The 72,089-nt window shown below is 43.3% G+C and overlaps 1 protein-coding gene across 1 annotated transcript; it reads right to left on the bottom strand.

Annotated features, from left to right (window-relative positions):
- Positions 1 to 17,758: 17,758 nt before the first annotated feature.
- cse1l (CSE1 chromosome segregation 1-like (yeast)) lies at positions 17,759 to 62,410 on the bottom strand. Its single transcript, XM_070896116.1, has 25 exons — positions 62,322 to 62,410; positions 58,390 to 58,485; positions 53,901 to 54,043; positions 51,857 to 51,958; positions 51,628 to 51,773; positions 48,731 to 48,821; positions 48,436 to 48,543; positions 48,259 to 48,351; positions 40,568 to 40,735; positions 38,887 to 39,016; positions 38,284 to 38,349; positions 35,763 to 35,965; positions 35,590 to 35,674; positions 34,054 to 34,115; positions 33,655 to 33,791; positions 33,363 to 33,466; positions 30,330 to 30,427; positions 29,578 to 29,728; positions 28,616 to 28,824; positions 26,285 to 26,382; positions 26,108 to 26,193; positions 25,752 to 25,833; positions 23,037 to 23,183; positions 20,749 to 20,980; positions 17,759 to 18,170 (listed from the first exon to the last, which is right to left on the bottom strand). Exons 2-25 carry the CDS (start codon positions 58,472 to 58,474, stop codon positions 18,081 to 18,083), a joined length of 2,916 nt encoding a protein of 971 aa, XP_070752217.1. The 5' UTR covers positions 58,475 to 58,485; positions 62,322 to 62,410; the 3' UTR covers positions 17,759 to 18,080.
- Between the last annotated feature and the right edge of the window lie 9,679 nt (positions 62,411 to 72,089).

The following is a 72,089-nucleotide window of genomic DNA, read 5'->3' as shown; positions in this document are numbered from 1 at the left end:
GAAGACGGGAGGAGTCTTGAGTGGAGCATAAATGCTGGCATAGACTGATTGGGCCGAATGGCCTGTTTCTGTGTCGTATATCCTATGTAACCATATGTGATTTAATGTAAACTGCTGGTTGGTTTAGACAAAGTCACTTAACTCGTGTTAAGGAAGGAGAAACTGACAAATTATTTTCAGTTCCAACTTCTACTTCAATCCACTGTACATTCATTATATCAGGTCACCAACCTAGTACAACTAATCAGAGCACATTATGCCTGTCTTGTCCCTGCAATCTGCTTGTAAAGTACAATTCACAATCTAGAGGACATAAGTCTGTTAGTTGTAGCTTTTTTTATATATGCACAGCTCATTAAAGATGCTAAGGAGTTGTCTACACTTCATCAATCTCCCTATTGGTGTGTCAAACTACACAAGGCACAAGGCAAGGTATCTTTCCCAAATAGATGAAATATGGTAAAGTAGTGGACTAGCAAAGGCTATTCAAATTTTACAGAACTTCAACTGTCTCAAAAGCCAGCACAGCTAAAGTTGGCTCATGCAGCAGCTCCACCAACACTAGTACGCTTGTGATGAAAATCTTAGAACAGAAGCAGAATACCATCCTACTTCAAATAAAAGTCTTCCCTTCCCATTCCATTAAGTTTTTGAGAGGTCAATATGTTGCAAATTTGAAATGGCCTTCAGCTAGTGTCATCTCTGAGACACTCCAGTTACTAATCCTTTGATACACAAATGGCTGTTTTATTTGTAGGCTCAAGACAGGGGAATGGTTTCCATCTGTTAATTAATATTTGTTAAAGTATGTGAGCTTAGACATAATTCAGCATTGCTATAGCTGAGCTTGTTCTAAACAATGTTTGACACTGTGTAACTGAGAAATTACTTAAGCAGTGAGAAATAAAAGTTTGAAAGGAGGGTATATGAATTTCTGTTGAATGTTAAATTAGTAGGCTGGGGCTAAGTTTTAGATTAAGCAGTGTGGTTATCTTGGTATGCCAAACTTTAATTAACTAGGAAATCATGGAATGCAACCATCCACTAAATGCAAAGTAGAACTGGCTGTCACGTAGACCCTGATGGTTTTTTAAAAATTTCAAAATATACTTTATTCATATAAAAATTTGTACAGTACATTCAAAAGCAGTTCAGTACATTTAGCTGCGGTCAGCAATCCCATACACTACATTTGGGTGCTGACGGCAGTTCCGTTCGATACATTTCCTTGCTTTTCAGTTCAAGTACAATTCGGTACAATACGGGATACCTTGTAGTACATTCAACAAATTACATTACATTACATGTGTCATGATACAGTACACGGAATGGGTGATGGTACATTTACACTTTTTCTTTCCAACGTGCATCACGAAACAGACCTTGCATTGTACATGGCACTACATAGGTGTTTACAGATCATGGTGCTCCATGTACTCAAAAAAGAAGTTACAAGTACGGCCCGAGGGGAGTTTTGTACTGATTCCTGCCCCCGGGTTTACCGTGGCAGAAGGGCTTTAAACTGTGGCCCTTCCCCACTGTACCTTTGCGGTGACTGCACCAATTTTAAATGCGTCCCTCAGCACGTAGGGCCCAAGTTTCGGGCCACGCCTAAAACAGCGCAGCCCGGACCTGGACACCCGTTTTTTGCGCCACAAAATGCGCCTAAAAACAACTTACCTATTCTCCGGCTCCCTGCAGGCCCTCTGGAGCTGGGCGCGGCGCAGCACGAGCTGTTGGGGGCGGAGCCAGGTCCCTGCGCTGAAAACAGTGCCAGGACCTCTGCACATGCGCGCTACTGTGGGTGCGCATGTGCAGTAGCTCCAGGCGCCCAATACTGTGGGAGGGGCCCGAATCATGCAGCCCCTAGCCCTGGCCGAATGGCCTCACTGGGGCTGCGTGCATAAGGCTCCTCCCACCCGACCGGACCCGACCCCTGCTTCTCCCCCGCCCATCCCTCTGGCAACCAGACCTCACTCTTCCCCCCCCCCGCGACTACCCCCCCCAACCTCCGCGACTCTCCCCCCCCCCCCGGACCTCCGCGACTCTTCCCCCCCCACCCCCGGACCACCGCAACTCTTCCCCCCTCCTCCCGGACCTCCGCGACCGCCTTCGAGACCCGACGCCACCTACCTGTAAATCCAGCCCGAAGTCTTGGGCCCAGCCGTTCAGCTTCCTTCCCTCCCTCCCTCCCTCCATCCTCTCTCCCTTCTCCCCCTCTCCTCTCCCCTCCCCCTTCCCCCCTAACCCCCTCCACCTCCCCCCTCCTCCTCCACCTCCCCTCCCCCCTCCTCTCCCCCCCATCCCCCTCCTCCTCCCCCCCACCCCCTTCTCCCCCTCCCCCTACCCCCTTCTCCCCCTCCCCCTACCCCTTTCTCCCCATACCCCCTTCTCTCCCTGCCCCTTCTCCCCCTCCCCCCACCCCCTTCTCCCCCTCCCCCACCCCCCTTCTCCCCCTCCCCTCGCTGTCAGAAACACAGACACTGACAGACAGAGAGTGAGAGACACACACACAGACAGAGACACTGACAGAGACACACTGGGGGGGGCACTCCCAGCACACTGTTGGAGGACTCCCGGTGCTGCAGTCGGTAAGTAGAAAATGTTTTATTTATTGATTTATTTTTTTAAAATTATTTTTTATTAATTTTTTTTGATTAATTTATTGGTTGATTTATTGATGTATTTATCATTTATTATTGATGATGGCTCTTTATTTGTAAAACTGAAGGGTTTAATGTTTGTAAACTTCCCTTTAAACTCTAGCCACCCCCCACCCCCCGCATTCCCTACGCCTGATTTGTAACCTACGCCTGATTTTCTAAAGTGTAGACAAGGTTTTTTCGAACATACAAAAATCTTCACTTACTCCATTCTAAGTTAGTTTAGAGTAAGTTTTCACTGCCTAAACTTTGAAAACAGGCGAAAGTGGCCGGACACGCCCCCTTTTGAAAAAAAAATTCTGTTCCAAAGTGAAACTGTTCTAACTGACTAGAACTGGAGCAAACTAAATGCCGAGAATTCAAATTTCTAAGATACTCCATTCTAAACCAGTTGCTCCAAAAAATCAGGAGCAACTCAGGCCGAAACTTGGCCCCGTAATCCTGGATCTTGGATTGCGCCAGTCTGCAACACGCAGACGTGGACATCTCCTTGCTCTGGAAGACCAGCAAGTTTCGGCAAGACCAAAGAGCGTCTTTGACCGAGTTGATGGCCCTCCAGCAGCAGGTGATGTCTGTCTCGGTGTGTGTCCCTGGGAACAGCCCGTAGAGCACAGAGTCCTGTGTTACGGAGCTGCTTGGGATGAACCTCGACAGCAACCACTGCATCTCTTTCTAAACCTGCCTTGTGAAGGCGCAATCCTGAAGGAGATGGGTGACAGTCTCGTCCCCCCTGCAGTCGACTCGGGGGCACTGTGCTTAGACCCTGATGGTGCTGTAATGAGATAATGTATAGCATGCTCTAGCTAGGAGGTATAGGGAGCTGTATTGAGAGAGAGGGTCCAAGCAATTTCATCTTAAGCTCCACATGGCTGTCTGAGATCTCCCAAATAAATAGAGTTTAGTTGAACTAAGAGTGTTCAAGAGACTATAAAATACATGGTGTCAGAAGCAGAGTCTTCCGATCTTTCGACGAACACATCTACCACCGAAATATAGGAACTGTAAGACTTTTTTGAGCCAATTGAAATGGAAACTAATGCCCAGAAACCGGCCAGAGCGTTACTGTCGGCATCTCGCCCATATATCGCCGAAAAGATTGCTCGCCCCAAAAAATGCTGAAAAAAAGCTGCTCTCACCTGACCTTAACCCAGCGGTATGGAAGCCATATTGTAAATCGGAGGACCTGTCATATAAAAGGCTGCTTCAGGTTCTGTGGAGTTTTGATTTAATCTGTGAGTTATTTTAAGCTGAGTACAAAATCTAAAGAAACATCTTATCATATTGTGGACAAATTTAATTTATTTTATGGGCTTTAGGAGGAAAATTTATTATTTCTGAAGAATACGTATAATAGTAATTGTAAAGCGGCCTGTAATTTCTCAGCCAGTATTGATAACTACTCGCATGCTGCAGACTAGAGATGGGAGAAGGTATATTGAAGAGCATTATGTGCCCAATCAAAGAGGTGGCAGACTGATGAGGAGGAGAACTTACACCCGACGCACTTACAGGGAGAAGCAGTCTTACCTGAAATTGTCCGAGAACACGTGCCTTAGGAGATTGCGCTTCCGAAAGGAGGTCATCAGTGAGATATGCCAGCTCATTAGGGGAGATCTGTAGCCTAACAGCACCATCAGGACCGCACTGTCCGTTGAGGTCAAGGTTACTATGGCACTTTCCTTCAATGTATCGGGCTCCTTTCAGGCCTCAGCTGGCGACATTTGCGCTATATCTCAGCATGCCGCACATTGCTGCATTCGACAGGTGACTGAAGCCCTTTACGCTCTAAGGATGGACTTTATAAGCTTCCCTATGACCAGGGAGGCACAGAGTGAGCGGGCTCTAGGTTTCTCGAGAATAGCAAACTTTCCCAAGGTGCTGGGAGCAATAGACTGCACATTGTCATGCGAGCACCTTTTCAGGATGCAGAGGTTTTTCGGAACCAAAAGAGATTCCACTCCTTGAATGTGCAATTCGTTGTCAACCACAAGCAAATAATCATAGCAGTAAATGCAAAATTTCCAGGCAGCGTCCATGATGCGCACATCTTGCATGAGAGCACTGTATCTGACCTGTTTAAGAGTCAGCCACAAGGTCAATGCTTGATGCTTGGTGACAAAGGAGATGGCCTCGCCACCTGGCTGATGACCCCCCTGCATAAGCCCCAGACAGAAGCCGAGAAGCGATACAACAAAAGTCACATAGCCACACGCAATATCGTCGAAAAGAATTGGAGTGCTTAAACAGCGCTTCAGATGCCTGGACCACTCAGGAGACGAATTACCATACCACCCTGAGCAGGTCACTCAATTCATTGTGGTGTGCTGCATGCTGCATAACTTGGCTATCAGGAGGGGACAAGAATTGCCAGATGGGACTGCCGGTCCACCTCAGGAGAGAGGAGAAGAGGAAGAAGATGAGATGGATAATGACCTCGGGGAAGACAATCAGGCTGACGTTGAAACCATGCCCCCACCCCGCTCTAGACCGCAGGAAAGGGCCTGTGGTGGCTACACAGCTGCAAGACTGCTGTGTCCGCAGCTCATCCATGAATGGTTTGCATTACCTTGGTGACAGTTACAGTTAAAGTTGATTTACATTACATTTAATGTTCCCCTTTCATGGAATGGACTCGACAGTGTTTAACGTTACAGTTATCTGAAGACAATGCACAACAATGTTACGTTAAATACATTTTTTAAAATGTTGATAAGGAACTTTTTTTAATTCAAAAACATAACACAACACAGCAGTACCCCACTCCCCCACCCCACCCCAAATTTTGAACATTTTAACATCACAGTAAATAACAGCAAATACAAGGATTTTAATAGGAACGCATGCACCCCCTCCCCCAAACCATCCGAACATTGAAAAACTGGAAAACAACAACAACAAACAATTTAAACAACTAACCTAATATACCACCCACCCAACAGGCAACAAATTGTTTTAAAGTAAATGTGCAACAACTAACAAACCTAATCCCTCCCTCTCTCCCTCCCTCCCTGCGGTCACGCCCCTCCTTTCCTTCCCCCCCACCCCACCCAGGTCTTTACCCCACCTCTTCTCCTTCCCCTACCAACTCTAAGCCGCTTTGCTGCAGTGCACCTCAAGCGCTGCTTCAGTGGGGGGGATGACGGCAGATCCATTGTTTGAGCTGATGATGGAGGAAACGTTCTCCGAGCCAGAAGCAATAGCTTCCTCCTGGTTCGCATGTGTCTCTGGCAAGTGGGGTGCGGCATCTCATGGCGCAGTGCCGGATTCCAAGACCACTGCTAGCCCTCTGGCACCAATGTTCCTGGCTATTAGCTCCAGGGCCACCGCTATCTGCGCCATCCTCTCATTCATGTTCGCGGATAGGGTGGCCATCTGTTCAGATATACCGTCCATTGCCTGGAGGAGCTCACGACCGATTTTGACGCTCTTCCTGGACAAGTTAACCATGTCCACACTCAGATCTACCGCTCTTGGAACAGTCTTACTGCGCCGAACCAACCTCCGCGGGGTCGGCGCCGGCATGGAATCACTCGGGGTACCCTGCAGCAAAGTGCTTGGCCCCGCTACCTCCACGGTCGAGGAGGACATGGCCGCAGGAACACTGGATGCTACTACTGTAGCCTCCTCCTCCACTTCTTCACTGCCCTCAGTGGCGAGGAGGACCTGCAGCAGGACGGGCGAGATACGGGGCACCTCGCCCGCAGAAATGACCTCCGCCGAATCCATAGGTGCCTGCGGTTCCTGTGGGACCTGCGCTCTTGGCTGAGCTAGAAAGCATAAATGAGGTAATTAGAGGAGAAGTGGGGGCTAGGATCACATGGTAATCCAAATCCTACACAGGCATATGCATGAGAGCAATACTACTGCTATAAAAATAATGACAGACATCACATTTAATGAACATCATGATAGTACAAAATCTGCATTACAATGATTTTCATGATCCCATCATTAATTACATAACATTACTTAACATGGCATCAATAAAATACATCATATCATCAATCATCAATCATCAATTATGCGGATATGAGTGGCATTAATTTACTTTACATCGCCCAATAGTTTATACTTTACCCACGTGGCATGAGGACAGCACGGGTGGCCGACCAGTTGTGGATACTCACACGTGCCAGCGTCTATTCCTCCAGGTCAGTCAGGTCCCTATAGACCTCTGGGCTGCCACCCATGTGCCGCAGCTCGGCCCTATTCTTTGAAAGTTTCTTCTGCAAAAGGTGACAACAGCATGGCATGGCATAAAATCATTGCTAGGTACCGTTACAGATACTGATACAACAGATTACTGACAGATATCATGTTAGAATAATAGGCAACACATCATCATCATAGGCAGTCCATTGGAATCGAGTTCTGAAGTGAGTTCTTTGGTGGCTGAACAGTCCAATCCAAGAACCACAGACTCTGTCACAGGTGGAACAAATAGTCATTGAGGGAAGGAGTGGGTGGGACTGGTTTGCTGCACGCTCTTTCCGCTGCCTGCGCTTGATTTCTGCATGCTCTCAGCGTTGAGACTCGAGGTGCTCAGCGCCCTCTCGGATGCACTTCCTCCAATTAGGGCAGTCTTGGGCCAGGGACTCCCAGGTGTCAGTGGGGATGTTGCACTTTATCAGGGAGGCTTTGAGGGTGTCCTTGTAGCATTTCTGCTGCCCACCTTTGGCTCGTTTGCCATGAAGGAGCTCCGAGTAGAGCACTTGCTTTGGGAGTCTTCTGTCTGGCATGTAGACTATGTGGCCTGCCCAGCAGAGCTAATAGAGTGTGGTCAGTGTTTGAATGCTGGAGATGTTAGCCTGAATGAATATGCTGATTTTGGTGCGCCTGTCCACCCAGGGGATTTGTAGGATCTCGCAGAGACATTGTTGATGACATTTCTCCAGCAACTTGAGGTGTTTACTGTAGATGGTCCATGTCTCTGGGCCATTGAGGAGGGCAGGTATTACTACAGCCCTGTAGACCATGTCCCCCGACTACCTCCGGCGACCTCCGACGTCCCCCAGCGACCTCTGGCGACCTCCAACCTCCCCTGATGACCTCCAATGACCTAGGTAACACAACACACATGGCAAACATCATACATATCGCATGCATGGCTATATCTACCATCTGCAAATAACTTGTTTAAGATCGAGGTTTGGATTAAATGATTACCGGTCTAACTACAATACATCAGATCTGAATTTAAATTCATCATTGCATCATTACAATTACAAAAATATATATAAATATATATAAATAAATTGAATACTTACTCTTCCGGAACCAACAAGGTCGTTCCAGCGCTTGCAGCACTGGTTCAGCTCACGGACCTCATGTGTCACCGACTTCGACGATCTCTGTCCATATTCACTGATATACCTTGGGGGTTGATTTCCCACGACCACCCCGGGTCAATTGGGCCCAACGAGTTTCTACCTCATGGACGAGAGCAGCATTGGCCTCGTCAGAAAAATGCTTTGCACGCCTTCTGCCACCCATCTCCTCTCCCACCTCACCCAGATCACTGCCTTCACCCACCTCCTCCACCTCTACAACATCACCCAGCACCTGACAGATATCATGTTATAATAATAATTATTATTATTACGCATGTGCTCCATTGTTTCATTTTAATTCTTTTCAATTATTTTATGTCAAAAATCAATTAATCACTCAATATCAGCTTTCCAAACACAACCACTCTCGCTCTCCCTCTGTTCTGCACATGTGCAGATGACCCCTGATCTCCTGAAATGCAGGAAAAGACCGTTGCTATGGACGGCAGCCTTTTATGACAGAAAAAAGACTGAACAAACTGCTAACGCCCATTTCACATCACTCCCGCTAACACCCAAATTATAAAGTGGAAACTAGCAGGTTTGAAAATGGGTGATATTCTGGCGATCACAAAAAACAATATATATGCTAACACTGGAAATATCGCCCACTTTTCTGGACACTAATGGAAAGTCTAGCCCATGGGGCCATCCATACTGCCTGATTACCGCTGAGATCTAAAGCCGTAACCTTTACCTGATTCCCTCCCAGTGGTAGTGGTGGTGGCAGTGTGCGGCAGCAGATGGTCTCAGTCGTCGTGAAAGGCCGGCTTCATCTCGAACGGCCTTACTACACATGCGCGGGTTTTTTGTGGGGTTTTTTTTGTGCATGCGCGATCTAAAAAAATCATTAACTGCAAAGCTTTCTTTCTCAGCATATCAATTTCCTTCAAGGCAATCTTCCATCAGTGTCTACCGCAGCCAATGGCCCAGATTTTGCTGCCAAAATAACGGTGAGCTTAATGGTGCTCACTGTAATTAATGTCTAAATCGTCCAGCAACTTGTGGTGAGGAAGAGTTACCCTATGAATTGCGCATCGCCACAATTTGTTGGACGATTTGTGTCGCTCCGCTGTTAGCCTCGCAGCACACCCTCAACCTCTCCGAGAGTTTCAAGAAATTGCTGCATTTATGCATTAAATACGAATTAAATTCGGCACGGAAAGTTAGGGTTGCTACTTGAATTAGGAGATTTATGTTCCTGCGACCTAGGCGGCTAATGGAATGGCCTTATTGGTGGAGTGAAACGGGCAAGATGCAAAACTGTAAATGAATGCTCCATGGCAGTGCAAGCCTCCTGTGCCACCAGTGTAGGTCCACTGAAAAAGTCAAGGCTTGCACAAGTCACCATAAAATGGGCACAAGGCCTCTACTCTTGGTTCACCACCTCCTCTGTGCCTGGTGTGTGCGTTCACTGCCAGGGCATGGAAGCAATGTTCCAACCACCCCACCCCACCCCAAACACACCCAGACAAAACGTTATAGTGATACAAATTGCCCTTGGTATGCAAATTTTGATAATGGTCACACTGAATTCCTGGCAGATCTCAGGATTAGGCTCTGGAAAATAGGGCAGAACCTGGTTGCCACGATTTTTGGGCTGGTGGGGAAAGTGGGGTTAGGGGGAGGGTAGTTTGTTGGAAGGGGCTGTTGGTGGTTCTTGCACCCGCTCCACTAAACCAGCAACTCACCAAATCAAGGTCAGAGTGAGAAAAAAGTTGATCAAGTTAGTATCAGAGCATAGCTGCTCAGGTGACATGTATCAGAGCATGCCAAGGATAACCAAGAGTGTCAAATGGAGTTCATTGAAAGTAAAGCAGAGCCCACAGAATTTAACATTTATTGGGTGACTTGTTCTAGACTGTAGACTGAAAATACAACTCCAAAATTAATTACGAAAAACTTAATTGCTGCTCTACAAGAATGCAACTTGTAGCTTTAAGTTAACCAGATTTAAAGACTGTAAGCTATCAGGAAATCGGTATAACAAAATGATACTCAATAAATGATGCATCAATATTCTTTACAATCATCAATCTGACCAAGCCAAAGCAGCAGTGTCTTAGAACCCTATCTTTCATTCATAAATATTAGTAAATTTATGTGATTATCAAAGTGACAGAGGTCACAGTTGGTGTGTCAGGATCAAATACTCCCAGGTTGGGTACTAAATGAGCCAATGGAATGATTGCCTCCCTCTTGGCATCCATATCGCTGGGTCAGGGGCACTTGAGTGTACCCTTTTCATGGCGCTATTAATTGCTGGCGGTATTTTGCACGGTACTTTAAAAGCCGAAAATAGCGCTGGGTAGTCTTGCGGGCGGTAAACGGGCGGTGCACGGCACTTATGAGTGAAAATCGATTGCATCTACTGGGTAGGTGGCTGGATTTATTGGTGGCGTTCATTGGACCTCAAAACTACCGCCGGCGGTAATCGGGCAGTCTATGGGCGCAAGTTTAGATCTCAAGCTTAAATCGGGCGGTAATGCATTAAGAAACCTTAAATCAGGCGCTAAATCGGCGGTAATTGGGTGAAAATATCGCAAAAGTTTAGCCCTCTGTTTCAAAGTGTGAAACATGTAACACCTATCAATTGAACCAACGAAAAGAATCATTGATAAGTCACGACCTCTCTCAGAGACTGTGGGAAAAGATTGGTTGTGACATATTCACACTCGATGGCAAAGACTACTTATGCACAGTGGACTACTACTTGGACTATTTCGAGATAGACAATCTGCATGGAAAGAAAGATGCCACTGTCATCATCAAACACCTCCAGAAACACTTCCCTAACCACGGTATTCCAGACAAGGTTCAATCTGACAATGGACCTCCTTTCAACTCACAACAGTTCACAAACTTTGCCACAGTATATGGATTCGATCATGCAACAAGCTCACCAGAATATCCACAAAGCAACGGAAAGGTTGAGAACGCAGTTAAGCAGCTCATCAAGAAGACAAAGAAAGACTGTGGTGACTTCGAGATGAAACTTCTCATCTGGCGAAACACACCAACTGAAGGCCTTGATAGTTCGCCACGCAATGCTTACTCAGTCGCCGCACAAAGACAAACATCCCAATCGCAAATGAATTGCTCAAACCAAGAATCATACACAACGTCATCATCAACAAAGAAAGGAACCATGTCAAACAAGCACACTACTACAACAGACGTAAAATCTACAGCACTTCCTACACTACAGGAAGGAGAAACAGTGAGACTCAATCAAATGCGAGAAAGCAAAGAGTGGCAAAAAGCTCAAGTTCAGAAACAAGTCGGCATTCGTTCATATCAGGTCATTACAGAAGATGGCCATGAGTATCGCAGAGATAAGAAACATCTGAGAAAGAGCGCTGAGACATTAATTGAAACTCCAGAGATCTCAGTGACACCCACAGACGATCTGCTGCCAACACAGCCAACAAACACGCAAAACAGCACTTCAACGACAACACGTGAAAACAGGGATATGTTGCCTGATATTTCCCCTCAGAGCACTGATAAAGGGACTAAAACGATCAGTGCACAGAACACAACTGAAACAACCAGTTTGAGGCGAAGCAACAGAATCCGCACAACACCAAAATACCTGGAACAATATGTACAGAAATAAGAAATCATGGACACTTGGATAAAGAATTAATAAGACAAGAGTTTTGTTGTTGTTTGTTAAACTTGTAGTTGTTTAATACATGTATTCATAAAAAGTTAACTACCCATTTATATTGAAGCTAACTTTAATTCATTTTTCTTTCTTATGAAAGGAAAGGTGTAACAAAATAATGTAAAGCGCCCTCTAGCTAGGGGCTGTAGGGAGCTGTATTGAGAGAGAGGGTCTGTGAAGGAACACCATCTTAAGCTCCACATGGTTGTCTGAGATCTCCCAAATAAAGAGAGTTCAGTTGAACTAAGATTGTTCAAGAGACTATAAAATTCAGTGCTGTTAAATCCTATGTTCAGGAAGTCCTGAAATTGTTGAAAACAAGACAATTAAACCTAGTTCTTACACCAGAGAAATGTGCTACTGCAATAGGATATAGCTTACTTTGAAATGGAAAGGTCAGAGAAAACAGTGGTGATCTGGATAATTGTAGTCTTTGGTATGTGTTTGCCTGGCTAGTAATGATTTTAATAATCTGTTTAATAGACAAGGCTAGGGCTAGGTCCAGGGCCTATCCCAATTTATGGGATGAGATCTTTCCTGTTGGTCAATGGAAAAGGATATTTACAACAATTCTTAGAGTTAGGTATTGTGTGTTAAAACACACATTTTATAAACCAGACACCAAGGACAAGTGGAGGAATGGACCAATAACAAAGCCTAAAAAGCAAAGCCAGTGACTAAAATGACTCTATGAAAGTATAAAACAAATTTTCTAACACTCAAAGCTATCTCAAGAATTGTTTACTACTAAACTTACATCTATTTCCAGTGAATAAACCAGTAACTGGAAAACAAATATTTTGGAATGCATTGACAGAAAGAATGCTGCTGATGATTAAAATAACCAAGGATGCAATACAGAACAAGACACAAAAGATCACAATTGCTTATCACCAAGTGTTCTCTATCCTATTTTTACATGGCCTTTGAACAAATCATTGGGAAAATGCTGTAATCAATCATTAAGGAAGTAGCAGCAGGACATTTAGAAAATCATAATGAAATATATTAGTGTGGATAGAGGATTGGCTTACTAACAGAAAACAGAGAGTTGGGATAAATGGGTAATTTTCAGGTTGGCAAACTGTAACTAGTGCCACAGGGATCAGTGTTGGGGCCTCAACTATTTACAATTTATATTAATGACTTGGATGAAGGGACCGAGTGTAACGTAACCAAATTTGCTGATGATACAAAGATAGGTGGGAAAGCAAGTTGTGAGCAAATAATCCAAAAAGGGATATAGATAGGCTCAGTGAGTGGGCAAAAATTTGGCAGATGGACTATAATATGGGAAAATGTGAGGTTATCCACTTTAGTAGGAAAAATAAAAAAGCAAATTATTATTTAAATGGGGAGCGATTACAACATATCGTAGTACAGAGGGATCTGGGGGTTTTTGTATATGAAATGCAAAAAGTTAGCATGCAGGTACAGCAAATAATCAGGAAAGCAAATGGAATGCTGGCATTTGTTGCAAGGGAGATAGAGTATAAAAGTAGGGAAGTCCTGCTCCAACTGTACGCCCACACCTGGAGTACTGCAGACAGTTTTGGTCTTCTTATTTAAGGAAGGATATACTTGCATTGGAGTCAGTTCAGAGAAGGTTCACAAGGTTGATTAGTGAGATGAAAGGGTTGTCATATGAAGAAAGGTTAAGCAGGTTGGGCCTATATTCCTTGGAGTTTAGAAGAATGAGAGGTGATCTTATTGAAACATACAAGATTCTAAAGGGGCTTGTCAGGGTAGATGCAGAGAGGATGTTTCCCTTCATGGGGGAATCTAGAACTAGAACTAGGGGGCAAAGATTCTATAGGTATGTGAAGAGAAAAAGATTAGTGAAGACAAACGTAGGTCCCTTGCAGTCAGATTCAGGTGAACAAAGAAATGGCAGATCAGTTGAACGAATACTTTGGTTCTGTCTTCATGAAGGAAGTACTAGGGGACCAAGGGTCTAGTGAGAAGGAGGAACTGAAGGATATCCTTATTAGGTGGGAAATTGTGTTAGGGAAATTGATGGGATTAAAGACCAATAAATCCCTGGGGCCTGATAGTCTGCATCCCAGAGTACTTAAGGAAGTGGCCCTAGAAATAGTGGATGCATTGGTGATCATTTTCCAACAGTCTATCGACTCTGGATCAGTTCCTACAGACTGGAGGGTAGCTAATGTAACACCACTTTTTAAAAAAGGAGGGAGAGAAAACGGGTAATTATAGACTGGTTAGCCTGACATCAGTAGTGGGGAAAATGTTGGAATCAATTATTAAAGATGAAATAACAGCGCATTTGGAAAGTAGTGACAGGATCGGTGTCCAAGTCAGCATGGATTTATGAAAGGGAAATTATGCTTGACAAATCTTCTAGAATTTTTTGAGAATGTAACTAGTCGAATAGACAAGGGAGAACCAGTGGATGTGGTGTATTTGGACTTTCAAAAGGCTTTTGACAAGGTCCCACACAAGAGATTGGTGTGCAAAATTAAAGCACATGATATTGGGGGTAATGTACTGACGTGGATAGAGAACTGGTTGGCAGACAGGAAGCAGAGAGTTGGGATAAATGGGTCCTTTTCAGAATGGCAGGCAGTGACGAGTGGGGTGCCGCAGGGCTCAGTGCTGGGACCCCAGCTCTTTACAATATACATTAATGATTTAAATGAAGGAATTGAGTGTAATATCTCCAAGTTTGCAGATGATACTAAATTGGGTGGCGGTGTGAGCTGTGAGGAGGATGCTAAGAGGCTGCAGGGTGACTTGGACAGGTTAGGTGAGTGGGCAAATGCATGGCAGATGCAGTATAATGTGGATAAATGTGAGGTTATCCACTTTGGGGGCAAAAACGCAAAGGCACAATATTATCTGAATGGCAGATTAGTAAAAGGGGAGGTGCAACGAGATCTGGGTGTCATGGTACATCAGTCATTGAAAGCTGGCATGCAGGTACAGCAGGCAGTGAAGGCAAATGGTATTGTTGGCCTTCATAGCTAGGGGATTTGAGTATAGGAGCACAGAGGTCTTACTGCAGGTGTACAGAGCCTTGGTGAGGCCTCAGCTGGAATAGTGTGTTCAGTTTTGGTCTCCTAATATGAGGAAGGACGTTCTTGCTATTGAGGGAGTGCAGCGAAGGTTCACCAGACTGATTCCTGAGATGACTGGACTGACATATGAGGAGAGATTGGATCGATTGGGCCTTTATTCACTGGAGTTTAGAAGGATGAGAGGGGATCTCATAGCAACATATAAAATTCTGACAGGACTGGACAGGTTAGATGCAGGAAGAATGTTCTTGATATTGGGTAGTCCAGAACCAGGGGACACAGTCTAAAGATAAGGGGTAAGCCATTTAGGACTGAGGTGAGGAGAAACTTCTTCACTCAGAGAGTTGTTAACCTGTGGAATTCCCTACCGCAGAGTTGTTGATGCCAGTTCGTTGGATATATTCAAGAGGGAGTTAGATGTGACCTTTACGGCTAAAGGGATCAAGGGCTATGGAGAGAAAGCAGGAAAGGGGTACGGAGGTGAATGATCAGCCATGATCTTATTGAATGGTGGTGCACGCTCGAAGGGCCGAATGGCCTACTCCTGCACCTATTTTCTGTGTTTCAGAATAAGGGGTCACCCAATTAAAACAGAAATGAGGAGGAATTTCTTCTCAGAGGGTTGCAAAATTTTGGAGTTCTCTACCCCAGAGAGCTGTGGAGGCATTGGTCTTTGAATATATTTAAGGTGGAGATACAGATTTTTGAATGACAAGAGAGTCAAGGGTTATGGGGAGCGGGCGGGGAAGTAGAGTTGAGGTCGGGATCAGATCAGCCATGATCTTATTGAATGGCAGAGCAGGCCTGAGGGGACAAATGGCCTACTCCTGCTCCTATTTCTTATGTAGACTGGCAGGTTGAATCCAAATTTGGCTTGCAGGCAGGAAGCAAAGGGTAATGGTCGATGGGTGCTTTTGTGATTAGAAGGCAGTATCCAGTGGTGTTCTGCAGGTCTCAGTACTGGGTCCCTTGCTTTTTGTGGTATATATATATCAATGACTTGGATTTAAATGTTAGGGGTATGATTAAGAAGTTTGCAGATGACACTAAAATAGGCTGTGTGGTTGATAATGAAGAAAGCTGCGGACTGCAGGAAGATATCAATGCACTGGTCAGGTGGGCAGAACAGTGACAAACAGAATTCAATCCGGAGAAGTGTGAGGTAATGCATTTGGGGAGGTCTAACAGGGCAAGGGAATACACTTCAAATGGTACGACACTGAAAAGTGTAGAGGAACTAAGGGACCTTGGAGTGCAGGTCCACCGATCCCTGAAGGTAGCAGGCCAGGTAGATAAGGTCATCAAGGCGGCATTTGGAATACTTGCCTTTATTAGTCGAGGCATGGAATACAAGAGCAAGATTACGCTTGAACTGTATAAACCACTAGTTAGGCCGCAGTTGGAGTACTGTGTGCAGTTCTGCTCACCACATTACAGGAAAGATGTGATTGCACTGGAAAGGGTGCAGAGAAGATTTACAAGAATGTTGCCTGGATGAGAATTTTGGCTATGAGGAAAGATTGGAGATGCTGGATCTGTGTTCTTCGGAACAGAGGCGGCTAAGGGGAGACCTGACTGAAGTGTATAAAATTATGAGGAGCCTGGATAAAGTGGATAGGAAGGACTTGCTTCCCTTGGCAGAGGGGTCAACATCAGGGGGCATAGTTTTGAAGTAATTGGAGGGGGGGGGGGGGGGGGGTGGTAGGTAGGTTTAGAGGAGATGCGAGGGGAAATTTCTTCACCCAGAGGGTGGTGGGGGGGTCTGGAACTCAAAGCCTGAAAGGGTGGTAGAGACAGGAAACCTCACATTTAAAAGATACTTAGATGTGCACTTAAATTGCTGTAACCTACAGGGTTATGGACGAAGAGCTGGAAAGTGGAATTAGGCTGGATAGCAGTTGATCAGCCGGTGCTGACACGGACACGATGGGCCGAAATGGCCTCCTTCCGTGCTGTAAATTTCTGTGATTCTATGAAGGAGAACTATTCCAATACTAATCAACAATGTTCCCTCTAATTTTTTTTTTTGCATGGCTGCAGCTTGTGAATAACCTGCACAGAACCTCCCGATTGATGTGAGCTAGCGCACCTTAGCTGGAACAATGCTGACCAGCACGATTCCCCATTTAAGAAGCTCCATGAAGAGGCTTTATCATATCATAGGAATTGCTGGACAAAAAGACCAGGGTCCATTTAGTTTTCCTTCTACTACCTTGGTAGTTGCAGGATACAATAATGGAGTTGTTGACTAATCATAGCAATCAAACTCTATCAGAGTCTACAACAGTCCCAGACATGATGTGAGGAAAACCCCAGTGGTTGAGAGCTTTGGGAACCATAGGCCAAAGTCTACCTGTTGCTACCAAGAATACTACACTCAACATACCATGTCTCAAATTACTCATATACTGTATCCCAAATGTCATTTTTATAAAGAAAACTATCTAATTGGCATTTGAATTAATGAATAATGGGAGCCTGTCCCATAGATTGATCACTCACTCATTGAAATTTTGTTTCCAGATTCTTTTTGAATTTACTTCTCTTTGGAGTACATGCCGTGTCGTCTGGTTCTATGGTCTGGACAAAGTGAAATACCATGTCTAGGTCTACACAATCTCGTCCCTGTAGAATCCTAACAACAGCGATCATATCACCTATCAACCATCTCTTTTCTAATGAGAACATGCCCAATTTACACAATCACTCCATCCCTAATGTAAATGTATTTGAAGATCTTTAACATTGAGTGATACATCAGTACTTCAAAATAGTACACCACAGAATGGTAGGGTGTAGGTTTAGAAGTCCATGATACTGGTCAGGCCACTAAGAGGTGGCAGAATGTTTTCTGACTCTCCATTTGGGGAAGCTCTCTGCCACCAGCGTGGGCCTGTAACAGGAAGTCACTGTATGAGGCATTATGGACACAAATCTGCATCTGACCATTCTGTGACATCTTGTGTTGTCTGTACATCAGTCACCTACTTGTTCCTCACAACTGGGGAATGTGTTGTGTAAGAAATGTGAAAGGGGAAAAATGAAGGAAACAAACCATGTTTTTAATATTTTCTGTTTTTATTTTACACCAGAGTAACTGTACACGGCAATGCATCTGTAGGTGCTTTATTCTTTTCCATTTTTGCAGTTAGATTATTAAGAAGACATAAATAAAGACAAAGGTTGATAGAAAGAGATCAGAAGCATTAAGCCTACACGGGACCAAAATGCATTTGGACAGAAGTCATCATAATCATCGCTAGCCAGTACTATTCCCCAGGTTTATTCCTACTGTAAATGCAATCAAATGACGTTCACTGTGCACGCACCCATGGCAAAAAGCCTTTAAAAAGAGTGTCTTTAGTCAACCATAACAGGTTCACACCAGTTGCACATTGGCAGCCTGAAGGTAGCTTTGCAGATACTGTAAAGCCTCTGCATTCAAACTTGTGCTGATCATCGATGGTACCTATGGGAGAAAAGTATTACACCATAAATTATCTTATTATGGTAGATTAAATCAATGAATGCAAAAATAGTTCAAGTTAATGCACCATGATAAGCTCATATGGTTTATTGCACTTCGGATCCAATTCTCATCTTTCTCTTAGCTCAAATACATAGTTCTCTTCTCAGGAACCAATTCAATTAACTTCTGGATATTTCAACAAAGACTGTATTTTCTACAGAACACAGCAATGAAGTACAAAATCATTCCTTAAATTGATCTTAATGAAACAGTATGACAATTATACCACCTGATCAGTACCTCAGCTGAGAACAGTTAACTAGCATAGACTGGGAATTCAACCCGAAACCTTCCTGGTCTTTAACCCTCCATTCACTGGTAAATTTATTGAGCCAATGGTGGACTGACCATTGGTACCTGGACATAATGCTCAAATTTTTTGGTCTCCTCTACTTTGGCCCTCATTTCTTTAAACGCTAAACATTGCTCCTTTTGAGTTCAGTCATCAAAACTAGAACTGCACTTATGGTATCTTGTGCGTAACAGCATTAAGTCAAGTTTCATTTCTAGGAGTCAATTAATTTCAACAAGCTTTTGTGCATTTGGTGAATCAGTAAACGTGCATTAGTCTATGACAGCATGTTACAACAAATTGCATTTGAGACGGACTGTCTGTCTTATGCATGGCATGAGACCGAGGAATGCAAGTCAGATCTTGGCTGCAGGGACCAAGTCACGTCATTCCAATTCCTGCAATGGACTGATTAGAATCGAAATATACAATTTCTCCACAGCTCCCACCCATAGGGCCCAAGTTTCCACATGATTCGCGCCTGATTTTTAGGAGCAACTGGTGGGGAACGGACTATTTTAGAAATCGCAATTCTCCACATTTTTTTTTCTGCAGTTCTAGTCAGGTAGAACAGTTCTATTTTGGAACAGAATTTTTTCTTCAAAAGGGGGCGTGTCCGGCCACTGACGCCTGATTTGAAAGTTTCCACAGTGAAAATGTACTCCAAACTAAAGTAGAATGGAGCCAGTGAAGATTTTTGTAGAACTGAAAAAACCTGTTCTACACATTAAAAAATCAGGCGCAGGTTACAAATTAGGCGTCCAGAACGAGGTGGAGGGGAGGGAACTCATTAAATTCGACAATAAATCCTTATTTATACTTCTACAAATAAATCCAACCTGAATAAACATTTATAAGCCAAGAAAAGATTAAATAAACCATCTTCCTACCTGTGTGAAAGTGCTTCAGCCAGGGAGAATTCTGCAGCCGTTCGTGCCGCTGAGCGAGAGCGAGAGAGAGAGGGGGGGGCGGGTTGGGTCGGGTCAGTCGGGTCGGGGGGGGGGAGCGGGTCTCGGGGCGGGAAGCGGGTATCGGGTCGGGGAGATGGTGTCGGGTCTCGGGGGAGAGCGGGTGTCGGGGGGGGGGGGGGATGGGGAGCGGGGTTCTGGTCAGCGGGGGGGGGGGGGAAGAGGAGCAGGTGTCTGGTCGGCGGGGGGGAGCGGGGAGCGGGTGTCGGGTCGGGTCGGGGAGCAGGAGCTGGCCGTGGGAGGAGCCTCATTCACGCAGCCCCAGTGAGGCCATTGGGCCAGGGCTAGGGGCTGCGTGCTTCGGGCCCCTCCCACACAGTTCGGCGCCTGGAGCTACTGCACTTGCGTGCCGACTGTAGCACGCATGTGCAGAGGTCCCGGCACTGTTTTCAGCGCCAGGACCTGGCTCCGCCCCCCCACAGCTCGTGCTGACTGCGCCGAGTGCCAGAGGACCAGTAAGTCGGTGGAGAATACCGAGGATTTTTTTAGGCGCCGTTTTAGGCGCAAAAAACGGGCGCCCAGCTCGGAGGGGCACCCGTTTTTTTTCTTGTGGAAACTTGGGCCTAATATGAAAGAGCCATATATCCATTCAAAAGTAGTGCATATCTTCCTAATTTTTAAAAATTCAATGGTCAAAATTGTGAACCTACAAGGACAACTATTTTATAAATATAACTTTCTTCCATAAATACTACATTGGGCACTTTACAGCCTTCTGGACTCAACATTGAGTTCTAGGTTTCAGATATAACCTCTGCCCTGTTTTCCAGACGGCAGCTGTTGCTGATAATTCTGATATTCCCATTTACACCTCCTCTGGACACATCTTTTGCTTCTTTACTTGTCCCATTACCATCTCCTTCTGCCTTGCACCATCGTCCCTTTTGTCATTTAATCTTTCCTGCCTTCCACTCTGTCACAGATCTCCCCTTTTGTTCTTTCCTCCCCTCTTTCCCTACCTCTGTGCCAGCTTAAAACCTGTTACATCTCTCACATCAACAGTGAGGTCCATGAGGCATCCGATATCTATGGAACCATAAGGAACAGCACTTCCAGAAGGGGAGGGTGGAAAATTGAGAAACAGAATAAAGCATTTATGCAAAACAATAAGTGAATTGGGTGTCTAAATGTCTCTGGCCTTGCTGCTACAGAATGGCAACAAAAGCATCTTCCATATTCTTTTATAATTTGGAAACGTTTCATCTGTTCTAAATTGGTTTTACCCAATTTCTTCTCAATGCACAATTCTAATACCTACCCTGCCTGGACATGCTGTGGAGAGCTTGTGAAGACATTGGGCCAGATGAACCCTTGGATTGCTCACTGTTGCACCGATGGGATCGTGTTCTTTCTTTCCTGCAAATGCCAGTTGGGAGAAAGCTGTCTGATAGCCTGGTGCATCTTCAATATCAATGAAATGTTCATCATCAGGAATGCTGTCATCTTCAGGCAATTCGAATAAACCAATAAGAGCCTGGAGTAGAGGAGTCCTGTTTAAAAGGAATGGGGAGAATCAACTCTTAAATAACTACTAATACCTATCAATATTAAACGACCATGAACTATATAATTTAAATATATGAAAAGGAAAAATAAGAGCATATGAAGGGGGAAAGGAAATGGGATTATAGTAGATTGCTTCATTCTGCATCCCTCTACCTCCAAGTGTCAGGAAATTACAGCCACAAGTCCTTGTTTTACCATTTAATAGCATACAGTATTGGGGGAAGTAACAGATTTACAAAGATTGACAGGTCTACCAATATCTCAGCCACCTGAGATTAGTCTACAGGACTGAGTTTGCTGGAGTTCTTCGAGGATGTAATGAGCAGGATGGATAAGGGGGAATCAGTGGATGTGGTGTATTTGGATTTCCAGAAGGCATTCGATAAGGTGCCACATAAAAGGTTACTGCACAAGATAAAGGTTCACGGGGTTGGGGGTAATATATTAGCATGGATTGAGGATTGGCTAACTAACAGAAAACAGTGTGTCGGGATAAACGGGTCATTTTTCTATTGGCAAACAGTAACTAGTGGGGTGCCACAGGGATCGGTGCTGGGGCCTCAACTACTTACAATCTATATTAATGACTTGGATGAAGGGACCGAGTGTAATGTAACCAAATTTGCTGATGGGAAAGCAAATTAAATTGTGAGGGCACAAAATATCTGCCAAGCGATACAGACAAGCGAAGTGTGTGGGCAAAGATTTGGCAGATGGAATATAATGTAGGAAAATGCGAGGTTATCCACTTTGGCAGAAAACATAGAAAAGCAGATTATAATTTAAATGGAGAACAATTGCAAAGTACTTCAGTACAGAGGGACCTGGGGGTCCTTGTGCATGAAACACAAAAAGTTAGTATGCAGGTACAGCAAGTAATCAGGAAGGCAAATGGAATGTTGGCCTTTATTGCAAGGGGGATAGAGTATAAAAGCATAGAAATCCTGCTACAACTGTACAGGGTATTGATTAGGCAACACCTAGAGTACTGCGTACAGTTTTGGTCTCCGTATTTAAGGAAGGATATACTTGCATTGGAGACTGTTCAGAGAGGTTCACTAGGTTGATTCTGAAGATGAGAGGATTGACTTATGAAGATAGGTTGAGCCTATACCCATTGGAGTTTAGAAGAATGAGAGGTAATCTTATTGAAACATAAAAGATTCTGAGGGGGCTTAACAGGGTAGATGCAGAGAGTATATTTCCACTCATAGGGGAAACTAAAACTAGGGGGCATAGTCTCAGAATAAGGGGCCTCCCAATTTAAAACTGAGATGAGGAGAAATGTCTTCTCTCAGTTTGTAAATCTGTGGAGTTCTCTGCCCCAGAGAGCTGTGGAGGCTGGGTCATTGAATATATTTAAGGCAGAGATAGACAGATTGTTGAGTGATAAGGGAATAAAGGGTTATGGGGAGCGGGCAGGGAAGTGGAACTGGGTCCTTGATCAGATCAGCCATGATCTTATTAAATGGCGGAGCAGCCTCGAGGGGTCAAATGACCTACTTCTATTTCTTGTGTTCTTGTGAGTTTATAGGATTAGTCAGGAGATTCATTAATGCAATACATAAACTATGGATAACAAATACTAGTTCTAACACTGAAATCAGTCTACAATGAAAGATTTTTCAGCTTTGAATATTTCCAGTTACATTTTTCTTTGTCTGACACCAAGGCACAAAGAATCTGCATCAAAAAAGTTGATAACATTTCAACTTAACGAATTGAAACTTCTCATTCGAAAACTGGTGAAGAACTTCTTGAATTATCATTTGTCTTATCCCATTAACCACTTCCCAGTAACAAACACACGGACCACTTGCTCCGTTGCTTCCTCACATAGGTGACCTTGCTGAAACAGTAGTGCTCCTAAGTCCGTCTCAGCTGTGCAGAAGCCTGGGTAGTCTATCTTCCTCTGCTGCCCCCAAAAAGTAATTTTCGTCCTAATACTAAATTAAAATGGAAATCTGGTACGTTTGGGAGGCTGGTTGGCCATTTAACTGATTCTGAAGCAAACTTAAGACTCTCATCCCAGCAACTTACCACAGCTTAGTATAGTCGGTGTCCATCATAGAAGGGCATTCCGTTAGGATCTTTGTAATTCCCACTGCACAAATCTTTTTTTCAATCTGTCCAGACACCTTCTGTACCTCTGGAACAACAATTTTTTCCAATACCATGCCAAACATTCTGCAACAAAACAATAGCATATCATCTTGGAAAACAGACTCTCAAAGTAGATGGTAAAGGTTAACTCAGAAAGAGAATTTACTTAGCAAGATATTAACTTTTAAAAGTTGTATGTAAAAATTTTACATGGCTAAACATTTAACAGTCATACAAATGCAAAAATCATAGTAATAGATCTAGAGTTTCCATGTGTTTAGCTAGTCACTAAATTTAAATAGCTCAATTGTTGATAAGCTACCTTCATGGGAAGATTTTTTTTATTCAGTAGAAAAGAAACTGTTGGAAGTGTAATTTTGAATGAGAAGTCATTTTTTGCATTCATAACCATCTCCTAAAAGACATTCCTAGACCCATTTACAACAGCTTGAAAACCAGGGTTCACATCTGATAACTATAAAGGAGGTAAATTGGTTCTATTTCTCTTGCTCATCGTCCCAGATCAGAAACCTCTTCCAGAAAGTGTGCAGGATTGATGCCACCTAATTAACAAGTCAAAAATGTTGACATCCGTAGCAAAAGTAGCTCAACGTGTCAAACTTCAATCTGAGCAGCCATGTAGTCACATGAAAATTTTTTCAGAATGAATCATGAGAGCCAGCTTGAACTCAATACAGAGATACCTTGTCTTCAGCCTTTAAACTACACCTGCGAATTACCAAATGTTTTAGCAGCTACGGTTGTGCACGTGGAGAAAACAGAGGTCTGTGCATACATACTCCGGCAGCTGTGTATTTCAGGGTTTTGGGATTTTTTTCCAAGAAGTCATTTGATATATTTGGAATGTCAGGACCAATTCTATTCCTAAGGCATGCAAGTCGAATTACTGGGGCTACAACTTTTACACTGTATCTCTGGCTTATTGCTCCCTTAAAGCTTGGAATTAGCCATTATGTACAATTCTGGACATACCACTTTCAAAAGATCATAGAAACAGACAATTCTCTAACATTCTACATTTGGAATTGAATACGATATACAGGTACTTTGCCTGTGTACTAGCAACTCCTGGAATCATCCTTGCTCTCCTCCTTTGAACTCACTACACTGCATCAATGTCCCTTTGAAAGTGGGATATCCAGAGTCCAAATGTTGTAGCTTCCCCAGCCACACTGGACCGGGGGAGGAGGGGGGGGGTGGGTGGGTGGAGAATCCACATTCATTACGTATCTTTTTCAAGCTGTTGACACAAGCAGATCTTGGTTATATTGATATAGGATTTATCCACCAATGAAGCAACAGTGCTAAATGCTGTCCTTTCTAAATCTTCAGACTCTCAAAATTCAATCTTTACTAATGAGTGACTAACCGTAGAAAGTGATAAGACTGGGTCGGTATACTTAAGTCCATGAACCACAGTCAACTCCCCTGTATATGTTCAAAAGCAAAATACTGCGGATGCTGGAATCTGAAATAAAAACAGAAAATGCTGGACATCTCAGCAGGTCAAGCAGCATCTGTGATGAGAAACAGAATTAACATTTCAAGTCTGAGGGTCACAAACCTGAAACGTTAACTCTGTTTCACTCCACAGATGCTGCCTGACCTAAGATTTCCAGCATTTTCTGTTTTTATACCCCTGTTATGTTGTTATGTGTTGTGGGCAGCAACTTACAGCATTTCAACTGGTTTTGTATGAGAGAGAGGATGTCTTTGAAAAACTGACATGCATGAATATGCAGAACAAAAACAAGTACAATATTGACAAGTCTCAAGTGAGGAGCTGAAACTAATTTATGCACGAGGACAGATACAAATCCTTGCGCAGTATTGGTGTCTGCTGGTAAGCAGGGAGTTGAGCAGGTGCTAAATTTCATAAATTTGTTTCCCATGGAGTAGTGGATATGTAGAAAAGACATGTCAGTGTTAGATTAACTCCTTAAAACAGAAACTGGAAATAGCTTGATGCAGAAATTAGGGAACAAATACGAATGTCCAAAATTGAGTAAAAAGGAAATTCTGGCAGAGAACTGGGTGGCATTGGGAGTGAGCATGAGAAAAACACCAGCACAGATTTGATAGGCTGAGTGGTTTGTTTCTGTGCTTTAACATTCGATGATTAAAACTGAATACAATACACAGGGTACAGATCCAAAACCAGTTGAATCTTCCTTCTCGGAGGCGTTGGTCAATAATCTTTGTGAAAACATCTCTGGAGATTAAATAAATTGGATGAAGTACAAAAAGTGGGAACCAACTATAGGTCATCTATGGTAGATAAAAAGTTGATGGACTGAATGGTTTTATCATTTCCCTTTTTTTCCTACTGGACACTGATTCAGGTTAGTTTCTTTTGACTAAGAAGTTGGGACAATTTATTTTTTTATACAAGTAGAAAGTGAAAGGTTACCGACCATGGCAGTTTAAAATGTAAAAAGAGGACTTTATAATGTGGCAGTTGTGAAGCGAGGTAGGACACACCAGAGAGTGTGTGAAAGAGAGCCTCAATGTGTGTCAATAATCAGTACACAGTAGCTGTTTCACACACTTTTGGCACCAGCATGAAAGCTGCAACATAAAAGCTATTTAAAGTTACTTTTACTTTTCACATTTAAGCAGCACTGTACTTACTTCGGCTGTATACTGTCGAAAATTTCTTGCAATGCTATTGCTCCATATTTCACAGCATAAAGGTTAACAAACACCAAGAAACCTAAGTTGCAAAACAAAACAAATTTCAGGAATTCAGTAAATTGAGAATATCCTTCCCCTAATAAATGTGCGTTGCCTTGGAGCACCAATATACAGTGTCAGTAGTGGATTCGATTCAATCTGTTTCCCATATGGGAATTTCCAGGCCTCAACCATGGAATCACTGAGTGGGAGGTAAAAAGCAGAGGCTTGTCACTTTGCCAAAGGGAGGAAAAATTAAAACTATTTTGTAAAATTCTAGTCAAGGACTTACTTAAAAAGGAAAAACAACTTACTTTTAACAAATTTTGTTGTTTTTGAATTTTGAAGTCGTTGGAAAAGCAAAATGAAGATCTGCTTCCGGTACTGGTGCATGACCTCACTGACAGATGAAAAGTACAAGAATAATCCATTAATATAGTTTATTCAGTTGTTAATACCCAAAAAGCTGTAGAAACTAGCTCTATACTTACGGAGGCATGTGTTCAATTATACTGTTAAGCAGGTAGAAGCCTTGATGGTCATTTGCTTTGGATGCAATTAGCTTTTGGAAGACTCCGAGCAATCCTGGCTATGATTTGAAAAAAAAAACACAAAACAAGTCAGGAAAAATCCAGTGTACAGTTTCATGAGTTATGTAAGCACCTGCTCAACTCCCTACTTACCAACACACACCAATACTGGGCAAGGATCCCTAACTGTCCTAGTGCAGCAATTCATTTCAGCTCTTCACCCTGCTTATGATCAATCAGCACTTGCCCCTCCTCTGACTGTGAGCCTGTCTTGCAACACCTCTTGCACTCTATCTTTTTATCTTTCTCAGGTGTGACCACACATTTATTAAATGCTTGCATTTCTTTATATCTTTTAAAATGGCTAACTGCCCCATATGTTTTGAGATTTTATCTTGAGTGTTATAATGAGCTTGTATTTGAATATATGAATCCTGCGACATGGGTTAGACATCAGTTACTGAAACAGATGCACCGGTCTTTCTTTAGGGTTTGTCTCTTTTACTGACAATAAATGAACTGAAATGCCTTTAGCAGTGCTCTACATAAGTTTTAACTTGGTTTATGAAATGCAACTCTGCTATCCCAAGAGACCAGCTTAAAATAGTTAAAGCAGTTGAATGTTATAAAGTAGTCCAACTGAAACTCCTGCATTCAGGAAACAGATTTCTTACTCCATCTGAAATCCCATTCTGCTCAATTATGATACATTCTTTTATAGCCAACCAATATGAGCCTCGCTTAAGAATCATCACTCAACTTCTTCCCACACTCCCAGACATAACTCCCCGGTAAAGAAACTGACTCCCAGCTCTGCCGAAGCCCATTCCATCTGAAGTCTAGATTGTGCAGACTCTTCAGAACATTGCCTTTTCATTGAGGTGTCAAAGCTCTGGCATGAAAGAATCTATAATATATATATATATATAGCAGATGGTTAATGCAAAACTAAAATGCTATACTTAAATTTGATAATTATATAGATTACGATAGCAATCTTCAATTTCTGTCAATATTTCCTACCTGTTCTTTGTAACAGTCCAATGCTTTGCTTTTTTTTTTAAATTAAAAAAAAAAAAGAGCCTCAACAGTTATACCATGGAAAAACTGAACCTGGCAAAATTGGCAAGGTGCAAGTAAAAAGGTAATGTTAAAGGATAATATCAGAACAAAGCTATAGGGACCCCATCACTTGTACTAAATTAACAAAATAAATTTTGGTCACAAATATTTGGTGCTGATAGAGAAGTAGTAAGTGCCCTATTTAGATTAACAATTGGACAATTAAACCCCATTTGTGTATTCCATGATTAATCAAATATAATTTTCAGTTTGGCAGGCTGTCACTAGTGGAGTACCACAAGGATCAGTGCTTGGGCCTCAGCTATTAACAATCTATATTAATGACTTAAATGAGAGGAGTGTAATGTCTCCTAGTTTTCATGATACAACGCTAAGTTGTTGACTGAAGTCATATCCAAATGGAAAAATAAGTCAAACTTTGATCACAACAACCATTTTTCTAGAAAATGCAAAAGGAATTAAAATCCTTGACTTTACTGTGGCAAGAAAGTATTGGCAAACATTGAGAGTCCTTGAAAATAAAAGATGACTACAGCTGAATTTATAAATTATCCCATAAAGGCCTCAATCTACAGCTACTGATTTATATAAACAACATACAAACAAGATATTTTTGGACATGGCACCAGTGTGTAATAATGGTACAAGACAACAAAGGTGGTATGGATATTCTGCACTTTCGCAACAGACCGTACTAACTACTAAACATCAAATTGAAAAGGAAAAAGTACATGTATTCAACAATAAAAGCATTTTCATCTCGAGATGAAACAGCTTTTGCACAGGGGATAAAAATTAAAAAGCAAGGTCGACATCACAATACAGCATATTATGGTTGCAGTCGTATCCAGACCCAGACTTCTTAGAACTGGTTATCAACACAACAGTACGGGGGTAACTTTTAACTCTGGCGGGGGGAGTAAAACTGGCATTACTGGATTGGCTGTGCATTACACCGTTCGTCCAATTCTTCTTTCCATTGCAGTTTTACGCCCCTGCCAAAGTTGAAAGTAAGCCTCTATATCGATCACTGACTATAGCTATTGTTCTGGATTCTTAAAACTTTTAACGTTGTGTACTTTGCACACACATACTTTTGAATGTGGCCTTTTCTGATTTTTCTCAGTACTAAAATTGTTCTAAACCAGATAAAAGTTGATCAATTAATGCTTACTTTGAAAAATGTTATATTAAGTTAAAATAACGTACTATTTTATCAGCTGCAGTTGTAGAAATGGAATTTGCTCCTTTCTCTAGGAAAGCCTGAAGTAGTCTGACAAGAGGTGGGATGTTCCCTACACGTTCCCAGAGCAGTGGTTGCAACAAGTGAGGGAAGAGAGCCATGTAACATGGAGAGATATCAGCACTGTATATTTCCAGGAGCAGTGACATCACTTGAAACACGTAAGGAAGGAATTCTAAAAAGCAGAAAGAGAGAGGAAAAAGAGTGTTAAGGTGTACAATGATCCAAAATTTCCTGTTCATTGAAGGCATCGGGAGACTTTCTACTACCAGCCACCTGTTCCTCACCTGGAAAAATCTGGTGGGGACCTTGTACACTCAATTGCCTGCCTGAAATGGGTGTCCAATGCAGGCAGGACACTGCGTAAATGTGGAAATAAGGGTCCTGCACCTGTTGCAGCACAATGACTGAAACTTTCAAGGAGAAATGGGTGAAGTATGCATGCGCATGCCAGTCTGACTTTCTCCAACACCCACCTCTCTTTCCTCCTTCCCCCACAGGCCTTATCTGCCAACCAGCTGCTTGTGCTCAACAGACCAGTGGGCTGCAGCGGTACACCTTATTGGTGCCTGCAGCTCGCAAAAAAAAATGTTAATGTGCCTCTCCCAACTGCTGCGTTGGTGAGCACATCGCTGATATCAACCACAAAGCATCTCTAATCATTTATACAGGCTCAAGCTGCAGGTCAGGCTCCCCGAATGGCTGTGAGCTTCTGCAACGAGTGACTGGGGAACACAGACCAGGAAGCTCCTAGGTTTGATCTCCAGCCTGTGCTTAGTTAACTGGTCTCAGCTGGAGCTATAATTGGTCTCAGATTCACACCACTCCTGCTTAGCTATGCATCTTAATACAGTGTTTAGTCAAAAGCACTGTAACCCAGAAGTAAATGCACTGTGTAGCTAGCAAAACTATTTAAAACAATACTCACCTTGCACATCATTCTGCAAAATTTCCGTGAACACGGGGAAGAGAGCCTCTTCAAAACTTCTCACAGTGACAGGGTTTGCCTTGCATGTTATACGCACAGATAGGCAAAGGGACTCAAACAGGTAATGGTTGAAGTGCGGCTTGCTTGGATTCTAGGATAAGATCAAATTCTAGTCAACTATTGACTGCTAATGTTGACAAACTGACATGTAAAGAAAGAAGTTGTATTTATACAAGCCCAACAAACGAGCAAATGACCAGATAATCTGTTTTTGATGGTGTTTGTAGAGTGGGAAATACTGGCTAGAAGCCTGCTCTCCTTTAAATAGTGCCATGGGATCTTTAATGTACACTTGAGCAATCAGAAACGGCCTCAGTTTACCATCTCAACCAAAAGATGGCACCTTTAACAATGCAGCACACACCCTCAGTACTACAGCAAAGTATCAGCCTAGTCTGCGAAGTGCAAGTCCATAATGGGCCTTGAATTGAAAACACTGATTCAGAGGAGAGTGCTACCAACTGAGCCCAACAGTAGCAATGATTCAGTACCTTCATCAGTAAACTTGTTCTTTGAAGCATTGCATCCATTCAAGAAAAAATAAAAATGACATTACTGTATTGATAGATTGCTTTTCAGATCTTTTCTTCAGACATCATTTCTGAAGTGTTTAGGTGAAAGGATTTTGAACACTCAAATTCATTTTAATAAGTAAACAAACTATACATGAAACTAGTAACTGGATACTTTACCTTGCTAACTAGCAATAGCTTCTGTGTTAGCTGGGTAATCAGTGTGGGAACATAAGGAACAATTGCTTCCTGGAGAAGGGAGAAACTTCTCATGATGGCTGTCAACAGAAATAGAACATAATTAGTAGACATTCTATCCACAGGGTGTGAACCCTTTTCCTTGGGCATGTGGGTAAGCAGGCATCCTGACCCAATGGGCTCAAGTTTCGGCCTGAGTTGTTCCTTTTTTTTTGGAGCAACTTAGAATTGCAATTTTCGGCATTTAGTTGGCTCCAGTTCTAGTGAGTTAGAATAGTTTCATTTTAGAACAGATTTTTTTTTCCAAAAGGGGGCGTGTCCAGCCACTTACACCTATTTTGCAAGTTTAGGCAGTGAAAACTTACTCCAAACTAACTTAGAATGGAGTAAATGTAGATTTTAGTACGCTCAGAAAAACCTTGCCTTCACATAAATCAAGCGTAGAGAACGAGAGATGGGGTTGGGGGGGTGGGGGGAAGGGAAGGTTACAAGCATTAAACACTTCACTTTTACAAATAAAGAGCCATCATCAATAATAAATGATAAATAAATCAATAAATCAACCCAAATTTTAAAAAAAACAAAAGTTAAAAAAAAATTCAAAAATCAATGAATAAAAAAAATTCCGTTTCTACTCACCTGCTGCAGCACCGCGAGCCCTCCCCAACTCCCCCAGCCCCCAGGGGATGCCAGTCAGGCGGGCCCCGCTGCCGCTTCAGGTGGGGCCCGCACGCAGAAGATGGCGGGCCGCCGCCGAGGACTTCGGGCGGGGCCCGCCCCGAGCGAGATGCCGGCCGGGCGGGCCCTACACTCAGCAGATGCCGGGCTGCCACCGAGGACTGCGGGCGGGGCCCGTCCTCAACGAGATGCCGGGCGGGCAGGCCCTGCTGACGACGAGGTTAGGGCTGTCAGGCCACTCGGCCCGGAATAAGGGCGACGTCCCTTCGGCCAGGGATAGGGCCGTCGCCCGGAGACAGGACACGCTGTGAGGGCCAGGAGCTATTGTGCACGCATGCAGCTGCCGGCACTGTTTTTGGCGTAGGGCTGTAGCTCTGCCCCCAGCAGCTCCTGCTGCGCCACGCCGAGCTGGAAACGGGCCTACAGATATCGGAGAATCGCGAGGTAAGTATTCGACGCAATTCCTGCTCTACAAATTAGGCGAGCCTCTCCGATGTGCGCCGTTCTAGCGGGGGGTCCGAAACTTGAGCCCTATACTTCTACTTGAATGAGCTTCTAGGAAAATTGATAGCCAAACAGTGACTTGCTTACGATTGTGCGAGGTGGATTGCACAACATACAACATTAATCTTCTTCACTTTCTTGTGTCTCTAATGGCTGGATAGCTTTGGAGCAATTCACCTCCATGTACACTCTTGGGTACATAATCGTATGTGGCACAAGGGGACGAAAGAGGAAAGTGATTAATTTCAGTATGCTAATTAGAGTGCACAAATGCTACCTTACCTCTCATGAGAGCATTAGGTACCAAAATATAGCGTAATATGTTAAATATTTCAGGTTCTCATTTCTCAAAACAACCTTGTACTATGCCAAAAATGTCATTTCCTTCCTTAAAAGGACGAATCTCTCTCACTACTTTCTTCAGAATTGGAACTAAATCCAGGCTGTGGACTCAGATGTTTACTTCTACAGCTTCTTCATAGTCAGAGAACAGGAAGTATTTTTATAAATGATGTTAGATGGGTACTTGGGTTTTTATGACTGCAAATTGAACTATAACATGCAGTACTAAGGATACACAAATCAGTATTGAGAGATGCTGATATTACGTCAGTCTCTACTATTGTTACATGAGCTAAGATGTGCATTTCAAAAACAGGTCTAAAAACTTGTGATAAGTGTTACGAGACATGGGTAGAAGAGGGTTAATATGCATTATAAAAGAAAAGCAGAGGTTTATCACAGATTCCCATGCATTTGCCTTGTGTACTGGAATGCGAAAGCTGGGTCTCCAAGAAAGGATAAGCTGCATGCTTATTTTGTTCAATATCAAAGAACTCATAGAAGGTATTGCACGAGACTTAATGAAATGGATCTGCAACCTCAAATAAAAGATGATATGGGGCCTGAAATTCCGATTGAGGTCTTCCCACAGGCAAACGAGTGAAATAGGGAAAAAAGTTGCGCACTTACCTGTTGCTGCTGCGTCCGTTTGAACTTCTGAGCCTAAGGCCTCTCCTGACTGCGTGTCGCAGCGCGTGCACGTGGGAACGTGCGCAGGCCGGGAGCTGGAGACAGCAGCCAATCAGGTTAGTATATTTTCTCATTCATAGTAATGAGTTCCGTAAGTCCGGAACTCCTATTACTATGAAGGAGAACACCCCCCCCACCCCCCCAAACATAATAAAATATAGAAAATAAACTATATATTTAACATTCATTTAAATTAAAGTTCTTATTAAAAAATATATATTTTCCCAACTATTTTGAAAAGTTTTTTTAATTAAGCCTTAAAATAAACTTACTGTAGTGGGGAGGTTAAAAAAAAAGTGTTTTTATAACTTTATTTTTAAGTGTGTGTGTATTTTTAAACACTTGCGCCTGTAAAAGTAGGCTATACGCCTGATTTTTCAGGCGTAAGATTTGAAAGGACATTTGCAGGACAAGATATTTGTAAATATCAGAAATCTTGCCCTGCAAGTGTCCTCGCTCCCGATATGCGCGAGATCTGTCAAGCCAGAAACTTGACAGTGCAGAAAAGCCAGTTTTCAGCGTATGCTCATTGCGCGCTGAAACCCAGCTTTTCCAATGCTTTCCCAGGTCCGTAGAAACTTCGTATGGACCCGGGACATTGGAATTTCAGGGCCATGATGTATGGAAAAACAAAAGGAAATAGCTTTATGAGATGAAGTCAACCTTTGGTCTTGTAATTTAGAGGTGTGGTTGTATGCCTTATAAAGGACATTTAGATTAGTGATTTGTAGCTCAGAAAGGTCATTGAATGAAGGAATCTAAAGCTAGCTAGCCAACTACTCACTGCTCAATCATTCTCACCTTTCATAACATATTCATTTTCAGAAGACCCAGGCAAAGTCAGGGCTTTAAAAAGGTTTGTTAACAGCTGTTCAACCATAGGGGCCAGCTCCACAGCAGATATTCTGGAAACAGAAAAATGACAATATGACAGTTTTTCCTTAAACGATTGACACCTTTCAGCACCTGACTTATTAACTTAGTATTTATATATTAAAAATAAATCAAAACACACAACTGAAAGACAGCCATAGGTCACCACCTCAGCAAACTAGAGAAGCGGACCTCAACTTCTGTAGTAAGAGATACTTACAAAGTGGTATTGTTGGGTCCTCTCATAGTGAATATCCTTTCAAGAGCATGGGCAGCATATGTATGAACAACAATGTTTTCTGCTTGTAAGTGGTTAATTAACAGTGGGAGGGACACCAAAAGCTGTTCCTTGGGAAGCTGTAATGCAAGTGTTAAATTAACACGTTACCTTCACAATGGCAAAAGAGATTGTGACACAAAATGAAAAATATTTTAAAACATCAAAACAAATTTAACTTAAAAGTTAAGATACACCTCTCTATTTATGAACTTGGTACATTGTTACTGGATATGTAACAATCATATTTTACAATTGCTGACATTTTTCTTAAATTAAAACATTTTTACAGTAATCAGATAACTTAAACATATATAAAGTGCAAAATTGAAGTGCCCTTGCCTGGTTCCTAAAAATCATAACGTATTTAATAGCATCTGCTTTCAGCACAGGAAACTCATTCACTGTAAACAAAAATCAAAGCACACAAGTCAGGTACATTGTCATTAATGTCAAGACTATAATCTCTGTGCCAGAAAACAATTTAAATATACTCAATATACAGGAAATTCAAATTCCAACACAAGTTTCCACATGATTTGCGCCTGATTTTTAGGAGCAACTGGTGGAGAACGGACTATCGTAGAAATCGCAATTCTCCACATTTTTTTTTCTGCAGTTCTAGTCAGGTAGAACAGTTCCACTTTGGAACAGAATTTTTTCTTAAAAAGGGGGCGTGTCCGGCCACTGACGCCTGATTTCAAAGTTTCCACCGTGAAAACGTACTCCAAACTAACTTAGAAAGGAGCAAGTGAAGATTTTTGTAGAACTGAAAAAACCTTGTCTACACATTAAAAAATCAGGCGCAGGTTACAAATTAGGTGTCCAGAACGAGGTGGCGGGGGGGGGGGGGGGGGGAGGGAAGTCATTAAATTCTATAATAAATCCTTATTTATACTTCTACAAATATTATACAAATAAATCCAACCTGAATAAACATTTATAAGCAAAGAAAAGATTAAATAAACCATCTTCCTACCTGTGTGAAAGTGCTTCAGCCAGGGAGAATTCTGCAGGCGTTCGTTCCCGCGGGGGTGGGGAGGAGAAAGCCGTTCGTTTTCGTTCCCACGGGAGGGGGGGGGAAGAAAGCCGTTCGTTCCCGCGCCGGGGGGGGGGGGGGGGGGGGGGAAGGGAGGAGGCAGCCGTTTGTGCCCGACGGCGGGCGGGGAGGGGGAGGGAAACGGAAACGACTGCCTCAACTTTCTGAGGCTTCCTGCAGCCTTCTCACTGCTGCAAGAAGCCTCAGTGCTGATGTGCTGATGGCAATGTGCTTTTATTAAAAAATGTTCAAAAATTAAACAGCTACAAAGAACTACAAAAATGGCCGAGTGCCAATGTTTCCTTCACACTGCGCGTGCGCGAACGCTCCAACGCACACGCGCAGCATTGCCGGCAGGAAAAAAAACGAATTTAAATGGTACCCGCCCCCTCCCACTTACAAAATCGGCGCGAGTGTAGGCTCCGCCCCCCTGGGCGCCGCGCCAAACAGACATGGAGCTGCAGGGCGCTCCAGAATCGCGTTTTTTTTCCGGCGCCGTTTTAGGCGCGAAAAATGGGCGCCCAGCTCAGAGGGGTGCCCGTTTTTTATCGTGTGGAAACTTGGGCCCATACTGTGTGGCTGCAAAAGGTCAGCGAGCACAGGAATTGCTGGAGTAAACAATACTTCCATTGAACTTGAGCTAGTTGCCCTTATTCAGTTGCTTTTTTGCATGTATTTGCACCATCAATAAACGTGCAGATTGAAGGAATAGCTTCCTCTCCATTCATGATTTTGCATTTTTTTTTTTAAGTTAAGCAAAGTACACTTCATATACAGTTTAAAACTGTGCACAATTTCTAACATCATATTGAAATTACTGATGGAACACTTCAACTCACCATTTGGTGATTTCAAATCAGACAGTATGTGATTGACAAAGAAGTCTATTAAATTTACTAGCTCATTTGCTTGAGTTATTCCATGCTGAAAAGAGAAATAAAAAACACCAATTAATATTCAAAGCAAGACACAAGAAAATGCTAAATGTTCCAGCTGGACAGAGAAACTGTACCTTTTGAGTTTGAGCTTTGGAGGCAAGTGAGGTCACAAGATAAATTGCAGCATCTTTGTGTTTCCAATTAATGGAGGGATTTTTGGCATATTGTTGCAACATAGAATTGACATAGCCAGAGAAGATTGTCGTTACAGGCCCTTCAAAGTATTTGCAAAGACCCCGCACCAAATCACACGCTGCCCTTCGCCTGGTGTCAATGTCTGCAAAACAAATTATAAATTAATAAAGCGTAGAGAATGAAACTGCTTTTTGGAAGGGGTGGATGGAAAGAAGAGAGAAATTAAGAACGTTTTGGCTTCTCACAACTACAAATATTTATCAAAACAAAAAAAAAATCTAGATGACACGTGTCACCAGGCTAAAATAGAATTGTGCCTTTCCTCATATGCTACTTCGGGGCTTTACAGGTTCAATAGTTAACCTACAGCAGTTCCTTCAAATATAGTTTTCTGCTTACTTTATTCATCTGACAACTGCACTAAGCATTTTGTTTTTTTTTGTACTGATCCGTCAAGCATATATCACAGTGGTCTTCAGGCAACAAATTATTTCTGGAGCAAGCTGAACTCTACCCAGTAAATTTTGACAGTGAATCTAATCACAAACAACATCAGCAGAGATGTGTTTTGGGAGCATTACCACCAGCATGTTAACTTCCAGGAAGCATCAATCATCAATTCATGCGTCTGACATAACTTTATAAAGTTACATGAGTTTTTTAAAAAAATTGTTCTTGGGTGGTAGATGGTGTCAGTTGCCCTAAAATGGTGATGGCGTGCCTTCTTGAACATCTGCAGTCCTTACGCTGGTAAATGTGCGCCCACAATGGAGTTTGATAGGGAGTTCCAGGATTTTACATCACCAACAATGAAGGAATGGTAGAATTTGTCCAAGTATGGGGCTGAGAGGTGCTGCTGAAGTAAGCTTGGTGAGTTGCTGTAGTGCCTCCTGAAAATAGTACATAGTGCAGCCCAGTGTGCTGGTGGATTGCAGGAGGCAGGGTGTATTTTAAGTGCAGTGGCTGGGCCACTGATCTGCTGGAACTGCCCTGTCCTGGATGCTGCCAAGCTTTGAGTGTTGCTACATCTGCATCCATCCAAATGTGTGGTGACTATTCCATTACACTTCTGACTTAAGCACTGCAATGGTGATGGTGTTAAGGGATCAGGAGATGAGCCACGTATCAGTGTATCTAGCCTCTAGGCTGCTCTTGTAGCAATGATATGGCTGGTCCAGTTAAGCTTTTGGTTAAGAGTAACTCATAGGATGTGATCGTGGTGCCATTGAAGATCAGAGGGAGTGGTTCGTCCTTTTATTGAAGGAGATGGCCACTGCCGAGCACAAAAGTTACATTTATATTACAAACACAGAACAGTGACATGAAGCTACAAATACCAAACTTTTACTTTGTGATCCCAAGCTTTCATATTATCTATTGTAGGCCGATATGGGCAAGTGCTTCATTATTGGCAGAATGGAACTTAACACTGAGATCATAAGCAGATGGTGGGACAGTCATTGAAGCAGCTGAAGAGAGTTGGGCCAAAGATAGTACTGTGAAGCTCTCCTACAGCAATGATCCTGGGAGTACAATGATTGATGTTCAAAAACCACCGGCATCTTCTTGTATGTCAGCTATGTCTCCAACCACTGGAGGGTCCCCTCCATAACCTTCGATTTGCTCGATCTGCTTGGTGCCATACTCAGTTGAATGCTCCCTTAATGCAAAGGACATTTTGCTTGTGTCCATGCCTGGGTCAAGGTTCCAACTAGATCCGGAGCTGAATATTCTGGCAGAACCCAAACTGAGTGTTGGCATAGTGGCAGCACTATCAACAACAACTTGTATTTATATAGCGTCTTTAATGGAGTGAAACGTCCCAAGGCGCTTCACAGGAGTATTATGAGATGAAAAATTTGACACCGAGCTGCATAAGTAGAAATTAGCGCAGGTGACCAAAAGAGGTATGTTTTAAGGAGTGGCTTGAAGGAGGAGAGAGAGGGAGAGGTTTAAACAGGGAGTTCCAGGGTTTTGGGCCTAGGCAACAGAAGGCACGGCCACCAATGGTTGAACGATTATAATCAGGGATGCTCAGGAGGGTAGAATTAGAGGAGGGCAGAAATCTCAGGGGGGGGGATTCTGGAGCTGGAGGAGATTACGAAGCTGGAGGAGATTACAGAGATAGGGAGGGGTGAAACCATGGAGGGATTGAAAATAAGGAAGAGAATTTTGAAATCGAGGCGCTGCTTAAACGGAAGCCAAAATGTAGGTCAGCGAGCACAGGGTAAAGCAGATAAACATAGAAAATAGGTGCAGGAGTAGGCCATTCGGCCCTTCGAGCCTGCACCGTGAAAGCAAACACTAAGCTTTTGGTTGGAAGACACAGCCGCTACCCGAGAAACAAGAAACTTCAAACGTGCCAATATATTTTGAACATTTATCTATATAATGTGATTAACAGCTGTGATACTGCTGAATCAAACATCCATTCATTATGGACAAGGATGACTAAATTACCTGATCCCTCCAAATCTCTCCTTATGTATTCTTCAGAGTTATCTTCAAATGCTTCTTCATCAGCAGCTACAAATAAAAAGCAAACATTTTGCTGCTGATAAATATGAACAGGCGTTGTTTTTTGACATGCCTATCATTAGGTAAACAATTCATTAGAGGCTTAGCCATACCAAGCTACTCATGCAAACACATTTCAAAACACTACACTATGCAATTCAAGATTTTATTTACAAGTTAGAATTCTGGCAATTTTGTACATAATTACAAAATCCTGCAAACAATGTTGTACATTGTTCCCGAAGTCATTATACACATGCATGCTTTCTTTCAATTTTCTTTCCTGTACTTTTGACGGTCCCGGCTCATGCTCAAGTATTATTCCACATTGCCAGCAGCCCTTTGGCACCTCACTCAAACTGCTGTTCTGTGTGAGTCTAGATGATGAGCATCATCAAACCATTCAACAATGAGTGGCAACCACAGAAGAGTCCAATCTTGTCCTCACCAACTTGCACGCATGCATTTTCCAACACAATTTCACTGAGCAATCACAGACATTTATGCTCTGTATTTAACAGTATAAATTCCTTTGGAGTCATTTACCTCTGAATTCCATATTAGGAACAATAACTTTTTCACAGATACTGGTTAATGTATTCTGATCTTCAAACAGATGTTTGTAGTGTGGTCTTTCACAAACCGATGCCAGGAATTGAATAGCATTGCTTACCAGCTAAAAAGATAAGATAAAAGATGATTAACTTTTTACTTGATGGAAGTTAAGAGAGAAGCAGAGCTTGGGATGAGGGCAGGTGGTACTTTCAGTGCCAAGTATTGCTGTGAGTTTTTTTTTAAATAAAAGAAAAGTTTATAGCATTCAATTTATGCAGATATCCCACTTCCGGTCTGCGCTCAAAGCCAGATGGAGTTTACTGGGGCAATTTTCATGCATCCTCGAACAGCTCTTCGTCCTACAGATGGGTGCTGGTAGAATACAATCACATTACTTTCAGTATTATGCTTTGCTGGATTGAAATTTAGTATTATGTTTTGTTAGTGTATAATTTTATTTTAAAGATGATGTTTGAGACAGAGGTTTCTTACGGTTAGAGCAATTGTTATCTTCAAGGTCCATACAGTGAGTCATCATCTGCATGAACAGAAAAAAAACATTCTGTCGAGGCTAAAAGAGATAAGGCTGGGGAAATACCAAATTGGATGGATTTTGACACAGTTCCATTTTTTGGGATATAATACAGGGAATTTGAGCTTCCGTTAATATAGAGACAATCACCAGACTAAGATGGCAATCCTAGACAGCGTCAAGCAACATGCATTCGCAAGTTACGGGCCATACCCAATTTGGACCGGGTAATATAATTTCTTGCTCCGTTTTGCAAATCACTGCTCAGATATTTACACATCTTGATCTTTGTTTTTACATCTCAAAACAAACAATTACTGCGACCATTGGTGCCGGCTCTAACCTATTGAACAAGTAAAAAGCCAAAAGTAAGGTGGGTTTTTTTTTTAAAGTGCACAAGGAGACATTCATACAAGAGCATGATAGAGGAGGAACAAAGTTTATGTAGATTAAAAAAACAAAATTGGCAACTAAAATAGTCATGCCATTTTATTTGGTTAGTGATGGTCAATGTTGCTTGTAACTTGAAAACATATTGGCTCGAACTGCAGATTCCAGTGTGTGCATGCTTATACCAGGTGGTGTTATTGTCATAAATACAGATAAAGTTGACCATTTCTCTAAATTTCAAAATACTTGAAGACAACTAACTTCGACCAAGCAAACTCAGGGAGGAGCCAGCAGGGATTTTGGCTACTAGTAGCCAAGTTTTATTCCATTAAATCCCACCTTCCCTCCCCCGCAAAAAGTTACTTTCTTGCCTTCAAGTCATCATATACCAAACCTCAATCGCAAGGATGGTCAAACAACCTGCTCTCAAGCCTTTGTCAGAACTGTTTTACACCCAGGCACTAGAAGATGAGAGCGAACAGCCCAAGTACACAAGTATTTATGATTTTCCATCTCCTTCACATGGCTGGGATCAGGAGTTCACCAAGCATAGATTGACAAGAAAGAACCTGCACCCTACCAGTAGATAATTAAGAGGCTAATTCTGAAAAGAGCAAACTACAAACAAAATGCATGGTAAAAAATATATTAAAAATTCAACATCTGAAAAGAAACAAAAATTGTCCAAATAAAGTCATCAATTTCTAATAGTTTGCTTCAATTATCATATTTCACGGTTACAAAACTTACCAAGTCATATTTAACCTCCTGTTTGGTTGTAACCAGTAAATTCCAAATAGCAGTGACAAACTGTGGTAGATAGGGCTGGAATTCTTCATCATATTTCTGAGCATATAGAGCAGCATTGTCACAGATTTGAGACTTGAGTAGCTCCAGTAATCCAGCTTCCTCTTCATCCTGCAAGAAATTAAAAAACCAATAGAATTACAACAATAAGTAAAGTTGGAAATGAACGACACTTACTCTAGTTTCGTTCGCTTTCTGATAAGAGGGCCCAAATTTCCCCAGCTGCCTAGAGCGGCGTAGTTAGGGGTGATATGCTGACTTTATGAGCCAAAAAAAGCACCGGAAAATTTACCTTACCCATTGGCCGCTCCCTCATCGTCCGGTTCCAGTGGCGTGGCGCTGCAGAGCCTGCGGGGGGGGGGGGGGGGGGGGGCGCCAGGGGCGGAGCTTCGGTCGCGCTTGCTCAGTGCAGCCAATAGGGGGACGGGGCTTGGGCCCAGCATCTCGTGGAGTGCCGGCAGGGGGCGCATGTCCGTTTGAGCGTGCGCAGTGGAGCAGGAAGCTTGGCAATCGGCCAATTAAAGGGAGAGCGTCCTCAGTGCCTCAGCATCATTAACAATGGACCATATATAAAGGTAAGGAAGTAATAGTGATTTTTGGGTGGCTGAGGGAGTGGAAAGGAGTGCTGGATAGGTGGAAGAAAGGTGAGAACTGTGATTTTTGAATATTACCCAAGTGCAAGTCCAATACACGAATGACGCAAGAGCGTGCAACAAGAACAAAGAATTTCCTCCATGAGGAAGTGGAGAAACTAGTCACTGTCATTGAGGAGAAATAGCTGGAGCTGGATATCAGTAAGAGTGGTCCCACAAAGGTTTCACCCAAGGAACCTAGCTGCAGAAGAATACTCCGCAGGGATGAATACCGCAAGATCTGGAAGCCAGTGTAAAAAGAAATGGCAGGACGTTGGTCAAGTAGTGAGTGTAAGTAATATCTTCATCTTTAAATAGAATTGCAATTGAAAATGTGACCATCTGTATATGTCCCACCCATCAGAAGCGCACCATGTGTGAAAAGTTATATTTTCATCTTTGCAGAAGAAATTGGCCCACAACAAAAGGGAAAGACTTAGAACAGGAGGAGGTCTGCCAAATCTGCACCAACTATCACCCCGGAACAGAGGGTTGCTGCTTTGCTGAGTCACACCTGCAGAAAAAGAATCAGCTCTGCACAAGCTGGACCCACACGCGAGGGTGAGTCATTAAAATGCATCGTCGCCCTTCAAGTCAACCTGCTGACTGTCCTGCTACACGTGAGACTACTCATGCCACCCATCCTGCCCCCTCCTGTGCTGCTAACTATTTTGCAGAGGACGACGACACTCCTCAACATCCTGAAGATCCACCAGAAGATCCAGATGCGTGTGCTCCAGACCAAGGCGGGTGAGGGGAGGAGGGGTTCATGGAAATGTGTTCACAGGAGAATGCTGACTGCGATATGGATCAGTCCATAGTACAGGGCATCACATTGCCAGAAACCTCCATGAGCTCCTCGGCGACATTCCATGGTTTCACATCTTCCGAGTCCCAGTGGCAGTGGTGAAATGCATGTTCCAACACCCAGTGCCCCACTAGGCAGACCCATGGCGAGGAGACGGAGAAGCCGACCAGACTCTCCTGAGATGCAGCCTTCAGCAGATGTTAATCAGGTTCTGTCATTGGGTGAGGAGACCAATGCCCTTACAAGATCACTCGTGGCGACCGTCAGTGGGATGCATGATGAGATATTGACACTGTCGGGAGAAATATCAGCACTGAGGCGGGCATTTCGGAGGGTGTGCAAACAATGGCAGATGCCATGAGGAAGCTAGCTTCTGCAATAAGGGCACAAAGGCCGGATACTCAAATGCCATTCCCACTTCAATCCACGCAGCAGCCGGTGAGACCCAAGACGGGCCCCCAACCCTCCCACCACCATCACCGACCCTATGAGGAATTGCATTGCACACCCCCCACCCCCCCCCCCCCCCCCCCCCGAGATGTGGGTGAGGGATGGGTGCAGCCTTTCTTTGCTGTTGTCGTTGAAGCGCATTGTAAAATATCCAATTAATGATATTTTGCATTAAGACTGAATCATGTACCATTAGGACCACACAACATTTAGGGACAACTGCAAAAAGTAAAATCCCTCACCCCTACAGTAATGCGTACCTGCTGCCCCTCACCCTGGCGGAAGGGCGAGCCAGTGCATTCTGCAGTCGGCAAGGTGGGACTGCTCTATTTTCAGTAGCTGATTTATCTTTTATTTATTTTTGATGATGTTGTGCAGCTGTTGTGATGTTATGAAGGTGTTTAGTGCTTTAGAATCCTCTAACTCATCTCCGCACCCCCCCCCTCCCCGACCCCTCACCCCCTCTCTCCCCCACCCCACTCCCTTTCCCTCCCCCACCCCCTCTCTTCCTTCCCCCGCCCCCCTCTGGCGACTTGCACTGATTTCTTAAATGTAGGTAAGGTTTTTCTGTGCCTACAAAAGTGGCCATATAGTGACCTAAGTTAGCTTGGAGTAACTTTTAGCAAAAAAGAGGAGTGAGTGGTTGGTCACGCCCCCTTTTGGAGAAAAAAATAAACTAGAAAAAAACCTAACTGACTTACACTGGAGCAAGTTAAATGGGGAAATTTGCGATTTTTAAGTCACTCCAAAAAAAGCTACTTACTCCAAAAAAAAAACGGGGCAACTCATGGGGAAATTTGAGTCCAGAGTTCCTAAACAGTGGCCTTAAAGAGACAGGGCATTAGTAGCTAAACATTCCAATTCAGCTCCAGATCATAGAACACCGGTGATCAGTATCACAGGAGAAAAGCCAGTTAATACTTCAAAGCAAGTTTTGAACATTGCTGAGCAGTATCATGATCTGGACAGCAGCTGTTACTGATGTAGCAAATAAGATATTTATCTTGCAGCATCAAGTCTTGCTCACTAGTATGCTAGTGATAAAGCAGAAGCTTGGATGAATGTTTAATGCTCAATAGAGTGCACATCAATAATAATTGGTGGCAAATGTAACGTGTTTATTATTTTTTCCCTGAATCTGTTAAACCCAGAAAAGAATGCTGCTTCAAAAAAGGAGCATAGCTTTTAACTGAAACTCCATTCATAGAAACTATATGGCATAACTGAAAAGTACTGTTGAGGGGGATGACTCATCAGGGGAGGGCAGAAGCAGCCAAGTTCATGGCACCGTGGCTGGCTCTGCTGCACAGGAGGGCAGGAAAAAGTGTGGGAGAGCGATAGTGATTCAATTGTAAGGGGAATAGATAGGCGTTTCTGCGGCCGCAACAGAGACTCCAGGATGGTATGTTGCCTCCTTGGTGCAAGGGTCAAGGATGTCTTGGAGCGGGTGCAGGACATTCTGAAAAGGGAGGGTGAACAGCCAGTTGTCGTGGTGCACATTGGTACCAATGATATAGGTTAAAAAAAGGGATGAGGTCCTACGAGACGAATTTAAGGAGCTAAATTAAAAAGTAGGACCTCAAAAGTAGTAATCTCGGGATTGCTACCAGTGCCACGTGCTAGTCAGAGTAGGAATCGCAGGATAGTTCAGATGAATACGTGACTTGAGCAGTGGTGCAGCAGGGAGGGATTCAAATTCCTAGGGCATTGGAACCGGTTCTGGGGGAGGTGGGACCAGTACAAACCGGACGGTCTGCACATGGGCAGGACCGGAACCAATGTCCTAGGGGGATTGTTTGCTAGTGCTGTTGGAGAGGAGTTAAACTAATGTGGCAGGGGGATGGGAACCAATGCAGGGAGAGAGAGTGAAACAAAATGGAGACAGAAGCAAAAGACAGAAAGATGAGTAAAAGTGGAGGGCAGAGAAACCCAAGGCAAAAAACAAAAAGGCCACTGTACAGCAAAATTGTAAAGGGTCAAAGTGTAATAAAAAGGCAAGCATGAAAGCTCAGTGCCTCAATGCGAGGAGTATTCGGAACCCAGGAGAGGGCTCTGAGCTAGTTAGAGTGGGTGAGAGCTCAGATGAACAGGACCCCAAGAAAGAATGCAAAAGGCAGGAGGCAACAGAGTAGCACTGGGGTAAGTGTAAACCACAAGGTGATAGGAAGGGATAATATGTATGAATATAAAGGGGCTGCAGGAGGGGTCAAAACTAAAAATCATGGTTTAAAAACTAGTATTAAAACACTCTACCTAAATGCACGCAGCATTCGAAATAAAGTAAATGAGTTGACGGCACAAATCATTACAAATGGGTATGATTTGGTTGCCATTACAGAAACATGGTTGCAGGGTGGCCAAGACTGGGAATTAAACATACAGGGGTATCTGACAATTCGGAAAGATAGACAAGAAGGGAAAGGAAGTGGGGTAGCTCTGTTAATAAAGGATGATATCAGGGCAGTTGTGAGAGATGATATTAGCTCTAATGAACAAAATGTTGAATCATTGTGGGTGGAGATTAAAGATAGTAAGGGGAAACAGTCACTGGTGAGCATAGTTTATAGGCCCCCAAATAATAACTTCACCGTGGGGCGGACAATAATCGAGGGAATAATGGAGGCATGTGAAAAAGGAACGGCAGTAATCATGGGGGATTGGTCAAATCAAATCGCAGGGGGTAGCCTTGAGGAGGAATTCATAGAATGCATACGTGATTGTTTCTTAGAACAGTATGTTACAGAACCTACAAGGGAGCAAGCTATCTTAGATCTGGTCCTGTGTAATGAGACAGGAATAATAAACGATCTCCTAGTAAAAGATCCTCTCGGAATGAGTAATCACAGTATGGTTGAATTTATAATAGATTGAGGGTGAGGAAGTAGAGTCTCAAACGAGCGTACTATGCTTAAACAAAGGGGACTACAGTGGGATGAGGGCAGAGTTGGCTAAAGTAGACTGGAGACACAGACTAAACAGTGGCACAATTGAGGAACAGTGGAGGTCTTTTAAGGAGCTCTTTCATAATGCTCAACAAAAATATATTCCAGTTAAAAAGGGCAGTAAGAGAAGGGATAACCAGCCGTGGATAACCAAGGAAATAAAGGAGAGTATCAAATTAAAAAACAATGCGTATCAGGTGGCCAAGGTTAGTGGGAAAATAGAAGATTGGGAAAATTTTAAACGACAGCAAAGAATGACTAAGAAAGCAATAAAGAAAGGAAAGATAGATTACGAAAGTAAACTTGCGCAAAACATAAAAACAGATAGTAAAAGCTTTTACCGATATATAAAACGGAAAAGAGTGACTAAAGTAAATGTTGGTCCCTTAGAAGATGAGAAGGGGGATTTAATAATGGGAAATATGGAAATGGCTGAGACCATAAACAATTATTTTGCTTCAGTCTTCACAGTGGAAGACACAAAAACCATCCCAAAAATTGCTGGTCACGGGAATGTGGGAAGGGAGGACCTTGAGATAATCACCATCACTAGGGGGGTCGTGCTGGACAGGCTAATGGGACTCAAAGTAGACAAATCCCCTGGTCCTGATGAAATGTATTAAAAGAGATGGCGGAAGTTATAGCAGATGCATTCGTTATAATCTACCAAAATTCTCTGGACTCTGGGGAGGTACCAGTGGATTGGAAAACAGCTAATGTAGCGCCTCTGTTTAAAAAAGGGGGCAGACAAAAGGCAGGTAACTATAGGCCGGTTAGTTTAACATCTGTAGTGGGGAAAATGCTTGAAGCTATCATTAAGGAAGAAATAGCGGGACATCTAGATAGGAATAGTGCAATCAAGCAGACGCAACATGGATTCATGAAGGGGAAATCATGTTTAACTAATTTACTGGAATTCTTTAAGGATATAACGAGCATGGTGGATAGAGGTGTACCGATGGATGTGGTGTATTTAGATTTCCAAAAGGCATTCGATAAGGTGCCACACAAAAGGTTACTGCAGAAGATAAAGGTACGCGGAGTCAGAGGAAATGTATTAGCATGGATCGAGAATTGGCTGGCTAACAGAAAGCAGAGAGTCGGGATAAATGGGTCCTTTTCGGGTTGGAAATCGGTGGTTAGTGGTGTGCCACAGGGATCGGTGCTGTGACCACAACTGTTTACAATATACAAAGATGACCTGGAAGAGGGGACAGAGTGTAGTGTAACAAAATTTGCAGATGACACAAAGATTAGTGGGAAAGCCGGTTGTGTAGAGGACACAGAGGCTGCAAAGAGATTTAGATAGGTTAAGTGAATGGGCTAAGGTTTGGCAGATGGAATACAATGTTGGAAAATGTGAGGTCATCCAACCTTGGAAAAAAAACAGTAAAAGTGAATATTATTTGAATGGGGAGAAATTACAACATACTGCGGTGCAGAGTGACCTGGGGGTCCTTGTGCATGAATCCCAAAAAGTTAGTTTGCAGGTGCAGCAGGTAATCAGGAAGGCGAATGGAATGTTGGCCTTCATTGCGAGAGGGATGGAGTACAAAAGCAGGGAGGTCCTGCTGCAACTGTACAGGGTATTGGTGAGGCCGCACCTGGAGTACTGCGTGCAGTTTTGGTCACCTTACTTAAGGAAGGATATACTAACTTTGGAGGGGGTATAGAGACGATTCACTAGGCTAATTCCGGAGATGAGAGGGTTCCCTAATGATGATAGATTGAGTAGACTGAGTCTTTACTCGTTGGAGTTCAGAAGGATGAGGGGTGATCTTATAGAAACATTTAAAATAATGAAAAGGATAGACAAGGTAGAGGCAGAGAGGTTGTTTCCACTGGTCGGGGAGACTAGAACTAGGAGGCACAGCTTCAAAATACGGGGGAGCCAATTTAAAACCGAGTTGAGAAGAAATTTCTTCTCCCAGAGGGTTGTGAATCTGTGGAATTCTCTGCCCAAGGAAGCAGTTGAGGCTAGCTCATTGAATGTATTCAAAACACAGATAGATAGATTTTTAACCAATAAGGGAATTAAGGGTTATGGGGAACGGGCGGGTAAGTGGAGCTGAGTCCACGGCCAGATCAGCCATGATCTTGTTGAATGGCGGAGCAGGCTCGAGGGGCTAGATGGCCTACTCCTGCTCCTAATTCTTATGTTCTTATATAATTCTTCATGACATTCATTCTTTTAAAATTCATAACAAAAGTTTTATAGAAACATAGAAAATAGGTGCAGGAGTAGGCCATTCGGCCCTTCGAGCCTGCACTACCATTCAATAAGAGCATGGCTGATCATTCACCTCAGTACCCCTTTCCTGCTTTCTCTCCATACCCCTTGATCCCTTTAGCCATAAGGGCCACATCTAACTCCCTCTTGAATATATCCAATGAACTGGCATCAACAACTCACTGCGGTAGGGAATTCCACAGGTTAACAACTTATATAGTGGTTTTGCTACAAACTGCATTTTAACATCAGCGTGGCACAACTCCTGAACTCTCGGACATCCGCTGAGAGGAAGGGATGGGCCAAAGGATCATTCAATAGACACTGTGGAAAGTACAATTTACTCAATCACCACAGCATTTTACTAAATGGTAAAGACGACATATACTTTTGGGATGCAAGTCAAACCAGGGAAAGTCAGCCTCTCAGTGTCCCCTTGTCTGGGAAACAAAGGAGATGACGAGTGGACCCCTGGCCCACACATGCAAACACAACTTCTTAGTGTCATTAGTGGAACCTGTACAAAAATGTACCAAACAGCATAAAAATGGTTCTACAGACCTGCCACTTACATTAGTTTGTAGCAACTTATTGTCCAAAGTCAGCAAACTATGAAAGTTTGTCATCCAAGTTTCCATGTTGTCTTCAAAAAACTCTGGCAAATCCTGGAGAATACAAAATAAGAATATTAACCGCACATCTACTTAAAGGCACATCACAAATTGCAGCCCAAACCATTGAAGACTTACTTGAAAATTTAAGCTATAGAATAGCTTGGCAATCAAAACAAGGGAAGAGAAGAGAACCTTCAACACATTGACATCCTTGGCATGTGTATTGCACAGCTCAATAGTAGTCTGCAAAAGTTTAAAACTTAAATTAGTATAATATTTGATAGTTACTATAGTGGTATAATTTCCAACACTCAATTCAAAGCCTGCAACATTATCTCAAGATTGAAATAAACAGGGAGGCATTAATCCTGTTCAGAAAAGTAAAAATCTAGCCATTCTTATGAAGTTAACAGTTAAGAATAACACTTACCTTAAAGAGTGCAGTCAGGGGCTCTGCAAATGTGTTCAACACGAGCTTAATCTCAGTCCACAATTCATTTGATTTAAATTCATGTCGATACCTAATGGCATGAAAAATAAAATGAAAGAAAAAAAGGAATGCAACAACTTTTCATAGAAAGGAAGATAAATGAACAAACTTGCATTTATATATAGCATCTGCCACAATCAATTAATTACTTTGAAGTCTAGCCACTGTGCAATGTAGGAAAACATGGCAGCCATTGTACCAACAAACCCCAAAGAAATAAATGACCAATTAATCTGTTTTGGCAGCGATACTCAAGAGATAAAATGTTGGACAGGACACCGAGAGAATCCACCCTGCTCTTTTTGTACATCCACCTAAACAGTTCAATGTCTCATCCGAAAGACAACACCTCGACAATACAGCACTCCCTCAGAGTACTGTACTGAACTTCCAACTGAAACAAGCTGAGAGAGAGCAATGAAGTTCATCCAGGTGATTTAAAAAAAAATGAAAAGCTGCACTTTCCTTTCCCAAATGCTAGTACCTCACTCAGATGGCGATTCCCAAGTGAGTTTCGACAGTAAACCAATTTGAATAGAAGCAAAAAATGCTGGAAATACACAGTAGGGAAAGGTGCAGATTGACAATGTGTATTTCCAACATTTTCTGTTTTTAATTCTGATTTCCACCCTTTGGTGCCTTCCTCTTAAGTTTACTGAGGCTATTCAAATATTGGGGGAATTGTATTGCATCATAGGCTATTGCAAGAGTCTGCTCCTATCCTCGATGCTCACAAACACTTTTCCAATAGGAATTAATGAACAACAATCAGGAGCAGATTTTCCATCCCCTGGCCCAGAGTGCTGAGTGTCAATCATCAACCTCATATCAGCAACATCAACACAATGTGGATTTCCTGTTCTTGGTGGCTCAGTGCCACTGGCAATGGATTTTCCCACAAATCTGCACTTTTGAACGCTCCACTGTCTTTTACAAAGGCAAGGAATCACACGTCTGAATCTTTCATTACCTGCTATTTTCCTCCTTTCAGCATTATTCCAGAGCTTAGAGTGCAGATAGCCGATCTGCATGTGGGCAACTACACTTCTACAGCTCTGGGACTATGGACTGATAAGACGATGACAACAAGTCAGAAAACATTGGGCTCCAACTAGTTGAGCAAGTTGCTCACTTCCACTCATAGTCAAAACCCCAGGGAACTTGCCAATATTTCTTCAATCAAAGCAATGATACAGAACACACACGTACAAACTTACATTTCCAGTTAGAAAATCCCCGTAAGCTACAGAATTTCACCGATTACACTCCCATGTCAGTTAAAGCTTATGATAAAGCAGATGTCTAGTTGCATTTCCACATTCATTAACTGATTCCTTACAGAGACACCTCTCCAGCATCGGTGAAATTCCAGCTGAATAACACAGAAAGCTTAATTAACTACGAAACCACAATTCTGATTATAGCCTACGAAGTGATCAAAACCAAGACATAGGGCCCAAGTTTCGAGCCGCGCCTAGAACGGCGCAGTCCCGACCTGGACGCCCGTTTTTCGCGCCACAAAGTGCGCCTAAAAATAACTTCCAGATTCTCCAGCTCCCTGCAAGTCGTTTGCAGCTCGGCGCAGCGCAGCACGAGCTGTAGGGGGCGGAGCCAGGTCCCTGCGCTGAAAACAGTGCCGGGACCTCCGCACATGCGCGCTACAGTGGGCGCGCATGTGCAGTAGCTCCAGGCGCCCAAATCTGTGTGGGAGGGGTCCGAAGCACGCAGCCCCTAGCCCTGGTCGAATGGCCTCACTGGGGCTGCGTGAATAAGGCTCCTCCCACGCCTAGCTCCTGCTTCCTCCCGACCCGACTCCCGCTCTCTCCCCCCCTCCCCTGGACCGGACCAGACACCGACCCGCGCGCCCCCCCCCCCCGCCCCACGACTGGACCCGAAATGACCTCCCTCTCCCCGACCCGAACCAACCTCCCTCCCACCACCAACACCCCCCGACACGCGCTCCCCCCGACCCAACCCAACGCCACCTACCTGTAAATCTGGTGCTGGGGACGGGCCCTGCCCGAAGTCTCGGGCCCAACTGGGCCCGGCCCGTTCAGCCTCCCTCCCCCTTCTCTCCCCCATCCCTCCCTCTGCTCCCCACCCTCCCCTCGCTGTCAGAAACACAGACACTGACACAGAGAATGAGAGACACACACAGACACAGAGAGATAGAGAGATAGAGACACTGACAGAGACACACTGGGGGGGGGGGGGGGGGGGCGGGGCATCTCAGCACACTGTTGGAGGGCTCCCGGTGCTGCAGTCGGTAAGTAGAAAATGTTTTATTTATTGATTTTTTAAATTTTTTTTATTAATTTCTTTTGATTGATTTATTGGTTGATTTATTGATGTTTTTATCATTTATTATTGATGATGGCTCTTTATTTGTAAAACTGAAGTGTTTAATGTTTGTAAACTTCCCTTTAACCCCCTCCCCGCCACCCCCATTCCCTAAGCCTGATTTTCTAAAGTGTAGACAAGGTTTTTTCGAGCGTACAAAAATCTTCACTTACTCCATTCTAAGTTAGTTTGGAGTAAGTTTTCACTGCCGAAACTTTGAAAACAGGCGTAAGTGTCTGGACACGCCCCCTTTTGAAAAAAAAATTCTGTTCCAAAGTGAAACTGTTCTAACTGACGAGAACTGGAGCAAACTAAATGGTGAGAATTCCGATTTCTAAGATACTCCGTTCTACACCAGTTGCTTCTAAAAATCAGGAGCAAATCATGGCGAAACTTGGGGCCATAATTACCAAAAAAAATTGCAATCACAGGAGTCTACATGGGTGAAAATCTCCTCAACCCACCACCCCCCAGAAAAAAGCAAATAATGCAAATACCTTTTAAATAAGGAGTGTGCTGTTCGAAGTACTCCATTAATGACATGAAAATCTCCACTTTGAAAACGGTTTATCATTTCTGTTAGAAGATGGGGCCATTTCTGAGGAAAATCTTCACGCCCAATTATACTGATAGCATCGCTCAACTGCAAGGGAACAGGGTGATGTTAAGAAACCAGAATAGACAATCCTCATTAACTTTTTGTACAGACAGAAGCAAAACAGGTACCTGTTTCTGAATCTGCTCAGGACTACTCAGCATCAAATTCACAATATTGGCTTTAATAGCCAGCCTGTCTGCTTCGCAGATTTTGTTCGGCTCATCTTCAATCTGAAGGATAAAAACAAAAGTGTAACAACAGTCTGAGATCGCTACCAGTAACTTTCAATTTAACTATTAGTTTTAACAGGGCAATAAAGATCAATACTGCATTACCTTTTGGATTATCATTCCTACTGGTCATCTGCTGATATGACCAATGCTCTGGACAATACTGGCAATACCACTTTTATTTCTCATCCTAGCTGCCCTGAGAAGGTGGTGGTGACCTTACTTCTTGAACTGCTATAGTCTTTGTGGTGATGATGCTGTTACAATGGTGGGAGTTAGGGAATTCCACAATTATTGCTCAGCAATGACAAAGAAACAGTGATATATATCCAAGTCAGGATAAGGTGATGACACTCATGACATTGTGGCTCTTGTGCTTTTTGACAGTAGAGGTCATGGGCATGGGAGGTGCTGTTGAAGGTGGTTTAGCAAGTTGCTGTAGATAGTACGCAGCTAATGCGTCAGTGGCAGAAAGAGTAGCTACTGAATACAGTGATGGGGTGTTGATCAAGCAGACTGTTCTGTCCAAGTCAGTGTTGAGCTTCGAGTGTTTTTGTAGCTGTAGCTAGCCAGACGAGTGGTGAATGTTCCTTCACACTCCTGAATTAAGCCATGTAGATGGTGGAGAGGCTTTGAGGGGTCAAGAGGTGAGCAACTTGTTGCAGAATTCCCAACCTTTAGCCCACCCTTATAGCCATGGTAATAACATGGCTCACTCAATTGAGTGTCTGATCAATGGTGACCTCAAGAAGCTGATAATGAGGGGCTTGCCAAGGATGATGCAAGATATGGGGAGATGTTTGGATTTTTTAATCACTGGTGATGGTCACTGCCTTGCACAAATGGTACTTGTCACGTCAGCGTAAGCATGGATGGATGTTCTCCAAAGCCTGCTGTAAAAAGCCAGTATGGACTGCTTAATTATTGGAAGAGTTAGGGTGGAACTGAACACTGGAATAACCAGGAAGTCCGACTCCTCGCCTTATGACAGAAGGAATTGATGAAGCAGCTGAAGGTAGTTGATCCAAGGATGCTAATCAGAGGAACTCCGACAGCCACACAACAAGGCTACAATGATTGGCCTCAAACAAGAATAACTATCTTCCGGAGCACCAGGTTTGATTCCAGCTACCAGAGCGATTGCTCTTAAACTACACCCCTACCCCCGCGCATGACCTCAATTTTTCATGACCTCAAGGGTTCTTTGGTGCCACAATTGAGAAAATGTTTCCTTGATGTCAAGGGCAGCTACTCCTACCTCTTGCACTGGCATTCAGTTCCTGCATCCATGCCTGCAGTGAGGTTTGGAGCAGACCATTTCTGACAGAATCTGAACTAGGCATTTGTGAACAGGTTATTGGTGATTTGGTACTACAGGTACTTGATGGCACTACTTATGACTACTCCCATTACTTTGCCAATGAATGGGAGGGGCTGATAGGATGGCAATTGGCAAGGTTAGCTTTGTCTATTTTGTGGCTAGGACATAGCTGTGCTGAAAATCTCAAATCAGAGATTGATAAGACACTGACTACTTCCGTGTATTTTCTAGTTGCCACCTCTAGAGTAGCATTAAAAGATGCCCAGGAGCACATCTCACACCCACCTGGCCAATTGCTGTGTGGCCGAGGAAAATATTTATGATAAGAAGGGTGTACGTAAACTCAACCACAAAAGAGTTCTTAAAATCATCAGGTTATGTGGATGACATTTAATAATAATAAATTAAATGTCTGAATCTATCAGTTGTAACATATTCATCAATTAATTACAACATTTTATGTGTGTAATTTTGTAAATCTTTTCAGCTGGCCCAAAAAAGTGCATTTTTACTTTTACTGTATTCATTTCTATTTTTCTACATAGCAGAAGAGGGACGGCTTTAACTTCTATACAACATCTGTATGATTAAGGCACCACATTGTTCCCACAGGTTACTTACGATTCGCCAGTTTCTTTTGATGTAGTTCTTGAAAGTCACACTTGAACACACTTTCATGACATTGTCTTGAGACTTTTCAACAAGAGTTAGCAGCAGCAATGGGTAATTCTGGCTTCCCTCCACTGATTCAAGGAACTTTTCAGCTAAAAAGTAAGAGCTGCGATTCAAATAAATGCCTAGAAAAATCTTCAACAAGTTTCCTCAAATCTATTTATTAGAAAGGACATTAATTCTTCAATGTCCATTCAAAAATGCCCTTTCCCTCGCACTCTTTCCTTTAGGACAAGGTGTTCAATCAATTTTCAAATTCTGCACGTGTCAAAATATACTCGAGATGGAGTGATGTCCGATAAAACTAGTGCTGGGTAAGCTCAAGTCCACTATTCTCAAAATGCCAGTGATTTCTATTTATGAGACAGATGTTCACTCACCAATGTGGAAGATTATGATTGCCTTTTCTGGTTTGGTTTCCAACTGCCTTAAAATTGCAAAGTGCTAGATAACACCCCTGTGAAGCCATAAGTCATTTTAACTTTCTTCAGAACTTTCTATCTTGTGCATTAAGGAAATTAAACCAATTCAAATTTCTACATTACAATTGGAGTTGAAAAATACTTAACACCGACATTTACCAGATATTGTACTATCAAATACTAGAGTGTTTATGATACTGGAGTTGCATCCCAGAGGTTCTAAGTTCAAATTCCAGCATGGCAAATGAAATTCAGTAAATCTAGTAATTTGTGGCAACAGATAAAAGTAACATGAAAGCTGCTGAATTGTTATAAAAGCCCAACCGGATCGCTAATATCCATCAGGTAAGGGATCTGCCACCCCCCAATCTACCATATATGTGATTCCAGTCCTACACTGTGGTTGGCTTTTAATGTCTTCAAGACCAAGAAGGATGGTCAACATTACTCACATGTCAAGAACAAATAAAAAAAAGTTTATCCTCCTGTTTACAATGTAGCTATGCAGCGAGACAGGGCGAAGTAATATGGAGTCAGAAACAGATGGTAGAAAAGTAAAAAGCAATAATGGAAGACCAAGTAAACAAAGGCAAGAAACAAAAAGGGCCACACTACATCATAACTCTAAAAGGACAAAGGGTGTTAAAAAAACAAGCCTGAAGGCTTTGTTTCTTAATGCAAGGAGTATCCGTAACAAGGTAGATGAATTAACTGTGCAAACAGATGTTAACAGATATGATGTGATTGGGATTACAGAGACGTGGCTCCAGGATGATCAGGGCTGGGAACTCAACGTCCAAGGGCATTCAACATTCAGGAAGGATAGAATAAAAGGAAAAGGAGGTGGGGTAGCATTGCTGGTTAAAGAGGAAATTAATGCAATAGTTAGGAAGGACATTAGCTTGGATGATGTGGAATCGATATGGGTAGAGCTGCAAAACACTAAAGGGCAATAAATGTTAGTGGGAGTTGTGTACAGACCTCCAAACAGTAGTAGTGATGTTGGGGAGGGCATCAAACTGGAAATTAGGGGTGCATGCAATAAAGGTGCAGCAGTTATCATGGGTGACTTTAATATGCACATAGATTGGGCCAACCAAATTGGAAGCAATACGGTGGAGGAGGATTTCCTGGAGTGCATAAGGGATGGTTTTCTAGACCAATATGTCGAGGAACCAACTAGGGGGGAGGCCATCTTAGACTGGGTGTTGTGTAATGAGAGAGGATTAATTAGCAATCTCGTTGTGCGAGGCCCCTTGGGGAAGAGTGACCATAATATGGTGGAATTCTACATTAGGATGGAGAATGAAACAGTTAATTCAGAGACCATGGTCCAGAACTTAAAGAAGGGTAACTTTGAAGGTATGAGGCGTGAATTGGCAAGGATAGATTGGCGAATGATACTTAAGGGGTTAACAGTGGATGGGCAATGGCAGACATTTAGAGACCGCATGGATGAACTACAACAATTGTACATCCCTGTCTGGCGTAAAAATAAAAAAGGGAAGGTGGCTCAACCGTGGCTTTCAAGGGAAATCAGAGATAGTATTAAAGCCAAGGAAGTGGCATACAAATTGGCCAGAAATAGCATTGAATCCGGGGACCGGAAGAAATTTAGAACTCAGCAGAAGAGGACAAAGGGCTTGATTAGGGCAGGGAAAATAGAGTACGAGATGAAGCTTGCAGGGAACATTAAAACGGACTGCAAAAGCTTCTACAGATATGTGAAGAGAAAAAGGTTAGTAAAGACAAACGTAGGCCCCTTGCAGTCGGAATCAGGGAAGTCATAATGGGGAACAAAGAAATGGCAGACCAACTGAACAAGTACTTTGGTTCAGTATTCACTAAGGAGGACACAAACAACCTTCCGGATATAAAAGGGGTCAGAGGGTCCAGTAAGAAGGAGGAACTAAGGGAAATCCTTATTAGTCGGGAAATTTGTGTTGGGGAAATTGATGGGATTGAAGGCCGATAAATCCCCAGGGCCTGATGGTCTGCATCCCAGAGTACTTAAGGAGGTGGCCTTGGAAATAGCGGATGCATTGACAGTCATTTTCCAACAGTCTTTCGACTCTGGATCAGTTCCTATGGAGTGGAGGGTAGCCAATGTAACACCACTTTTTAAAAAAGGAGGGAGAGAAAACAGAATTATAGACCGGTCAGCCTGACATCGGTAGTGGGTAAAATGATGGAATCAATTATTAAGGATGTCATAGCAGTGCATTTGGAAAGAGGTGACATGATAGGTCCAAGTCAACAGAGATTTGTGAAAGGGAAATCATGCTTGACAAATCTTCTGGAATTTTTTGAGGATGTTTCCAGTAGAGTGGACAAGGGAGAACCAGTTGATGTGGTGTATTTGGACTTTCAGAAGGCTTTCGACAAGGTCCAACACAAGAGATTGATGTGCAAAGTTAAAGCACATGGGATTGGGGGTAGTGTGCTGACGTGGATTTAGAACTGGTTGGCAGACAGGAAGCAAAGAGTAGGAGTAAATGGGTACATTTCAGAATGGCAGTGACTAGTGGGGTACCGCAAGGTTCTGTGCTGGGGCCTCAGCTGTTTACATTGTACATTAACGATTTAGACGAGGGGATTAAATGTAGTATCTCCAAATTTGCGGATGACACTGAGTTGGGTGGCAGTGTGAGCTGTGAGGAGGATGCTACGAGGCTGCAGAGTGACTTGGATAGGTTAGTTGAGTGGGCAAACGCATGGCAGTTGAAGTATAATGTGGATAAATGTGAGGTTATCCACTTTGGTGGTAAAAACAGAGAGACAGACTATTATCTGAATGGTGACAGATTAGGTAAAGGAGAGGTGCAACGAGACCTGGGTGTCATGGTACATCAGTCATTGAAGGTTGGCATGCAGGTGCAGCAGGCGGTTAAGAAAGCAAATGGCATGTTGGCCTTCATAGCGAGGGGATTTGAGAAAGGGGCAGGGAGGTGCTACTACAGTTGTACAGGGCCTTGGTGAGGCCACACCTAGAGTATTGTGTACAGTTTTGGTCTCCTAACTTGAGGAAGGACATTCTTGCTATTGAGGGAGTGCAGCGAAGGTTCACCAGACTGATTCCCGGGATGGCGGGACTGACATATCACGAAAGACTGGATCAACTGGGCTTGTATTCACTGGAGTTCAGAAGAATGAGAGGGGATCTCATAGAAACGTTTAAAATTCTGCTGGGTTTAGACAGGTTAGATGCAGGAAGAATGTTCCCAATGTTGGGGATGTCCAGAACCAGGGGTCACAGTCTAAGGATAAGGGGTAAGCCATTTAGGACCGAGATGAGGAGAAACTTCTTCACCCAGAGAGTGGTGAACCTGTGGAATTCTCTACCACAGAAAGTTGTTGAGGCCAATTCACTAAATATATTCAAAAAGGAGTTAGATGTAGCCCTTACTACTAGAGGGATCAAGGGGTATGGTGAGAAAGCAGGAATGGGGTACTGAAGTTGCATGTTCAGCCATGAACTCATTGAATGGCAGTGCAGGCTCGAAAGGCCGAATGGCCTACTCCTGCACCTATTTTCTATGTTTCTGTGTACCAGTACAGTCCCCACCGCTTATAATGGTCACGGTTATGTGAATAAATTTTGCCGGGTACACATGATGGTCGATATAACGCGGCTGTGTTAATTTCGAGTTATGGTGATATTGTAGGGTTGAAATTCTCATTCAAAATCTGACAATGCAGCACTTCCTTAGTGCTACACTAAGGTGTCAGCCTATGTGTTCAAATCTCTGGAGGAGGCTGACTCAGATGGAAGCGTGTTACCACTAAGCCAAGGCTGACACTTTTTGATTGCGTTTAAAGTACAGTCACTGTACATCGGCAAACTGTGCAACAAATTTGCACACAGCAAGATTCCTCAAATTAATGAATGCCCAGATAATCTGTTTTTGTGCTGATGGTAGTTTTGAAGGAATGATGGCCAGCATATCAGAAGAACAATGCATAAAAGTAGGGACAGATACAACACAATTCAATTTTGTTTCAAAATTATAAGTTACCTGGTCTCCTAACTGCAGGATCAGGGTCGAGAGTCTTCTTCAGGAATTCAGACAGGGATTGTAAATTGGCATCACTGAGGTCCATGATCACAAATCCTAAATGGAAAATGGCCAAGCCAGATTAATAATGACTGCAGATCAGTCCTGTCTGATCATTTATTTTCTTCCAACACACACAAGTATCCCAAGCCAGAACCAGACAGTAGAACAGCTAACACAGCAGTTTATTACTGATGACAGCTGTACTAATTTTAACTCTATTGAGGAAACCACATGGCTTGCATGTGTTGCTTTCCTTGGAGCGAAAGATCAGAAACTTTTCCTAGACTATAGATGTTTACAGATGAGGCCACTCAGCCCACCGTCTCCATGCCAGAGCAATCCAAAATTAATCTCACCATAGCTCTGCATCTTCCTCTGCTTCAAATACTTACCCGTTTTTTTCCTTAAAACAGACAATGGCCTCTGCCTCAACCAGTCCCTGTGGCAAAGCATCCTGGGCTACAACAGCCCACTGCGTAAAGAAATTTCTCCCAATCTCTCTCATTTTCGATAAGAATTTTAAATTGATGACCCCTCCTCATTGGCTCCACAAATGAAGGAAATAATCGTCCCTCTTTACTCTATCAAAACTCTTTATAATGTTAATAACCTGTATTAAATTGCTTTTTAACCTTCTTTGCTCAAGTGGGAATAGTCCTAATATCTCAAATCTCTCCAGATAATTATGGTTACCCATCCCTGGAAAAATTGTGGCGAGAGCCTCTTCTTTCTTCTCTCGGACTTCTTTTAACAGCCTAGAACGTAGGCCATCAGGGTCCAGTGACTTCACATTGAGTTCTGCTAATTTTTCCCCCCAAACCAATTCCTTTTCTACAGTAAGCTCTATTATTTCAAATCCTCAAGTGCACCATTTGTAAAAATTGAAGTAAAATATCTGCACCTTCCACAATGAGACCACTCCTTCACCAATGGGCAGCTGTAAACTCTCTGTAGCTGTTCCTTTTTTTGTGTGCTTGTAGAAGCAGTTACTATTTTCTTTTGCTATGTGCTACTCTTTTTCATATTCCTTTTCAGCCCTTCTAAACTCCCTCTACATTTTTTAATACCCTCAATTATTTTTTTTTTATCATTGTTAGCCTCGATGCTGGTGTCAGCTGTGGCTCAGTGAGTAGCACTCACGCCTCAGTCAGAAGATTGTTCAGGTCCCACTCCAGGGACGTGAGCATAAAAAAATCTAAGTTGACACTCCAGTGCAGAGGGACTGCTGCACTGTCGGAGGTGCCATCTTTTGGATGAGATGTTAAACCGAGGCCCCGTCTGTTCCCTCAAATGGACGTAAAAGATCTCATGGCACTATTGCGAAGTTATTGTTATTGTTATTTATCCCTCAATTAACATAACAAAAAAAACAAATTATCTGGTCATTATTACATTGCTCTGTGTGAGAGCTTGCTGTGTACAAATTGGCTGCCGCGTTTCCCACATTACAACAGTGACTACACTCCAAAAGTAATTAATTGGCTACAAAGCACTGAGACATCTGGTGGTTGTAAAAAGTGCTATATAAATTCAAGTCTTTCTTTTTCTTTCAATGCTTTTCTTTGAAGATTCAGTTCAGTTTTGATGTCTATTGATCCACAAAACGTCTTGTTTTGACAAACCATAAAAACCAACATCCTAACTCTCTATGGCAGTATGTTACTTAATTCTTTAAGTTTAAAGCCTACTATTTCTCATGTTAAAACAATCTTAATGAATTGCAATGGAATCTTTAAAAATTACATATTTACACGACATTGAATGCTCGTCACGGACACTTAGGACCGATGTTGAAAGATCATGTCAGATGTTGGAGGAGGGACGGTATGGCGATACAGATTGACAGTGCTAAATGAAATATACAGCATAAAGTTAATATTTGGGGTGTGGACCCTTCATCGGACTAGATATTAATTTATTTTTATAGGTGCTAACAGACTTGATGTGTATTTATCATGGAAATATTCTAAGCTACTATGTGATGCCCATAACCACAAGTTAATTTCAGTAACAGGAAGGATTATCATGTTTACTTTATAAGGATGTAAAATATAGAACCATGCTTCTGTAGTCAGCTCATTTGCGAAGATTTAAAAAGTACAACTTCAGTAAAAGGATAAGCAAATATAATAGATGAAGATGGTTTCTGTACTGACAGCAAAATATCTGACTGCGTTAAACGTGGGGAGTGTTAGAACAGTGTTTTGTCCGAACAATGGGGAATGTTAGCACTGCATCATCTAAATTCTAGGAGGGGGTGGGGGTGCACCATATCAACTCTGGGGTGAATTCCAGGAAGTTATCTATGCATTGCCAACAGGTCTCTGTTGCACGTAACACCGCTATACATTTGCAACTATCTCGGTGTCATCAAGGAGTTCTTGCGAGCAGCATTGCCTACCTTCAGCCTGACTGCCAATGACTAGATCAAATTACACAATTCTAGCAGAACACAGAGTGAATGGTACCCAATTACATCGCCCTAGATTGTCTGTATACCTGTACACTACAGGACACAGATGTTGTCCATGTAGTTAGCCTAGAAAAATATCTGCATTTACACAAGGTCATTATGTCTCTCAGCAGCATCCCCAAAGTGCTTAATTGATAATTACTTATTTTTGAAGTGACCTGACAGGCATTTTATGTATAGCAAAAATCTCACAAACTTCTGTGAATAACACCATGGAATCAATGGCCTTCCAATACTATGTGTACACATAAATTAGCCCATAAAGTCAACAGCTTCGTAGAACCTAGTTTACCTCACGTCAAACCTAAACCTCACGTGAAGCAGGGACAGAGGCCGGAGAATTACTGGGAAGGACGAACAGACTGATTTCAGTCAACATTTTTACTTCATACATTCTTTCCTTATTTTTATGTATATTTCGATTATAAATGATGTCCACATTTGTAACGGAACCACCTATGCAAATTTGTCAAGCTGCAAGTAAACCTCTCTACCAGTGATGACGCTGAAGTGCCTCCACTGGCAGTAAAGTGCAAGTACATCGTGACAAGTTTACATAGGCAGTTTCCATTATAAACGTGAGCACACAAATTCAGAAAAAAAATTTGCAGGCTACGTATTACAAATATAGAAATCGACGAAGAAAACCTGGCAAGAAAAAAAGACAAGCTTCCAAGAGATCTGCAAAATAATTTCAGATAGCTTCTGTGTGCACATCTACTGTTCAGCTTTAATCCTTAAAACGCCAAATGACTCGTGTTTTCTCGATGGATGCTGGCTGGAATCGCAACCGCTTGGCAGTCGGGACAAGACTGGAGTTTGGCCACTTTTCTCCCTTGTGCACATTTATAGCCTGTCCCGTGTTTTATAATAAGATTGCAAGGGCCGCCTGTATTTACCGTGACCCAGGATTAAAAGGGCAGCGAGGGCGAGCGGCGCATAACATGGAACGAGCGGGGCTGTGAGGCTTCAATGCGAGCAAGGCCTGCACTGCCGAGGCCACAACCGAACGTGCTGAACGAAGCTCGGTGATTGATAGTCAGCTCAGCCAATCGCAAAGCGGCAGAACAGACGTCGTCTGACAAGTCACCAATCGCCCTGCGGGGAGGGAGGCGCAAGTTTGATTGAAGCGAAGCCGGTCCGGCTGGGCCCGGAGCCCGTTCAGTCAGGCCACCACTTCTGCGACAGCCAGAGCTTTCCTCCACCCGCTTCAAGTGCGCAAAACCCGCCGGGCGGCCGCAGTGTGGAAGTCGGAGCTGCGGCAACACGCGGATCGTTAGACCCAAACAGACGGGGAAAGTGGGTCTCCGGCTTCTAAAACACTAACAATTAGATTTACTGGGACTTCCGGTCACGCATCATCGGCTCACGGACAACTTAGAAATCGGACCGCCATTTCCAACCCGCCCTCCCCTACCTTCGCTTTTAAACCAAAGCGACTTCAGATCCACAGGCGCGCCTCCCACTTCAGTCCCGTTCAAACAGAAGGAAAATGGCGCGCTGCCGAACGCAAGCATGCGCACTACACCGGGACACGCTCCCCGCATCACGCATGCGTACTATGCCGGGACACGCTCCCCACATCACGCATGCGCATCACAGCGCGGCACGTTCCACACATGCGCACTACATCGGGACAGACTCCCTGCATCACGCATGCGCATGACGCCGGGACACGCTCCCCGCATGCGCCATGAGGCGTGACGAACGCCTGTCCAAGCACGTGACGGATTCCCCATAATCACACACGTGTTCATAGCGACGAAATCCTTGCAGCACACGTGACAGAGTTGTGTCTTGGACCACCCCGTGGATATTAACACCTCAAACAAGGATATCTAAGCCATGGTGTCATTGCTAATGTTTAAATGTAACACATGAATTAAAGACATTTTTGCCAACTCAGCGGGTATCTTGGGGCCCAACCCCTTTTTTCGGTGCACTTACCTTCAGTGCGCCGAAAAAAGGGGTTGGGTCCCTTTTTTGTGGTTGAGCACGCAGCATTCAAAATAAAGTAAATGAGTTGACGGCACAAATCATTACAAATGGGTATGATTCGGTGGCCATTACAGAAACGTGGTTGCAGAGTGGCCAAGACTGGGAATTAAACATACAGGGGTATCTGACAATTCGGAAAGATAGACAAGAAGGGAAAGGAGGTGGGGTAACTCTGTTAATAAAGGATGATATCAGGGCAGTTGTGAGAGACGATATTGGCTCTAATGAACAAAATGTTGAATCACTGTGGGTGGAGATTAGAGATAGTAAGGGGAAAAAGTCACTGGTGGGCGTAGTTTATAGGCCCCCAAATAATAACTTCACGGTGGGGCGGACAATAATCAAGGGAATAATGGAGGCATGTGAAAAAGGAACGGCAGTAATCATGGGGGATTTTAACCTACATATCGATTGGTCAAATCATATCGCACGGGGTAGCCTGGAGGAGGAATTCATAGAATGCATACGGGATTGTTTCTCAGAACAGTATGTTACAGAACCTACAAGGGAGCAAGCTATCTTAGATCTGGTCCTGTGTAATAAGACAGGAATAATAAACGATCTCCGAGTAAAAGATCCTCTCGGAATGAGTGATCACAGTATGGTTGAATTTGTAATACAGATTGAGGGTGAGGAAGTAGTGTCTCAAACGAGCGTACTATGTTTAAACAAAGGGGACTACAGTGGGATAAGAGCAGAGTTGGCTAAAGTAGACTGGAAACACAGACTAAATGGTGGCACAATTGAGGAACAGTGGAGGACTTTTAAGGAGCTCTTTCATAACTCAACAAAAATATATTCCAGTGAAAAAGAAGGGCGGTAAGAGAAGGGATAACCAGCCGTGGATAACCAAGGAAATAAAGGAGAGTATCAAATTAAAAACCAATGCGTATAAGGTGGCCAAGGTTAGTGGGAAAATAGAAGATTGGGAAAATTTTAAACGATAGCAAAGAATGACTAAGAAAGCAATAAAGAAAGGAAAGATAGATTACGAAGGTAAACTTGCGCAAAACATAAAAACGGATAGTAAAAGCTTTTACAGATATATAAAACGGAAAAGAGTGACTAAAGTAAATGTTGGTCCCTTAGAAGATGAGAAGGGGGATTTAATAATGGGAAATGTGGAAATGGCTGAGACCTTAAACAATTATTTTGCTTCATTCTTCACAGTGGAAGGCACAAAAACCATGCCAAAAATTGCTGGTCACAGGGATGTGGGAAGGGAGGACCTTGAGACAATCACTATCACTAGGGGGGTAGTGCTGCACAGGCTAATGGGACTGAAGGTAAACAAGTCCCCTGGTCCTGATTAAATGCATCCCAGGGTATTAAAAGAGATGGCGGAAGTTATAGCAGATGCATTCGTTATAATCTACCAAAATTCTCTGGACTCTGGGGAGGTACCAGCGGATTGGAAAGCAGCTAAGGTAACGCCTCTGTTTAAAAAAAGGGGCAGACAAAAGGCAGGTAACTATAGGCCGGTTAGTTTAACATCTGTAGTGGGGAAAATGCTTGAAACTATCATTAAGGAAGAAATAGCGGGACATCTAGATAGCAATAGTGCAATCAAGCGACGCAGCATGGATTCATGAAGGGGAAATCATGTTTCACTAATTTACTGGAATTCTTTGAGGATATAACGAGCATGGTGGATAGAGGTGTACTGATGGATGAGGTGTATTTAGATTTCCAAAAGGCATTCGATAAGGTGCCACACAAAAGGTTACTGCAGAAGATAAAGGTACGCGGAGTCAGAGGAAATGTATTAGCATGGATAGAGAATTGGCTGGCTAACAGAAAGCAGAGAGTCGGGATAAATGGGTCCTTTTCGGGTTGGAAATCAGTGATTAGTGGTGTGCCACAGGGATCGGTGCTGGGACCACAACTCTTTACAATATACATAGATGACCTGGAAGAGGGGACAGAGTGCAGTGTAACAAAATTTGCAGATGACACAAAGATTAGTGGGAAAGCGGGTTGTGAAGAGGACACAGAGAGGCTGCAAAGAGATTTCGATAGGTTAAGCGAATGGGCTAAGGTTTGGCAGATGGAATACAGTGTGAGGTCATCCACTTTGGGGGGAAAAAAACAGTAAAAGGGAATATTATTTGAATGGGGAGAAATTACAACATGCTGTGGTGCAGAGGGACCTGGGGGTCCTTGTGCATGAAACTCTTTTGGGAGTAAACAAAAAACATTAAACCGTGTCCCCCCCGATCTGGGGGAAACACCAAACATTTACAGGCCCTTTTATTTTTTTGTGTTTTTTTTTTTGGCACAAAAAACGTATTTTTTTTCTCCAAGTGCCCCCTATAAAAGGGGAGGGGGACACTAAAATCACCGGCAATTAAAACAAATTAACTTAAAAACATAAAATCAAATTAAAATTGCCGGGCGTGATGATGCACTCCAGTCCCTCCGGTGCCCACCTCTCGCGGAAGGCCGCGAACGTACCGGTGGACACCGCGTGCTCCATCTCCAGGGACACCCTGGACTGGATGTATGCGCGGAAGAGAGGCAGGCAGTCTGGCTGAACAACCCCCTCGACCGCCCGCTGCCTGGACCGGCTGATGGCCCCCTTGGCCGTGCCCAGGAGCAGTCCTACGAGGAGGCCCTCGGACCTACCCGCTCCCCTCCGTACAGGGTGCCCGAAGATCAGGAGTGTGGGACTGAAGTGCAGCCAGAATTTCAGGAGCAGCCCCTTTAAATAACAAAACAGGGGCTGCAACCTCGTGCACTCAATAAAAACATGGAACACGGACTCTTCCAGACCGCAGAAATTGCAGGCGGCTCCTTGTGCATGAAACTCTTTTTGGAGTTTATCTGCAAAACAAAAAACATTAAACCGTGCCACCCGCCCTGGATGACACAGCAGACATTTACAAGGCCCCTTTTTTTTTCTTTTTTTTGTGGTTTTTTTTTGTGCTTTTCTTTTTTTTTGGGCGCTAAAATCACATTTTTTCCAGTGCCCCCTATAAAAGGGGAGGGGGACACTAAAAGCACTGGCAATTAAAACAAATTAAACTTTAAAACGTAAAATCAAATTAAAATTTGGTTGCCGGGCGTGATGATGCACTCCAGTCTCTCCGGTGCCCACCTCTCGCGGAAGGCCGCGAGCGTACCGGTGGACACCGTGTGCTCCATCTCCAAGGACACCCTGGACCGGATGTAAGAGCGGAAGAGAGGCAGGCAGTCAGGTTGAACGACCCCCTCGACCGCCCGCTGCCTGGACCGGCTGATGGCACCCTTGGCCGTGCCCAGGAGCAGTCCTACGAGGAGGCCTTCGGACCTACCTGCTCCCCTCCGCACAGGGTGCCCAAAGATCAGGAGAGTGGGACTGAAGTGCAGCCAGAATTTCAGGAGCAGCCCCTTCAAATAATAAAACAGGGGCTGCAACCTCGTGCATTCCATAAAAACATGGAACACGGACTCTTCCAGACCGCAGAAATTGCAGGCGGCTCCTTGTGCATGAAACTCTTTTGAGTTTACCTGCAAAACATAAAACATTAAGACCATGCCACCCGACCTGGGTGACACAGCAGACATTTTCAAGGCCCCTTTTTTTTTTAAATTATTTTTTTGGTTTTTTTTTTTGGGGCGCTAAAATCAAATTTTCCCAGTGCCCCCTATAAAAGGGGAGGGGGACACTAAAAGCACCGGCAATTAAAACAAATTAAACTTTAAAACGTAAAATCAAATTAAAATTTGGTTGCCGGGCGTGATGATGCACTCCAGTCCCTCCGGTGCCCACCTCTCGCGGAAGGCCGCGAGCGTACCGGTGGACACCGCGTGCTCCATCTCCAAGGACACCCTGGACCGGATGTAAGAGCGGAAGAGAGGCAGGCAGTCAGGTTGAACGACCCCCTCGACCGCCCGCTGCCTGGACCGGCTGATGGCACCCTTGGCCGTGCCCAGGAGCAGTCCTACGAGGAGGCCCTCGGACATACCCGCTCCCCTCCGCACAGGGTGCCCAAAGATCAGGAGAGTGGGACTGAAGTGCAGCCAGAATTTCAGGAGCAGCCCCTTCAAATAATAAAACAGGGGCTGCAACCTCGTGCATTCCATAAAAACATGGAACACGGACTCTTCCAGACCGCAGAAATTGCAGGCCGCTCCTTGTGCATGAAACTCTTTTAGAGTCTACCTGCAAAACATAAAAACATGTATCCGTGCCACCCGACCTGGATGACACACACAAGACATTTACAAGGCCCTTTTTTTTTTTTTTTTTTTTTTTTTGGGCACTAAAATCAAATTTTCCTTTTTCCAGTGCCCCCTATAAAAGGAGAGGGGGACACTAAAAGCACCGGCAATTAAAACAAATTAAACTTTAAAACGTAAAATCAAATTAAAATTTGATTGCCGGGCGTGATGATGCACTCCAGTCCCTCCGGTGCCCACCTCTCGCGGAAGGCCGCGAGCGTACCGGTGGACACCGCGTGCTCCATCTCCAAGGACACCCTGGACCGGATGTAAGAGCTCCTTGTGCATGAATCCCAAAAAGTTAGTTTGCAGGTGCAGCAGGTAATTAGGAAGGCGAATGGAATGTTGGCCTTCATTGCGAGAGGGATGGAGTACAAAAGCAGGGAGGTCCTTCTGCAACTGTATAGAGTATTGGTGAGGCCGCACCTGGAGTACTGCGTGCAGTTTTGGTCACCTTACTTAAGGAAGGATATACTAGCTTTGGAGGGGGTACAGAGATGATTCACTAGGCTGATTCCGGAGATGAGGGGGTTACCTTATGATGATAGATTGAGTAGACTGGGTCTTTACTCGGAGTTCAGAAGGATGAGGGGTGATCTTATAGAAACATTTAAAATAATGAAAGGGATTGACAAGATAGAGGCAGAGAGGTTGTTTCCACTGGTCGGGGAGACTAGAACTAGGGGGCACAGCCTCAAAATACAGGGGAGCCAATTTAAAACCGAGTTGAGAATTTCTTCTCCCAGAGGGTTGTGAATCTGTGGAATTCTCTGCCCAAGGAAGCAGTTGAGGCTAGCTCATTGAATGTATTCAAGTCACAGATAGATAGATTTTTAACCAATAAGGGAATTAAGGGTTATGGAGAGCGGGCGGGTAAGTGGAGCTGAGTCCACGGCCAGATCAGCCATGATCATGTTGAATGGCGGAGCAGGCTCGAGGGGCTAGATGGCCTACTCCTGTTCCTAATTCTTATGTTCTTATGTTCTTATGTTTGCGCGCTGGATATGGCGTCGGTAAAAAGGGGCCCCATCCTGCCCGCTCTTCTGAGTCCCCGGAGTCCCAGCATGGCGTAGAGTCTGAAGTGGGGGGCGGAGCATCAGGCCAGCGCTGTAAACAGTGCCGGCAGCTGTGCGTATGTTCCGGCCCTCCCAGCGTGTCCTGCGGGCTGAGAGCAGGACCCGATGCTCGCAGCCCCTATCCCCGGCCAAAGGGATGCCCTGATCTCACTGCACTCTATCCCCGGCTGAAAGGCCTCCAGCATCAGTCTGCCGAGTTCCTGGGCGAGGTAGGTCTTCGATTTTATTTTTTATTTATTGATTGTGCTAGAGAATTTTGATTGGGGGGGGGGGCGGGGGAAGAGGAAAGTTTTGGGAGGGGGCGGGGCGGGGTGAAGAGAAAGCGTGTTTTGGGAGGGGCAGGGGGAAGAAAGAGTGTTTTGTCTACCAGCATCTCTCTCTGGCTACCGCCCCCCCCCTGCTATCGCAGCCAGCAGCTCGCATTTCTCCGGTCGCTCTGCGTAGCGCCCCACCGCCCCCCCTCCCGCTGGTGACATCGCGGTAGGATTTACTTCATTTTTATTTGTATTTTAATTGTTTGAGCTTTTCCTTGCAATGTTTGGTGCTTGGTTGTTGAGGTCCTCTCCAATTCCCTTCCCTCCCCTAATGTCTGCCAAATGTGCACTGCTTTTTCTTCACTGCCCGCAAGGTTTTTTCAGAGTTGGCCACATACATTGACCTAAGTCGATTTGGAGTAAGTTTTTGCTGGCCAAAGTGGCATAAATGCCCAAAACTGGCATAAGTATCTGGGAACGCCCCCGTTTGAAAAAAAAACTGACCTAAAAAAAAATTGTACCGAACTGACTTACTCTGGAGCAAATTTTTTGGGGAAAATGGCATTTTTTAAACTTACGCCAGAAAAAACAACTTACTCCAGAAAAAACTTACTCCAAAAAAATTGATGCAAGTCATGGCCAAAGTTGGGCCCTTGGTACATAACCTAACTCGCACCAAGTCATGTTCACCCATCACCCCTGGGCTTGATGACCTACATTGGCTTCCAGTCTGGCAACGCCGCAATTAAAAAAATCGCATCCTTGTTTTCAAATCCCTCCATGGCCTCGCCCCTCCCTCTCTCTGTAATCTCCTCCAGCCCCACAACTCCCCGAGAAATGTGTGCTCCTCCAATTCTAGTCTCTTGCAGATGCCCCACCATGGCTGGCCGGCATTCAGTTTCCTCGGCCCTAAGCTCTGGAATTCCCTCCCTAAATCTCTCTTCCTTTAAGATGTTCCTTAAAACCTACCTCTTTTACCTGTTCTAATATTGCGTTATGTGGCTCGAGTCAAATTTTGTTTAATAAAAGCACCCTGCGACATTTTACTGTTATAGGTGCAATATAAATACAAATTGTTGTTGCAAGGGAAGCTTAGGATTTGCTGTAGAACCCTAGTGCAACAAACAATTTACATTGAACACGATGCACCTAAAATTGCGAGGAAGATTCAGAAGAGGGTTGGCGCAATGACCATACTTCTGCTGAAAGTATATTAAAATATTTTTCTAAAACATGAAGACTTTAGATCGCTCTCACTGTTGGCTGCGCTGGTTGTCATATATGTATACTCTGTGTATATACTATGCTGGTACCACTAGAGGGTGTAATTGTGGGAGGCCCAGGCAGGAGCTATATAAAAGGCTGGTCACTGCACAGTGAAGGCACTCTGCAAACAATAAGGAGACTAAGGTCACAGCACTAGGCCTCATGGAGTTATTCTATAGATAAGTAGAGACATATTATTGGTGACATCGATGATAAGAAAAGCTGCAATCAGAGGGGATTGCAACTTCAAATTGGCACAAGGATTCCTGTAAAGACATTGACACTGGAAAACCATTCTGCAAGATGCTAGTTTACTTTTTGCTAGAAGCTTCTTTGTATGCCCTCAGCTTTTTCACATGCAAAGTCAGCAAGTAATGGCCTCTTGAATTACTGGGTCAGATAAACATGTCTAGTTGAGCATAGATGAAAGATGCAATTCCTCATCTTGTATCCAAGCAGCTAATTGAAGAAGTGTACTCTGTAACAAAGACATTGACCTGCTGTGTTTCATGCTCATATTTGTAGAATATATATATATATTTTATGTTTTAACTTAGCTAATGCCCTATTTTAAATAAACTTAAGCCAGCAATTGTCAGGGGGAAGCTAATGTGGTTTAGAATGTAATGTTGGAGCAATTGAGTTGATGCCCCTTTACACATTTCAACTCTGCAAATCAAGTTATGGGCAATTTGCAGAAGTAATGTGATTGTAGTACAAAATGTCATGCAGCTGCTTCTCCAGTCTTTTGAATTGGATTGAATGGCTAGCTGTTGTCTTGAAGGTCTCTGACCAGAGATAAATACTACAGTTTTTAACAAGTCAGGAGTTCATGTGATTCAACCATTTAGTTCCATGGTGCAGGGAAATTGGAAATGCAGTTGCTGTTTATAATCTCAGTTAAAGAATTCTGACAAGAGGATGAAAAATCTCACATGAAAAATGTTATATTGGACTGATGGAACTGATTAGATAGCAGTATGATACTTTTATTGGTATAGTAATGAGTCATTTGTTTTTGCAAAATTATACCTACAATAAAAAATTGTTAGCCTGAGGTACATGGTTGATCAATGTGATGCTCTCCCACCATTTCAGAAAGATCAATTAATGATGGTGTTCTATATTATTTCCAGTGCACATCCCATTGCTGAAGGGGTTAATTGTTCATCCTGCACCTCACTATAAGATATTTTGTGCATATCAGGTTTCAGTTCAAAGGAAGCACAAGCATTCAAAGTAATGTTAGTGGAGAACACAATAAGGAATATCAAGAAGCCAGAATTGTAACATAACCCATTGCTGTTTCTAACGCTGCTGTGTATAGAACACCTATAGTCTTGCAATCAGCAATTGTGTGCAGCTAGTTATTCTAACATAATTTCAGCCAGAGAGGGGAACCACACTTAAGCCAATTGCTCCATTTGAGGAAAAGAGCCTCTTGCACCAGCAATTGGCTACTCTTGCTCCATGTAATAAGTACCTATGCCACTTTCATATAACATAGTTTCTTAAAGCAGTTTTCACTTCTCGTCAGTTATTGATCTGTATTAAAACCCTATAAACTAGAATTTAAACAATGTGCACCATCACAAATCCAAAAGAGCTGATGAAAATGTGCAACTCCAAGATAGATATGAAGGTAATAGAACCTTTTCACTTACGTGCTGTGGTTTTAGGGATATTGCCATCTCCATAGCATTTGACTGTAAAGGTAGATAGTACTGGCACACTTTATCACCACTTATGTTAGCTCTGATAAGATATGTGGCTAACGTAAAACATCAAAGGAATTACCATGGAAAATAAGCTGAATCATTGGCTTATGACTTTACAAGATAATACTGTAATTTCTTCAGTGTTACCTCCTACATTGCATCAGTCAGTTGCTTTTTATTCATTAATTCCTCCCCATCACATATTGCTTTAGATAAGAAAGCAGTTGAGAACTTGCAATGTGTGAATGACCCTCTGCAGCCATCAACTGAAGATTCAATATTTAGACAAGCTCTTCCTTATCCACATCTCTCCTAAAGAACGAACTAGTGTTGGGACTTCCAACAAGAACTGTTTGCAGAAACTTAGATCCAAACTTCCATTCTTTAGCACAATGTGTCACTCTATCAGTACTGAACTGCACCACAATTAACCACTTCTCCACTAGAAACAAACTATGTCATTCATTTTAAAACAGTGAAGTCTATAGAAGTTTTTGGAACAGGAGTAAGCCCTTTAGCCCCTCGAGTCTGTTCTGCCTTTCTATGAGACCATGGCTGGTCTGTGACCCAACTGCATATACCCACCTTTGCCTCATATCCCTTAATGCCTTTGATTAACAAAAATCTATCAATCACAGATTTAAAATTAATAATTGACCTTGCATCAACT

The sequence above is a fragment of the Pristiophorus japonicus genome, chromosome 12, assembly GCF_044704955.1.
Source record: "Pristiophorus japonicus isolate sPriJap1 chromosome 12, sPriJap1.hap1, whole genome shotgun sequence".
NCBI lineage: Eukaryota > Metazoa > Chordata > Chondrichthyes > Pristiophoridae > Pristiophorus > Pristiophorus japonicus.
The sequence above is the reverse complement of the archived record's forward strand: the minus strand, read 5'-3'. Positions and strand labels throughout refer to the sequence as shown.

What these genes read in the sequence shown, in the direction of transcription:
- cse1l (XM_070896116.1), bottom strand. Translation starts at nt 58,474, where the DNA reads ATGGACCTCAGTGATGCCAATTTACAATCCCTGTCTGAATTCCTGAAG. An exon ending in AGGAGGTTAAATATGACTTG is followed by an intron (nt 39,017 to 40,567) that starts GTAAGTTTTGTA and finishes TTATCTTTTTAG; the next exon opens with CTGGTAAGCAATGCTATTCA. An exon ending in AAATGAATATGTTATGAAAG is followed by an intron (nt 30,428 to 33,362) that starts GTGAGAATGATT and finishes TTCTGTTGACAG; the next exon opens with CCATCATGAGAAGTTTCTCC.